Source organism: Capsicum annuum, chromosome 8 (assembly GCF_002878395.1).
Source record: "Capsicum annuum cultivar UCD-10X-F1 chromosome 8, UCD10Xv1.1, whole genome shotgun sequence".
In the NCBI taxonomy this organism is placed as follows: domain Eukaryota; kingdom Viridiplantae; phylum Streptophyta; class Magnoliopsida; order Solanales; family Solanaceae; genus Capsicum; species Capsicum annuum.
Window position 1 is genome coordinate 18,862,667 of NC_061118.1, and position 72,089 is coordinate 18,934,755.

Below are 72,089 nucleotides of genomic sequence, written 5' to 3' on the forward strand. Positions count from 1 at the left end.
TAACCCAGCCATCAAATAACCAGCTAGTTTGGGAATTTAAACATGACCTTATGGATCCTAAAGTCTAAAGACGCATAGCATGAGTATAAACAGTCCATTCCTAAAATAACATCAAAATAAACAATGACAAACTTTATCAAGTCCACTAGAGTTTCTCTACTACCAATATCTACCACACACACTCTGTAGACTATTTGTACAACCACAGAGTCTCCTACTAGGGTGGAAATAGAAAAAAGGGTCTAACAAACACTCAGGACCAAAAGCAAAATACACAACCACAAATAGGGTCGCATAAGAGAAAGAAAGGACTACAGACCAAAGAAATAGTACACATCATGGGAAAAGAGTTTCATATTACTAGTAACAACATACAGAGATGCCTTAAACTTTTGATAAAAAGTAAAAAAATATAAGTAATTCCAGCCAGTGCCGGTACGATAAGCAAAAATAATACTCTTTGTTGTAGGAGCTGATGAAGAGAAAATTTGAACCTTATCATCTCCATAAACAACCCTATAAGGATAATCACATTGCATATGGATATCTGACCAAAACTAAAGCATCAGTTTATCCCTTCTCACACTGACCACAGTACTGCTGACCAAAGAATCTGTAACAAGGTTAGGATGGTATTGATCGATCCCCACTGGCCTGAGATTAGGCACTCTTTATCCTCAAAGCATCACCATCCTAAAATTGTTGGTCTCCTGACGGCCTCAGAAAGGGAGTAATAGCCGTTGAATAGTAGTTAGGACTCCTCTAACTCTTTCACTTAGTCTACTTCCCACTTTGTTCTAAAAACCAAGACCTCTTACTTTTCCTATCACAAATTTTAGACTACTTATCTTTCTTCTTTTTTGACCTACTATATATATATAACAAATCTGGAGATATCCATGTCCTTGATCAATAGTTCATTATTACGGTCAAGGATCAACTCACGAGATAATCTTAATGTGAATATTCTCATCCGTGACCTTGTATAAGATACAAATTATAGAGCAAACCAGGATAACTAATGGAATTTCAAAGAATACTTCTTTATTATCATTTTTCCTGTCTTAAAGTTAACAAATTCTTTTGCCTTAGCTTTCCTAAACTCCTGAGGAAAGAAGCAGTCAAGAAATGCATTAGAGAAATCATCCTAGAAGGTGGAACCAACATCCTCACATCTAGACCATTCTCATTCATCTTACCATTGGTACTCCACATCTTTAAATTGGTAAGCAACAAACTCTACACCTTCAACCTCCAAAGAATGCATAACCCAAATGATCTTCTTTATCTCATCAATGAAACTTTGAGGATCCATCTCAAGCTATGTACTAATAACTATTAAAGGATGCAACCTCATAAACTAGCCCACTCAAGTTGCCTTAGACAAACCTATAGTTGCAGCAAACCTTGACTATTATGACTTAAACATCACCAACTGAGTCAATAGGGTAATGGAGCAACAGAACTAAGCATTTGAAAAATTCTCGAGAGATGTCTAACTATGAGTGTCACCCTTAGAAGAGGCATCATAAGTGGTGAATTTTATAAATTATTTGCACTTAATAATCGTGTGTGCTACTATGAATGTAATGTATAAATGAGACATATTTATGATTAAATGCACTAATTTTCGTATTTTTTGCATGCACACAGGAGATGAGATAGAAAGATGTGGATTTAAGATAAATAAAGATCAAAAGAAGAACAAAAGTGCTTAGCTAAAGACCCTGAATAAATTAGGCTCATTTACCGTAATTATGATCTCAATATTGTGATTATGGCAAGTCAGATTTGTTAGCCACTACAATTATGTGGATCTTATTATGGTCACGGGAGCCAGGATCACAGCTAAACTAATTTAATCATGGTTTAGCGGTATTTTGGCCAAAGATCGTTTTATAATTTCACTCTACTGAAACTAATTCCTTTTAAAGGCTAAACCCTTTCTCTTTTAGGTATTATTGATGATTAAAAAATTTTTGAATTTGGTGTTTAAAACCCTAAATTGGGCTAGAATTTGTAATTTGATTTAGAGACTTTGAAATTAGTCTTTGTGAAGAATGGATGGTCTAAACAATCCCTATGGTATATTTTTCTCTCTCTGCTTCATAAGTATCTAAATTTTAATTGTCTTGTAATTATGCTGAACTAAGGTGCTATTATGTATGGGTTGTAATATATTTGTGTATAGACTTTTTTATTATTGATGGTTTTTGCTATTGCTTGGTTAAATTATTTGGTATATGTGGGGGAAAGCCCTCAAATATGAAAATAGGTTTGTGAGTGAAAACTTAAAACACTTGAAAGCTCAAACCATCCTTCAAAGAGGGGCTTGGTTGAACTTTTGGAAAAAATATCATTCTTGAAAGAGGGATATGGGTGACAAGTAGATAGTAGACAATTAATAGATGTAGTGTGCTAATTTTCACTAACTTAGATATAAGGGTGATTAAGAATATGAATATATCTTCGACATCTTCCTAGAAATAGGGATGCCCAATTGAGTTAATGGTGGTTGAAATTTGACACACTTGTTAGGTATACGAAAGGGTCAATGATTGAAATTCTTGAGGTTTTGTTGCTAAACTATACTTAAGGAACTTAGACCTAGCCTACTATATTATTGATAACTAGCATGTACAGTAAATCTTCAGGCGCTATGCATAACTTGCGCTTAGGTATACATAATCTCAAGATTGTTATCATATCACTTTTAAATCACAATTGCTGTTTACTTTGTTGACTTGAATTGGAGTTGACAAAACATGTGCCAAACTAACCCCCCCCCCCATTTTTATTTATGAATTTTGTTTTATTCACATTGCGGGTAGCTCAATAGTAGCATTTAACGCCCATAGGACTAGAATTCTAATTTCACTCCTCATGGATTAAACCTCAATAGAAGTTGAGCTATTTACAATGACCATCCTATACCAATTTTGATGGTATAGGTGAGAATTATCAAAATGACATTATTGCTCGGGAGTGAAATTTAGTTTTTACTTATGAAATGTTGAGTGTTACTTTGGGTACACCTATAGTGGTTTTTATATATTTGGGTTGTTCTTTTTGTTTTCCTTTTAGGTTATTATCATAGTGTTCACGGAAATATGAGTAATAATGTAAGCATTGGTGGGTCTTTTAATGGCCCTCTTGAATACGAGGAATAACTCAATGATGTTGGTTGATCTAGTTCCATCCGTATCTTACCTACTGAATGGAATAGTGTCTTTTATGTCATAAGGGTTATGTTGTATATGCTACAGAAAAAGGTACTTTTATATATATATATATATATATATATATATATATATAATATCGAACTGTGTGCACCCTTTGATATTGCACATATAACCCAAGAATCCATCCGTATTTGTGTTTTCTCATTTTATCTAAAGGGAGAGGCATTGTTTTGGCTTTGCTCTCTTCTAATTGAATTCATCATCTCTTGGGAGGAACTCACTATGGTCTTCCTTGACCGGTATTTCCCACTGTCCAAAATGCTCCATTGTGGGATGTGATCATGAACTTTAGGTAATTTAATGGGGAACCTCTGTATGAGGTTTGGGAAAGATTCAATAGAAAACTCTTGAATTTTCCCAACTAGTAGGTCACAAAGAAGATTTTTCTCCAAATAATCTACTGGTCTCTAGATCCCCTCAATAAAACTGTGGTAGACAATATGGAGAGGGCCTATCTTGTAAAGTTGACTTATCATGCAGCATCAAATTTACTTGATCAATTTAGAAATTAAAATTGGTGGTGGCATACCCGGGATGCTGAGGTACCAAAAGGATTTCCTACTACCTCCATTGGTAATAAAGAGCAAAAGAAAGATAGGTAAGGATGGAGAAGAGAATATGACAAAAATAATGACTCAATTAGAGATTTTGACATAACATGTGATACGTGCACCTACAAAAATTTTGAATGCTGTGGCATCCAAGGAATATGATGAAGAGTCTAAGAAAATTAATGAGGATATTCGTATTTGGCCAACTATATTGCGGGTTCTTTCCTTGCTTATCAAAGGAAATGATGGAACCAAGGTTTGAACAAAAGAGATCATAAGTGGAGTGATAAGAATAGTAGTGTGATCTTTATGTGCCTCCTCATGATCAGGCAAAGGGTAATGATTCCAAATCTATTGAACCTAACAAGTATAAAATGAAATATAAGCTAGTAAGGATTTTAATAAAAGTGGAGGGAACAAACAAAGTGGTCCATGCATTGAAAGGGAATTTTTTGTAACTCAACTAAATGGTTGTATCCCACTCTGGTTTGATCAAGCAATTAAAAACTCAAATCAGGTAAATGTCTACCCAACTCAATTCATGGCAAAGGGATGCCACCCTATTAACACCATTATGAATATAAAAAATGAGTCTCAAGTGTTGGGTATTATAAATAGGAGTGGTAAAACCCTCAATAATCTATTGGTAGATGTCTAAAAGGAGCCCAGTTTGGAGAAAAATCTTGTGAACAATTCAAAGAAAGAGAACCTAAAGTCTTAACAGTCTGATACATCACTTTTTCTGCAAAAGTAAGCCTCTAAGATTAGGCCATTAACATATAAATTTTTTATCAAAAACAAGGATTTAGAAAATTACTAATTATTTGAGTCCCCAACAAAGGCACCAAAATCTTGTTGTGGTCTATCATACATGCAAGTGGACACGATCGTAAAAGTAATATAGTGATTAAAAAGAATTGAATGTCTTACCTATGAGGACTAATCTAAGGCATTTTACTCCTCTCTCATTGTTATATCCAACTAAGTTCATATTTTAAGAATTATTTTCATGGTTAAATGTTTTATGGTTTTGGATTTTCAACTATATGTCGGGGTTTTAGTTACAATGATTGGTTGTGGTTTTCCCATGTCTTTTACTTAAAGTTTTCATATTATTATGGTGGATTAAACATTTGGTTAAATGGGAATGGTTAATTTGTACTTGGTTTTAACTTTGGAAATACTATGCCCCAAACATATTTGATAAAATGCCTATACTAATGTTTTTGGTTAAATTGTTTGACTTTGATTGAACTGTGCATGGTATAACTTGGTAATGGAACCCTAAATAGTATAAATGGTTTAAATGGTTTGGAATGGTTAAATGGTATGGTCTTGGAGGTTATGGTTGGCTTAATTAAAATCCTTGTGGGGTACAAGGGAATCCCCCAAGAAAGCTTAATAATTATCACTTCTGTAGTACATAGGATTCCCCAAAGTCAGCTTAATAATGTAATCTATGGGAATATTGGAATCCTTTCTTCTTAGAAAATATGGATAAGGACATTTCTTAAAGGCTATAATTGGTATGATAATACCCCTACTTATAGCCTTGGTTAATAATAAATGGAATGCTGGTTTGGTTATATGGTAATAGTTTTAATTTGGAAATAATTGCAGGGTGTTAAAGCTAACCATCAAGGTGTGACCCTAATCAACGGACACTGAAAAATCATATTTGCCAACATGAGGATTGGTTGTGGCGACCATATATGTTACTTATGGGGTACACAAAAATTCCCTATGTAAACTTGTGCATATATATCATCGAGAGGGAAGAGTACTCAGGAATCTCCTACTTCTATGGTGTCTCTGGTTCGTGCGGCTACATGCATCAAGGTTCATTCAGGGGGTTACACTGGACTAATATAGCACATCGGTGGTTCTCGGATGGTTATGCTACATATACCTACGTTAATGGTTTTAAAGTCATGCTCAACCCGATTCTCTTTCCCAACATTGTTATATGTATATGTATGTAACATTATGAGTTGTCGATTGATGGTGATCATGGCATTTGTCTTATCATTGCTTAATGTCTTTGTTCTCTAACTTTGTTAAAGGTAAGTTTGATGTTTATTAATCTATTAAGTCTTGCTTGTTCTTTCCCTTACCAATAATTTGAGTACTATGATCCTAAGTGAGGGAGAATTAAATATCGTAAACTTTCTCACTTGAAAAATTTTCTTAAGTCAAAGACTTTAGGAAAGATACAACTCATGGGTACTTGTTTTACCCTAGGATACAGTTCAGTGACCTTACCCTCGTATGTTAGTAAGCATGTTTGGACTGCCTTCTGTCTAAGATATGACTAAGCATTATACTAGTTGTACAATGGGATACAAGGTGTATAATACCATGTCGTATGATGCTATATATTTAGCCTAGTTGATTATGTCAATGTTATGGTTCAAGGTATGGTTTTAGGGAACTATTCATACCCTAAGGTATAACTTCGACCTAGGTAGTTGTATGATGGTTAGTATAGGAGAACTTGGTGAATTCTAGGGAAAGAGTTCGGGTACTACTAGTTCCCTAGGGTGCGATTTATGTGTGGGAGTCATACCCACCTGGGAGTAAATCTTTAGCTTTTAATCTGAGGGATTTTCTAACATTTCCCACCTCAAAACCCTAAAGTCCCCACACTATATAACATATTGTAGCCTCTCATATCTCATATTTCACTGGATAAAACATTACAAATACTCTCTCAATCTCTTATTTAAAGATTGGCGGCTAGGTTTTGAAGAGGTGTTCCTCTAAGAGTCTAAAAGGGTCAAGTTCATTTCGTGAATCATCCTGTATAAGTAATGTGACTCTTCCCTTATTGATATTTCAAAATATCATAAGTATAAAACATTGATTTTGACATATAAATGGTGGTTTTGAAATCAAATTTTAAGGATTTTTATGCATAGTGTTGGTTATTATTTGCTCTTTCTTAAACTTTTATTTATACATGCTTGTGATGATAAATTGCATATGTGGGTGCTTGTTGATGGTGTTTTAACAAATGGGTCATGAATAACCCTAGATTTGATGATTTCTACTTTAGTTTGTCTTAATAAATATATGCCCTCAAGATGTTTGTGAAAATGTTTAAGATAAATATCTAGTGTCATACTAATGGTGTTTCAAACTATGACATTGGTCTAATGGATATGAATGAACTTTGAAATTTGTCTAATGGATATGAATTCTTGATAAATGGTCTTGTGACGACCTTGTTAGCCTTGTAATTAGTTAATTGGTGACTTCGGTGGTATGATGGCTAAAAGGTTAGAGTCCCTAAGCATGGAATTGAATTGTATTTTGAACTATTGTTTGATATGAGAATGTAAATGTTGAATGAATGGTTTGTAAAGGTGTTGATAACCATAAATGGATATGAATTATGGTATGAAATAAGGCATTCGCCAATTTAAATTATTTGGTTAGAAATGGTTTCATAAAGACCATGTGGTTATATATGGCATTGAGTGGTAGCATTGGTGGCTTGAATTGGATAAATAGGTTAGAATCCTTTTATGTTTAATTGAATGGATGATAATGCATGGACATAGGGCTAGAGTCCCAATGTTGACTAGTAATGGTCAAAATGGCATGTGATTAGAGACCACTTGCCTAATAAAATATCTTGTAGTCAGAGCCCACCTACCAATAGGTTAGTGTCCACTAGCTATATGTGTGATCGATTATGGTTAGAGTCCACTTGCTATAAATACATGTGATGGCTTGTGGTTAGAGTCCACTTTTTATATCAGATTGGATGGCTTGTGGTTAAAGTCTACCTTTCATATAAGATAATATGGCTTATGGTTAGATGCCACTTTCTATGTAAGATGGCTTGTGATTAGGGTCCACATGCTATATAAGATAGGATGGCTTATAGTTAGAGTCCACTTGCCATATAGGATAAGATGACTCAAGGTTAGGGCCCTCTTTCATAATAAAAACGAGAAGTCCAAATGTTCTAATCTATAAGGGTGGAATGTTTGAGTCACTTCCTCCATACCTCTTGATTGGGAGTTGTCAAAAATGTATGCTAAGCCTTGTTTCACTTTTTGGCATGTGATGTATCTATATATATATATATATATATATACACATATATGTATACATATTAAAATATGATTTCCTATGATGGTCTGACTTGGTTTAGAATTATGGCACTATTTTATCTTTACCGTTGAGTTATATTCTAGCACTCCAACTGTGAACTGTCTCTTGATGCTATGTCTCTACACGACACGGGGGTTGAAGCTTCTTCTTCTCATCCTTTGTAGTGACCTAGTGTTTGATCGGTTTGTATGTTGACATTAAAGTGGTTAGCTTCACTATTTTTGAAAGCATAAATGTCATAGTCTCTTAAGTTTATGTCATAGACTTGTTTTAAATTTGGTTTTGGGCTATTGTCGGGGGCATGTCCTAATATATTACAAATATCTATTTTGTAGAGGCTTGGTGGATGACTATGGACATAGTTATATTGGATTAGTATATTGATGTAAGTAGATTAATTAAACATTTATTAATCTATGATAATTGTCTTGTTTCTGTTATCTCATGATATGGTGGGAACTCATTTAATATTTTTAGAATAATGTGATCGTTTGGTTGGATTAACGGGTGATTTACGGTCCTTGTTGGGCTTAAGATGCCTATAAAATAAGGCCCAATTTTAGGACGTCTCAAGTTTGTATTAGAGCCTAGGTTGATGGTATGTTGGGTGTCCATAAAGTAGTGTCAAGTAGAGTTTCTTTTGTGGGTGTGTAGCGCACCACAATTATAAGAGGGACGCTACAAGAAATTTAAGAATGCTACCCTTTCTTGTGTTTCTATCTCGGGCTATAGAGTCTAAGGTCTTGGAATTTACTGATTTCTATTTGCTCATCATTAATATTATGCCTCCAAAAAGATCTGATGTTCAAGAAAATTCTTTTGTAACGACTGAGGACACTATGGATGAAGCTCATCGAACTTCCAAGGTTCAAAACAATTCATGGGTCATGACATCTAACTGTCCTCATGGGATACCACCTGCCCCCACTAATCCTGCTTCTAAGATTGACACCCCTCTTTCATCACCACAAAGGGATGATACTAATGTGGTTTCGTTGCTCTATTAATTTTTTGACTCAATTGGTAGCTTCTGAGTTCGAGCATAGTGTTCCTATGTGTAAATCCTTTGATACAACAAGGGTTGGCCAGTTCATGAGGTTGCACCCTCATATGTTCACGGGTTAAAAGGTTGAGAAGGATCTTCAAAGTTTCATTGATGAAATAGAGAAGATCTTCCAAATTATGCATACTTTAGGGGTTGAAAGTTTTGAGTTTGCTTCATATTAATTGAAAGATATGGAGTACCAATGGTATGAATAGTGGGAGCGATCGAGGGGTGAGGATGCTAGTTTAGTTGTGTGGGAGGATTTCCCTAGTGTGTTCGTTTACCTCTTCTTTCCTCAAGAGCTATGGGAAGTTAAAGGGTAAGATTTTGTGAATCTAAGGCAAGGGGGAATGTATGTTAAGGAGTACGCCTTTAAATTTCATAAGTTGTCTAGGTATGCTCCTGATATAGTTTCTAGCATTTGGGCGAGAATGCATAAGTTTTCTTTAGGACTATCTCATGAATTGGTCAGTGAAAGTATGGCTGCCTTGTTGATCAATAATACGGAAATCTCTAGGTTTATTGTGCATAAGCATCAAGTGGAGAAAGATAAAAAGAAATAGGCTGAGTCTTATGATAGACAGAGTAAGAGGTTTCAATTTTTTAACAAAGTGAAAGCTAGTAGTCTAGTGGTAAGTGGCCCAAGAGGAAGAATTGGGCGAGTGGTAATGCTTCTAGGGAAAAAGGTGCGTAGTCTTAGGAAAATGGGGCCTTATCGACACCGACGTACCCTCCTTATACATATTGTGGTCAGCATCATCATGCCTAGTATAAGAAGGAGAGGAAAAGGTATTTTTAATATGGTCAGATAGGGCACATTTAGCGAGAGTGACCTTCGCTAGAGGCTTCTTGGGCCAACAGAGTACCTATTGCTACTTTATTTTCTCCTACACTGAAGGGTGCTTTTTCTACTCCTGACTCTATTTCTGGTATGGACACTAGCCGAACTCGCTTGTATGCACTGGATACACACTAGGAGTTTGAGGCATCTATAGATGTGGATATAGGTATGTTTAGACTTTCATCCCATGATGTGTGTTGTATAGTTTATCGAGGGTACACTCTTTCTTACATGACGACGTTTGTCGTTGACCATCTTGGTTTTAGTCCCTATTATTTGTCAGTTCCTTTTTTTATTTCTACCTTGGTAGGAGACTCTGTGGTTGTTAAAGGAGTCTATAGGGGATGTGCGGTATCAGTTAGTGATAAAGAAATTTTGGTAGATTTGATAGGAATGGATATGGTTGAGTTTGATGTCATATTGAGGATTGTTTGGTTGCATTCATATTATGCTCCCTTAGATTGTCATACCCATACGATCTTCTTTTAAATTTCCTAATGAGTCATAAGTTGTATGGGAAGGGGTTCCTCAGTACCTGCATGGAAGTCTATCTCCAATCTTAGAGCCTAAAAGTTCATCTCAAAGAGGTGCTTATATCATTTGGTCTGAGTTAAAGATTTTAACTCGGAAGGCCCTTCTCTAGAATTTGTTATTGTAGTTAATAATGTCCTGAGGTTCCCTTTGATAACCTTCCTAGTATCCTAGTATGGAGATTGAATTATGGATTTTCTTGTCCTGAACACTTGTCCAATTTCTATTCTTTCTTTCTAGAATAGTTCCAGTGGAGTGTTTTCGTTCTTGCATGCATAAGAGGATGGTTTCCTTTTGGAAGGAATCAGTTTTAGGTGTGAAAATAAGGATTCTTGGGTGACCTCCTTATGGGGTGAACCATATATGTTTATTCTATATGAGGTCCCTTATTAGGTAGTGCATTGTAGTTTGGAGACACTAAGTGTGAATTCTATTAGTTAATGTTGATAGCATGCATGGACTATGGAGTTAGGTTGATAGGCTTAAAGGTTGTGATTCAAAGATGTACCAATCGATGTGTCGGGTACTTAATAGTCTAGGTGGGGCATCGTGCTTAACGGTAGTGATGAGAAGGAGTAGTATTCATAGATAAATATAAGAAATGGATCCCTGAGGCTCAAGGTAAATCTGTTTTACTTTGAATAGGCTTGAACATGGAAGTACTATCTGGCTAAATTCAGTCTCTTATAGTGATATGTCTACAGGAAACTATAAGTGAAATTTGACTTGAACTCTAGCATGAGTCTCTTTCATCAGGTTCTCCTAGTGTCTATGTTTTATAATTGTATAGGTGATCCTTTTATTGGTTGTCCACATAGAGGATGCTGGAATCTTGAACACTTTTTCCTATGAAGAGGTCCCGATCAGCAACTTGGATTGGCAAGTTTTTCAGTTGCAAATGAAAGTGGTGTATTTGGTAAGGGTTTTGTGGAGGAACCAAAAGTCAGAAGAAGAAACTTAGGAGGAGGAAGAGGATGTGAAGCCTTAGTATCCATGTTTGTTTTCCATTTCAAAAACTCCTATTTTAACTATGCATTGATTTTCTTAACTTAATTTATATCTTTGTTAGGAAAGGTGGTTCAAGACCGTAAACATTGAAGTGAACAAGTGTCTATGATAGACAACAAGTTCGAGTCCTAAAGTCAATTGAATAAATGGTCAATTGATGGTGATCGTGACATGTGTCTTATCCTTGTTGAGTGTCTTTGTTTTCTAAATTGGTTAAAGGTTTCTTTGATATGTATTAATCTGTTTACTCATGCTTGTGCGTTCTTTTACCCATTATTCTAGGAAAAATTATCCTAATTGGGGAAGAATGAAACATCCTAAATTTGGCCTTAGTAAAAATTTCCAAAGTATGAGACTTTAGGTAATGTACGAATCCTGGGTACTAGTCATATGCTGGGATACGATTTGGTGACCCTTCTATATTATGTTAATAAGTATGTTTGGGTTGTCTTCAATCCAAGATACCCCTAAGCATCCTACTGGTCATATGGTAGGATACGAGTTGTATGTTTTTAAGTCGTATAATACCATATGCTCAGCCTAGTTACATCTATCCAAGGTACAGCTCAAGGTATGGTTAAGGGTACCATTCCTACCCTATGGTATTACTTAGACCTTGGTGGTCATATGATTGTCAGTAAAGGCGATCATGGGGAAGTCTCGGGTATGAGTTAGGGTAACACTTATAACCTAGGGTACGGTTTAGGTGTGGGAGTCGTACCCACCTAGGAGTAAATTTTCAGCTTTTAAGCTGAGGGCTTTTCAGACATTTCCCACCACAAAACCATGAATTCGCCAATCTATAGAACCCATTGTAGCCTATTATAACTCAATTTTGGTGGATCAAACATTTCAGATACTATCTCAAAATCTCTCTTGAAAATTTGAGGCTAAGGTTTCAAGAGGTGTTAATCTTAGAGGCTAAAGGGGTCAAGTTCTTTCCGCGAATCATCTTGTTTAAGGCATGTGACTCTTTCCTCATTGTTATTTCAAGATATCAATTGTTTAAAACATTTTGACTTGTAAATGGTGGTTTTGAAATCAAATGTTGAGTGTTTTGATGCATAGTGTTTACTATTGTTTGCCCTTGCTTAAACTTGTGTTTATAAATATTTGTGGTGATGGATTGCACATGTGGGTTTTTTTATGGTGGTTTAACAAATGGTCCATGAATAACCCTAAAATTGATAATTTCTACTTTGGTTTTGTTCTTAATATGTATACCCTTAAGGTATTTGTGAAAATGTGTACGAGAAATAACTAGTCTCATATTAATGGTGTTTTGAACTATGACATTGATCTAATGAATATTAATAAACTATGACTTTGGTCTAATGGATATGAATTCTTGGTAAATGGTTTTGTAAAGTCCTTGTTGTCCATGTAATGGTTTAATTTATAACTTTGGTGGTGTGATGGATAAATGGGTTAGAGTTTCTAATAGTGGAATTGAATTATGTTTTGAACAAAAGTTTTGTATGAGAATGCTAATGATGAATTGATGATTTATAAAGGTGTTAATGAACATAAATAGATTTGCATTGTTCTATGAACTAAGGCATTGGCCTATTTAAATGATTGGTTGATTAATGGTTTGATAAAGACCATGTGGTCTTATATGGAGTTGAATTGTAGCCTTGCTGTCTTGAATTGGCTAAATAGGTTAGCGTAGTTATGTGTTGAATTTAATGGATGATAATGCATGGAAAAATATTTAGAGTCCCAATATCAACCTATTAATGGTCCCAGTGGCTTGCGGTTAGAGTCCACTTGACTAATAAAATAGCTTTTTGTTAGAGTGCACTTGCCTAATAAAATGGCTTGTGGTTGGAGTCCATTTGCCTTAAAAAATAGTTTATGGTTAGAGTGCACTAGCTATATATTTGATGTCTTGTGGTTAGAGTCCACTTGTTATATATATATATATAATGGCTTGTGGTTAGAGTCCACTTGCTATATAGGATGGCTTGTGGTTAGAGTCCACTTGGTATAAGATATGACTTATTATTAGAGTTCACTTGATTTATAAGATAGGAAAGCTTGTGGTTAGAGACCACTTTCTATATAGGATAAGATGCCACTTGCTATTAAAGATGAATTGTGTTTAGAGTCAACTTGATATATACGATTGGATGTCTTGTGGTTAGAATCTGCTTGCCATATAAGATAAGACAAATTGAGGTTAGGGTCCTCTTTCCTAATATAAATGAGAAGTCTAATGTTCTAAGCTCTAAGGGTGGAAGGTGTGAGTCCTTTACTACTACTTATGATTGAATGTTTTCATAAATTAATTCTAAGCCTTGTTTCCCTTTTTGGCATGTGATACATCTATATATTTCCATATATGTTTGTACATATTCAAATGTGATTACATATGATGGTTTGTTTTGGTTTCCCTTGAGTTGAATGCTAGTGCTTCAATCGCTAACCGTCTCTGGGAGTTGTGTCCCTATGTGTCAGAGGGCCGAATCTTCTTCTTCTTTACCTCTGTAGTAACCTGGTATTCAAGTGGTTTGTGTGTTGACATTAATATGGTGTTCATGCTATCTTTTGAAGTCATACATTAAATATTCTCTTTATTTTATGTCATAAAGTTGTTTAGACTCTAGTTTTTACTATTGTCAGGGGTATGTCTCAACATATTGTAGACATCAGTTTTGTAGAGGCTTTGTGGATGATAGTGGACGATGTTAAGTTTGATTAGTATGTTGATGTAATTGAATTTATTAGACATTTATTAAGCTATCATCATTGTCTTGTTTCCACTATCTTATTATATGGTCAGATTTCATCTGATACTTTTGTAATAATATTATGGTTAGGTTGGGTTAATGGGGCAATGTTCAATCCTTATTAGGCTTGAGATTCCCATATGACAAGGCCCAATTTTGGGTTGTGTTAGCTCTATGCAAAATTCTCTAAATGTGAATTCTAGTTGAACAATACCACTTTTTTGGGTCATATTGTTTTTAGTGAGAGGATCATGGTGGATCAATAAATAGTGATGGAGTATAAGAAGTAGACTAGACCCATGAATCCAACTAACATTTTGAGCTTCTTAGGTTTTGGCTGTGTATTATAGTAGGTTTGAGGAATGCTTTTCAACTATAGCTGTCCCATTGACTAAGTTGAGTTAGAAGAAGGTAAAGATCTCTTGGTCGGATATTTGTAGGGGTAGTTTTGACAAGCAGAAGGATAAGCTAACTTTGGCTCTAATTTGAACTTTGTCGAAAGTCAATGAGGGTTTGTTTTTTACTTTGATGTGTCTTTGGGTAGGTCTTGGTTGTGTTTTAATGCAATATAGTAGGGTGATGGCCTATTCTTCTACGATGTTGAAGGTGCACGTAAAGAATTATCCTACTCATGATTTGGAAATATTAGTCGTGGTGTTTGCATTGCACTATTTAATGGAGTGAACGTGGACAACTTCTTGGATCGTAAGAGTCTATAGTATGTGTTAACTCTAAAAATGATTAATCTCAAGAAGAGGAGATGGCTTGAGCTTCTCAAGGATTATGAGATGAATCTTCACTACCATCTAGGTAAGGATAATATTCTAGTTAATTCTCTTACCAGTCCATGGGGAGTTTAGCTCATATGGATAAGGAGACACATGAGTTGGTGAATGATATTCATCACTTGGTTAGTATTGGAGTTTGCCTTTTGGACTCTGAGAATGGAGGTGTGTTTGTATAAGAATGATTTGGTCATCTCTTTGTAAAGAGATAAGGGAGAAACAAATTCTAGATTCTATCTTGATGAAAAAATAGGTGATATAGTTGGGCTAAATGTAATGGTATTTGAAATGAGTTGTGATGATATCTTGTTGTACCAACAGAGATTATGTGTTCCTGACATCAATGGTTTGTGATAAAGGGTATACGCTGAGTTGCATGAATCGCGCTAGGTTGCTCATCCTAATTTGACAAAAATATATCATGATCTCAAGGAGATGTATTGGTAGAATGGCATGACAAATGATATGGCTAATTTAGTGGCCAAATGTTTGATGTTGAATAAGTGAAAGCCGAGCACATAAGGCCTAGGGGTTTATTAGCAAGAGATTAAAATAACGGAATATATATGGAAAGTGATAAATATGGATTTCATTACCGGTCTTCCTCGGTTTGAAAACAGTTATATTCAGGGTGGCTTATCGTAGATAGAATGATAAAGTCAAATCACTGCTTGCTAATAAGGACTAAATTTTTGGCTGAGGATTATGCAAGGTTGTATCTTCATGAGATTATGAAGCTGCAATGGGTACCTATTTAAATTATCTCTAATCATAGAACATAGTTTCATCTCACTTTTGGAGGTTACTTCAGAACGGTTTGGGTACTAAGGTTAGTCTGAGTACTAGTTTTACCTGCAGATGGATAAGCAAGTAGAATGGACTATTCAGATATTGGAAGATATACTTTCTGTGCGTATGTGATTGAGTATGGTGGTAATTGGATTGACCATCTACCTCTTATGGATTTTGCTTACAATAACAGTATCATTATAGCATTAGGATGGACCCCTTTGTAGCATTGTATAGTAGGAGGTGTAGATCATTGATTGGGTGGTTCATGGTTGGTGAGGCAAATATGTTTGGCCCTATTTGGTTTATCAGGCTTTGGAGATGGTGAAGGTGATTTAGGATAGTCTTAAGGCCACCCTAAGTAGCCAAAATTCCTATGCAGATGTAAGGTGAAGGGACATAGAGTTTGAGGTTGGGGATAGGGTGTTCCTAATGCTGTCTCCATGAAGAGAGTAATGTATTTTTGGAACATGGGGAAGCTCAGTCCCCGACATGTTGGTCCTTATGTGGTATTGATGAGGGTTGCTAGTGTTGGATATGAATTAAAGTTGCCTTCTAGTTTGAGCTTCATTCATCTGGTATGTCATGTCTCCATATTGAGAAGGTGTATAGGTGATCCTTCGTCGGTTGTTCCTTTAGAAGGATTGGGTATCTTGGATTCTCTGTCTTATAAAGATATAGAATGTAAGATCTTTGATGGCATGCTTGTCAGCTGCGAACCAAGGACGTAGCTTTGGTTAAGGTTCTACAGCGGAACCACTAGTTGGAAGAAGCTACTTGGGAAGAAGTAGAAGACATAAAGTTTAAGTATATGCATTTGTTTTCTGCACTGGATATTGGTGCGGATGGTATGTGTTCTTGATCACATCTTTGTTCTAACTTGGTTAAATGAAAGGTTGATTTCTTTGCATCTATGTTTTCTTACTCAGTTAAATGTTTGAATGGTTATGATTGGGTGTAATTCATGCTTGTACTACCTTGTCTATTATTCGAGGATAAATTATCCTAGTGGGGTAGATTAAAACACCTTTGGTTTTGACATTATACGTGTTGGGGTACTTCGCATATGATATAGTACAACTAGATTAGGTTTAATCATATGGTGACCAGTGTGGTTAGTGTTGGTTTCTATCCAAGGTACAATTGGAACATACAAATTGTATGTTAGGGTACAAATGGTAAGGTGTTAATCATATGTTTCCCAAAGTTTAGTCTAGCTAATTTTATTCTGCCTTGGGTCCGATTTCATAGTACTAGTCTTACGGTTGGGTACCGTTTGTCTTGGATAGAGGCTTAACGTATGAGTTATGGTGTAACGCCCCAATTTTTTGAATCAAAATGCTATACGGTGCTCATAACCCTGAGGTACCACAAGCTAACCCATGACTGATATCTTTACCTGTACACTACATATATAACGTAATAATGCGGAAAACATGAACATGTAGGCCATAAGGTTCAATTGAATAAAGAATTTGTTAACATATAACATCCATATAGGTGAAAGAGACCCAAAATAGCTGAAGACTGAATCAAATTTGAACATAAGTCTGAATACTGAATCTGAAAGCCTCTAAGTATTGTCTGAATAAGGAGGTGAAGGAACATGTCTCCAACTAACTCCATAAACTGATAACTAGCTAAAATAATAATGAATAAATCAAATCATATTATCCTCGAATGAAGAGGACTCACTGAATCTCTGCGACTGGAAATGCTACTGCTACTTCTGGTCTGGAGCTCGGGTCTCTAAACCTATGTTGTAACATGAAACAAAAGCACCATAGCGCAAATGCATCATTACAACTGGAGTACTGAGTATACGAATTAGGTAGGCTAATGCAAAGGGTTTACATATATGAATAATGCTAATTGACTGACTAATATGAAGATAAGAGTACAAATATACGTATATAGTAATTGAGATCATGAGTACGTGGTAGCTAAATTTGTATGCTAATACATGACTGGAACTGTAGTTCTGACAACATGAGCGACAGTGTCTGATAGTCCTGAATCTGGTAGAACTCTCTAAGTCCTGTGCTATAACTGAATTTGACTGTATCTAATAGTCCTGGTATACTGATATCTGAAGAACTGTCTGAGTTCTTTTACTGAGACTGATACTGAAACTGTGGAAGGTAGTTGTTTAACCGACATGCCCCATATGTGCCATTATGGCTAAGATGGGGTCTAATCTCTACCATAACTGGAAGGGTGTCAATACTGTTCCACTGGTAAGGACAACATATAAGCAACCCTCATATAACAGGTAACTCTAGTGAGAACGGTGGCAACCCTCATATAACAGGTTAAGCCACCTCATCTATCCTCATATAATAGGATGCGATGTCTCAACCTGTGCTGGCTACATAGTTCTGGAACACAAGGATGATTGTTAAGAATCATAGCCTTATATACAGGTGAGTTCCTATCCTTGGGTTCACTCGGTGCTAACTCCTACTCCCATCTGAATAGACTGAACATGATTTAACTGAACGTACGTAAGTAGAACTTACTGGATTCCATTGACTGGCGGAATACTACTGATATCTGATAACAAACTGAGACCATGAGGTTTCCTGAGTCACATGACCGACTGAATTCTACTGAATCATGGCTTGATTTTGTATATCGTGAAACATGACATGGCTCTAGGCACACAGCTATAGTTTTCGAGTATGAATACCCCTAGGACTCAGTAGAAGGAAATTGACACATATGACATAACTTAATCATAAGATTTGAGTCCATAGTTCATAATATCATAAGTAGGGGATATCATATTTCTTATAGTTATTCAAAATCTTAAACATTGTAGGAAATGCATGGATATATTTCGTGTACATATTGTATATCTCCATTATCTTACATGCTTTATACCACGACAATAGCAACACATGAAAAGCATGGGATTCACATTGATGTATACAGCTGACATGGACTTGTCATTTAGCCATCGTAGAACCATACAAATATGAATTTCTAGCATCCTAAGCATTTTATCAAACACCTTGCATGCATTCTTTAAGGCATAGGTGAGTTTCATACTTGCACCATATTAAACCACCGAAAGTTTAGGGTTTTCAATTAACAAACATATATAATCCATGAAAACACCTTTAGACATCACATTAAAACTTAAACAACAATCGTCAACGTGTATATACTCATATCACCACAAAAGATTTACTAAATAATGTTTAAAACATGGTTCTTGAGCTCTATGAACGGATTGGATCCATAGATGAACACTACGCATACCTTAGAAAGGTAACCTTGATGATTTGCTGGAGAGTTCTTGGATAGGGAAACTTAATTCTCAATTATCTTGGAAAAAGGCTTGAATCTTGCTTTTGAGAGATGAGTTTGATGGAAAACCTAATGTTGTGATTGAGAGCGTAAGAGAGGGTTTTTATGATGCTTAACTGAAGAAAATAATGGGAAAAATTACGCCTCTTTAGGGTTATAAGTCGTGGAAGGTGAAGGAAATGATCAAAATACCCTTATGAAATAAATTCCCAGTTGCTGAAAATCATAGCTGACGACATTTGTGACAAGGCATCAAAAATGTGGTAAGCCATCAAAAATATCATCACACAGGAGATGGAATTGATGGTTTCTGCCTAAGTCTAACAACCTTTGTGATAGGGCATCACAAGTATGGTAAGCTACCATGAATGTCATCAGTTAGGAGCTGGTTTCTGCCTAAGGCTGACGACCTTTGTGGTAGGGCATCACAAGTGTGGTAAGCTACCACGAATGTCGTCACTTAGGAGCTGGTTTCTGCCTAACGCTGACGACCTTTATGGTAGGGCATCACAAGTGTGGTAAGCTAGCATGAATGTCGTCACTTAGGAGTTGGTTTCTACCTAAGGCTGACGACCTTCTTGGTAGGGCATCACAAGTATGGTAACCTACCACGAATGTCGTCACACTATTTCTAGCCTGACATGCTGGAGTAAAATAGGAATAAAGCTTTGCTCCGATATCATATTTAGGAAAAATTTGTATGGTTGGAAAGATAATTCAATTAACTATCTGTTGATAGGTGATGACCTAAAAAACTCCAAGTATAATGAGAGATATACTTATTTAAAGTTGACTATACCAATATCCTTCCCAAGAATTCAATCGGTAAGGAATGTTTTGATTCGTCTTATAGCTTGGAGTTATTTGAATCCTTAATATACATCTAACCTACTCATAAAACTATAAAAGAAACATGATGTACTATGCATGAGCTTGGTACAAGGATCTAATATTGGATTTGAGATTTTGGGGTATTACAATATCTTCCCCTTGGAAACATTTGTCCTCGAATGATGACTGCTTGAGAGGGGAGAAAAGATAAAATGACGCATACACTAATCATTCTCAACTGGCACATGATTTTGGGACTGAATTGAATTCTAACCTAAATATTGCCCAATTGAACATACATATCTGATGCATGACTGATAAGCTGAACTCATGAATGCATGATAAGCTATGCACTAGTACTTGATACCAATTTTATACTTGAATTTTGAACATGTAACTGAATAAGCTTAAGGAAAATGGTCACCTCGAGCTAAGTCTGAATTAGCAGAGCAAATATGAGGGTACTTGGTTCGCATATCTGCTTCTGCTTCCCAAGTAGCTCCCTCCATGGACTGATTCCGCCAAAGAACCTTGACTAGAGAGACTTCTTTGTTCCTCAGCCTACGAGTCTGATAGTCGAGGATTTCGATCGGAATCTCTTTTTAAGAAAGGCTATTCTGAATGTCAATGCTCTGAATAGGGACTATAACTACTGGGTCACCTATGGGCTTCTTGGGTAAAGAGACATGGAAAACTAGATGAATTGAGGCTAGATCTAAAGGCAATTCGAGCTCATAGGCTACCTTGCCAAAGAGACTGAGAATCCTGAAGGGACCGACATATAGGGGACTGATCATTCCCTTCTTACCGAATCTCTTCACTCCCTTCATGAGAGAGATCTTGAGATAGACATAGTCTTCGACCTCAAATTCGAGATCCTTTCTACGAACATCTGCATAAGACTTCTGTCGACTCTGAGCAGCCCGGAGCCTTTCCCTGATCAACTGAACTTTCTCTAAGGCATCGAATACTAAGTCAGGCCCTATGACTGTGGTCTCACGAACATTGAACCAACTGATCGGAGACCTATATCTCCTACCATAGAGAGCTTCGAATGGAGCCATCTGAATACTGGAGTGATAGTTGTTGTTGCATAAAAACTCAATCAAAGTCAAGTGGTCATCCTAAATTTCCTTGAAATCAAATGCACACTTCCTTAGAATATTTTCTAAGGTCTAAATGGTCCTTTCTGCTTGACCAACTGTCTGAGGATGAAATACTGTACTAAGATGAACATGGGTACCAAGACCCTTTTTGAACGCTTTCCAGAAGTGAGAGGTAAACTGGGTACCTCTGTCTAATATGATAGATAGTGGAACATCATGTAATCTGACCAACTCCCTGACATAGAGTTTGGAATAATCCTCGACTGAGTAAGAGGTACCAACTTGAAGGAAATGAGCTGACTTGGTCATTCTGTCTACAATGACCCAAACTGAATCATGTTAATGACATGCTCTAGGCAAACCCGTCACGAAGTCCATGTTCACTTCTTCCTACTTCTAAGTAGGAATAGTAAACTCCTGGATGGAACCACTAGGTTTCTGATGCTCTATCTTAACCTGCTGACATGTAGAGCACTTAGCCACAAACTCTGCAACATCACTCTTTATCCCACTCCACCAATAGATCTCCCACAAGTCGCGGTACATCTTAGTGGCCCCTAGATGAATAGAGTATCGCGCACCATGCGCTTCTACAATAATTCACTACCTCAAGTTATCTACACCAGGAACACATAGACGACCGTGACAACGAAGAACACCATCACCCCCTTGGGAGAAAACCTCTACTTCCTGACTCTGAACTGACTCTTTTAGCTTAACAAGACTAGGATCCCTGTCTTGCTTATCTTTCACCTCAGAAACTAGAGATGACTCTAAATTACTCTGAACACATACACCACCTCCTGAAGAGTCGACTAAGCAAACACCTATTCTGTCAAGCTGATGAATCTCCTGAGCTAATTTCTTCTTACTATCCTCAACATAGGAAACACTGCCCATAGATAGTCTACTGAGTGTGCCGGCCACTACATTGGCCTTGCTAGGATGATAAAGCACACTCATGTCATAATCCTTGAACAGATCGAACCACCTTCTCTAATGAAGATTGAGATCTTTCTGGGAAAAGACATACTGAAGGCTCTTATGATCTGTGAATACGTTTACACGAATAGCGTATAGATAATGCCTCCAAATCTGTAAGGCAAAGACAAATGCTTCTAACTCAAGGTCATGAGTAGGATTATTCTTGTCATGGGTCTTTAAGTATCTAGAGGTGTAGGATATGACTCTACTATGCTTCATGAGGACACAACCTAAACCTACTCTGGATGCATCACAATATATTATGAATCCATCGGAATAGTCGGGAAATGCTAAAACTAGAGCTGAGGTGAGTCGAGTCTTCAACCCCTAAAAACTCTTCTCGCAAGGTTATGACCACTGAAACTTGACCTTCTTCTGAGTCAATCTGCACATAGGAGATGAAATAGAATAAAATCCCTTGATAAACCATCGGTAATAGCTAGCCAAATCCAAGAAACTCTTGATATCTAATAGAGAGATAGGGCGAGGCCAGTTTCTTACCATTTTGGTTTTCTGAGGATCTACTTTAATGCCATTACTGGAGATAATGTGGCCAAGGAATGCTACTGATCTTAGCCAAAATTTGCACTTACTGAACTTGGCGAACAACTAGTGATTTCTGAGAGTCTGAAGAACAATTATAAGATGGTATGAATGATCACGCACTGTGCGAAAATAGACCATAATATCATCTATGAAAACTATGATGAATGTGTCAAAGTATTACTTGAACACCCAGTTCATCAAGTCCATGAAAGCTGCAGGGACATTGGTAAGACCATAAGACATGACTAGAAATTCAAAGTAACCATACCGAGTACAAAAAACTGTCTTCGTAACGTCATATTCTCTTACTCTGAGCTAATGATAGCCGGATCTAAGGTCTATCTTAGAGAAACAACTATCACCCTAAAGTTGGTCAAATAAGTCATCTATCCTAGGCAGCGAATACCTGTTCTTGATCGTGACTTTGTTGAGCTAACGATAATCAATACACATTCTGAGAGAACCATCTTTCTTGCACATGAATAAGACTGGCGCACCCCATAGGGATACCCTAGGCCTGATGAATCCCTTATCTAAGACATCCTTCAGCTGATCTTTTAGTTCCTTGATATCTACTAGTTCCATTCTATATGGTGGAATAGAAATAGGCTGAGTATTTGGGAGAATGTCTATGCCGAAGTCTATTTCCCTTTAGGGAGGAATGCCTAGAAGATCTTTAGGAAAGGCTTCTGAATATTCATTAACCACTGGGACTAATTCGAGACTGGGAGATTTGAAACTGGAAACCTTAACATGCACGAGATGATACAAACACGCCTTAGAAATCATTTTCCTTGCCCGAAGGTAGGAAACAAGCTGACCCCTGAAAGACGAAGTGCTATCCTTCCACTCTAGGAAGGGCTCATTCGAGAACAAAAACTAAAATATCCTATTTCTGCAGTCAACTATGGCATAAAAAGAATGAAGTCAATCCATGCTAAGAATGATATCAAAATCAGTCATCTCTAACTCGACTAAATCTGCTGACATGGATTAGACTGAGAGACTGAATTGAAATTATCCTTACTAGCACGACATTAATACTGAAGAAAGGGAATTGTTCCTAAAACATCTCATAGCCTTAGGTACATAAATATGGCTTACAACACACACATGTACAAGACTTTACTAGATGCGTCTTTCAAAATTGGTAGGACTCTATTGAACCTTAGGCTTTGATACCAAGTTTGTAACGCCCCAATTTTCTGAATCGAAATGCTACACAGTGCTCATTACCCTGCGGGACTACAAGCTAAACTATGACTGATATTTGTACTTGTACACTACATATATAATGTAATAATGCAGAAAACATGAACATGTAGGCCATAAGGTTCAACTAAATAAAGAATTTGTCAACATATAACATCCATATGGGTGAAAGATACCCATAACAGCTGAAGACTAAATCAAATCAGAATGTAAGTCTGAATACTAAATCTGAAAGCCTCTAAGTACTTTCTGAATAAGGAGTTAAAGGAACATGTCTCCAACTAACTCCATAAACTAATAACTGGCTAAAATAATAATGAATAAATCAAATCGTATTGTCCTCGAATGAAGAGGACTCACTAAATCTCTGTGATTGGAAATAATACTGCTACTGCTGCTCTTGAGCGCGTGTCTCTAAACCTATGGTGTAACATGAAAAGAAAGCACCATAGTCCAAATATGTCAGTACAATTAGAATACTAAGTATACAAGTGAGGTAGGCTAATGCAAATGGTTTACATGTCTGAATAATGCTAATAGACTGACTGATATAAATGTAAGAGTACAAATATACATACATAGTAACTGAGATCGTAAGTATGTGGTAGCTGAATCTGTATGCTAATACATAACTAGAACTGTAGTTCTAATAATATGAGCGACTGTGTCTAACAGTCCTAAATCTGGTAGAACTTCCTCAGTCCCGTGCTATAACTGAATTTGATTGGGTCTAACAGTCTTAGTATACTGATATCTGAAGAACTGTCTTAGTTCTTTTATGGAGACTGATACTGAAACTGTGAAAGATAGTTGTTTAACTGACATGCCCCATATGTGCCATTATGGCTAAGATGGGGTCCAATCTCTACCCTGATAGGAAGGGTATGAATACTATGCCACTAGTAAGGACAACATGTGAGCAACCCTCATATAATAGGTAACTCTAGTGAGAACGGTAGGAACACTCATATAATAGATTAAGCCACCTTATCTACCCTCATATAACAGTCTGCGATGTCTTATTCTTTGCTAGCTTATAGTTCTGAAATGCAAGGATGACTACTAAGAATCACACCTTCATATACAAGTGAGTTCCCATCCTTGGATCCACTCAGTGCTAACTCCTATTTCTATCTGAAGAGACTGAACATGATTTAACTGACCGTACGTAAGTAGAACTAACTAAATTCCATTGACTGATAGAATACTACTGATAGCTGATAACTAATTGAGACCATGAGGTTTCCTGAGACACATAACTGAATGAATTTTACTGAATCATGGCTTGATTTTGTATATCATAAAACATGACATGGCTCTAGGCACACAGCTATAGTTTTTGGTACGAATACCCCCAGGACTCAAAAGAAGGAAACTGACACACATGACATGACTTGATTATAAGATTTGAGTCCACAATTCATAATATCATAAGTAAGGGATATCATATTTAATATAGTTATTCAACATCTTAAACATTGTAGGGAATGCATGGATATATTGCGTGTATATATTGTATATCTCGATTATGTTACATGCTTCATACCACCACAATAGCAACACATGAAAAGCATCGGATTCATATTGAAGTATATAGCTAACATGGAATTCTCATTTAGACATCGTAGAACTATACAAACATGAATTTCTAGCATCCTAAGCATTTTATCAAACACCTTGCATGCATTCTTTAAGGCATAGGTGAGTTTCATACTTGCACCATATTAAACCACCTAAAGTTCATGGTTTTTAATTAACAAACATATATATTCCTTGAAAACACCTTTAAACATCACATTGAAACTTAAACAACAATTTTCGACATGTACATACTCATATCACCACAAAAGGTTTAGAAAATAATATTTGAAACATGGTTCTTGAGCTCTATAAATGTATTGTATCCACAAATGAACACTATGCATACCTTAGAAAGGAAACCTTAATGATTTGCTGGAGAATTCTTAGATTGGGAAACTTAATTCTCAATTATCTTGGATAAAGGTTTGAATCTTTCTTTTGAGAAATGAGTTTGGTGGAAACCCTAATCTTGTTGTTGAGAGCATAAGAGAGGGTTTTGGAGATGCTTAACTGAAGAAAATAATGGAAAAAATTATGCCTCTTTAGGGTTATAAGTTGTGGAAGGTGAAAAAAATGACCAAAATACCCTTAGAAATAAATTCCCAGTTGCTGAAAATCATAGCTGATGACATTTGTGACAAGGCATCAAAAATATGGTAAGCCATCAAAAATGTCGTCACACAGGAGCAGGAATTGATGGTTTCTGCCTAAGTTTGATGACCTTCATTATAGGGTGTCACAAGTGTGGTAAGCTACCACGATTATCATCAATTTGGAGTTGGTTTTTTCCTAAGACTGATGACCTTCATGGTAGGGCGTCACAAATATGGTAAGCTACCAGGAATGTCGTCACTTAGGAGCTGGTTTCTGCCTAAGGCTGACGACCTCTGTGGTAGGGCATCACAAGTGTGGTAAGCTACCATAAATTTCATCACTTAGGATCAGGTTCTACATAATGTTGACGACCTTCATGGTAGGGCGTCACAAGTGTGGTAAGCTACCACGAATGTCGTCACACTATTTCTAGCCTGACATGCTGGAGTAAAATAGGAATAAAGCTTTGCTCCGATATCGTATTTAGGTGAAATTTGTATCATTGGAAATATAATTCAATTAATTATCTGTTGATAGGTGATGAGCTCAAAAATGCCAAGTATAGTGAGAGATATTTTCATTTGAAGTTGACTATACCAATATCCTTCTCAAGAATTCAATCGGTAAGAAATGTTTTGATTCGTGTTATAGCTGGGAGTTATTTGAAGCTTTAATATACATCTAACCTACTCATAAAACTATAAAAGAACTATGATGTACTATGCATGAGCTTGGTACATGGATCTAATATTGGTTTGGATTTTTTGAGGTATTACATATGGGTACCACTCGTATGGTATGGTATAATTTGTATAGGGTGGTCGTACCATCCTTTAGGAATTTTAAGCAGTTTAATTTTGAGATAATCTATACATTTCCCCCCTTATCGTCTTAATACCCCAAAACTTATATTACTCTTTGGACACCATATAATATCTTTAAAATCACTTAAACTCTCTTAAAACACTCTTAAATTTACTCAAGGCTCTTGGGTTATGGAAGGCTAGGATTTCATTAATAGGATAAATTTGGAACTTACAATGGTGAGTTCTCTTCCTCGTCTTCCTAATCAAAGGTATGTTACTCCTCTCACATTGTTAGATCCAACTACAATCATATTTTATGAATTGGTTTTATGGCCTAAAAGTTGTATCATTTTGTATTTTCAAATATATGTTGGGGTTTCTGTTACAATTGTTGGTTATGGTTTCCTATGTCATTGGCTTATGGTTTTCATATTACTATAGTGGTTTGTAAATTTGGTAGCATGGGAATGGTTAATTGGTACTTGATTTTGGTTCAAAAATAATATTCCCCCAACATGTTTGATAAAATGCCTATTAGAATATTTTTGGTTAAGTTGTTGGACTTTCATTGAACTATACATGGTATAACATGGTAATGGAACCCTAAATGGTATAAATGGTTTAAATTGTTTGGAATGGTTAAATTGTAATGTATTAGTGGTTATGGTTGGTTTAATTGCAAGAGTTGTAGGGTACAAGGGAATCCCCTAATTTAATATAATAATTATCACTTATGGGATACATAGGATTCCCCCTAGCTAACTTAATAATGTAATCGATGGGTAAATAGGAATACCTTCTTCTTAAAAAAGATGTCTAAGGATATTGCTTCATGCTATAGTTGGTCTAACGATACCATTACTTATAGCCTTGGTTAATAATAATTGGAATAGTATTTTGGTTGTGTGGTAATGGTTTTAATTGGCCAATAATGGCGAGGTGTGATCATCTAGAACAACATCTAGCTCAAGCAAGTAAAACTAATTTTCCCATATATACTCTACGTGATCAAATTAAGTATAAGCTTGTCTGAAAAACACCTTAAACATTGTTATCAATTACTTAATCACTTAGATGCTAATTTATACAATCATTGACTCATTAATCACACTAGAAGTCCTCAAAAAAAAGCTAAATAAGCTTGGATAACAACACTAAACTGTATAAATCCACCTCAAATCATCTCCTTACACTTTAACCCTTGTTCGTCCTCGAACAACTCTTTAATATAAGCATTATAATATGAGGTGAATGCACACTTATATTATTTCAAATAATCTCAAGCTCGTACTTGAATGACTACATAGAATTTGAATTTGTACACTAAGCATGTTACATACACAATTTACAGATCAAGAACACCACTCTAAAACATCCTAGCCTCAAGAATTGACTCACCTAGTTTGCAAACTCATACATACTGTTCAATCAAACACATCATACAATTCACTAAACTATAATAAAACACGTGCCTTCAAAATAAGAGAGTTAATTATAAAAATTCTCATAAATGAAATTTATAACAAAATGGCTACAAGAATCAAATTTCACTCACTCATACAAAGAATTCACAAGTTACACATAATGAACCATATTGTTGCCCTTAGTGTAGTACTCAAATAATATTAGAGTGTTAAAGCTTAGGATAAAATAGGTGTTTAATGGTTGTAATGTATGCTAAGGGATGGGTAGAAACTATTTTGGCCAAGAATAGTGACTATCTTCCCTAAGTGCTTCAATACATCACATTTTTCAATTAAGACAAATCTTTAACAACCAACTTACACCACTTTTATCTACCCACATCTTTTTTTGCCCAAGAACTCATTCACATATAATATGGTTGGAGTATGCTATGTACACATCATTCGATTTTAGCCATCTTCACACCCATTAAATTTTACACAATCCTATGATAGCCACCGTCAATATAAACAATTGCCTTAGTTGAGGTGCACAATGTCCAAGGAGGACCGGGGTTAAAGCAGGTTCATTGTAACAGGACTGGGCTAAAAATGGGAATTTCTTTAGGACAAATTTCTCTAACGCCCAGCCACAACACAAAAATTTTTATGCAGCAATAACTATCTCTTTAGGGATTTAATTTCACCTTTCTCGCATAAGAATTTTTAACTCCTTAACACAATTATGTTACAAAAAAGGTCTTAGGATCTTGGAATAAGTTAAAGTTAATCAAAGAAGGGGATACAGAGTATATATAAGGCTATCAAAGAAAATATCTAAAGTCTCAATGGGGTAAACTAGGTTTATGCACATGGGTAGGTCAAAAGAGGGTATTAAACATGGCTATCGAAGAAATGCATATATCATCTCCTAACCCTACACTCTTTATTTTGCTTTATATATATACCAGGCAAGTTCTAGACACCACATGTAACAAGTAATACACAACAACCTTAAACGCACATCGAACATGCTCAACTGAAGTGGGATCATCATAGTCTCTTAACCAAAAAACTACATGAATTCAAATTAATCCAATAAGTAGAAGATTCATAATCATGAGACTAGTAGTCTAAAAAGTAGTCATTCACACAATCAACATACTCTTTACAACTAAAACACTGGCACCATGCAGTTGAATATAACACCATCAAGAACATCCCACATTTATTCTTAAAAAATATTTTAAAATTACCACTAAAAATGGAAATTTCCCCACCTCACACTTAAAATATACTTTGTCCCTAAAGTACACTTTCAAAATAGAGATATAAATACTCCTAGGGGCCTCTAGATGTAGCTAGTAGCATCTTTATACATTAAGAGGGTTCGGGGGACCTCACTCTTAGTCTTTTCCATGCTTCTTAGCGCAGGATTTTGATACTCAGACTTTCCATCAACCTGTGACTCAACAAAAACAAAAACTACATGAAATAAAAACTGAAATACTTAAAATAAAACATACCTTAACTTGCATTGCCTCCCAAACAGTTCCTGATATAGTGTCACAGCACGAGCCACAATAATATTTTCCTCTACCCTGAGGATATAAATTTTACCCCCAACATCGCATCCACCTTTTTGCTTTGCTCATAGGGTGGTGGTATAAATATTTAGGAATTGAGTAATGGATGGTGCATGGTAAACCACTCGGCCTTAAAGTGAGGTGTTTTTTAAAAATTGCTTATCTAGTGGAAAATCAAGAATATAAGATTCTTATTCCTACTCTTCAAACTATCCGACTATTTTAGATTATTCCACAGGTAACACATCGTTTAAATATAATATAGAAAAGTGCTTTGAGTGAGGCCATACCAATCCCAATTAAAAATATACACAATCCACAACAGACTCACTCATATTCACCTTCTCAATTTTAGTCTCAAGAGAAAAATGACAACTGATGGCTGGGATTCTTCTATCTGTTCCACAAATTGGCTAGTATCCTCTTGTTCTTTTTTATTTCTTTGTATTTCTGGACAAGCTGGTTGTGGTATCTCCTTAGAATGTTTAACAATTTTAGTTTTCGACTACTCAGACTTTTTTGAATTACCAATAATATTGTCTACAACTAGTTGTGGAGTCAACAATAGATCTTCCTCCTTAGTTTTCTTTTGAGCATTACCCTGAAATATGACTGAATTAGGATTAGTACCACACATATCTATGGAGTTATACGTAGTGCCACAAACCACACACCAACTTGTGGTCTGCTCCAAGGGTCGAAAACGTGTAGGTCTCCACAAAATGCTTCTATCAAAATCTAGGAAAAAAGCCGCCTCTTGGTAGGATCCTTCACAAAAATAACAAAAATCATTATCCCCCAAAAGTAATCTATCGCAGGCTGCCATGTCAAGAAGTGTGATAAGAGAAAGTTAAAGAAAATAAAAAAATAAAATTTCTAAACTATGTATATCCGAATAAAGCTAAACTAAAAAGAAGATAATTGCATATTTACATGTCCCCAAAAAAGACACTAAAAACTTGTTGCGCCCAAGTACACACACAATTGTAAATGGTCTCAACAAGTAATATAGTGGCTTTACATAAAGAAGAATATAGATCCCATATAGACTTGTGTTAAACAACTATCTGATTCTAGTTTAACAATTGAGATTAACTAGTGCAACATAGCCAAAAGAGTTTTGAAAGATTATAAACTAAGGAAAATTAAAATAATGCAGGAAAGTAATGAATTTGGTCAATTAATGGATGGAAACTCGGGGTTAAAGCACTACAGAAAAAACATACTACGATATTGACATTATATTTGTTAGATTACTTATCATAGTTGTTGATTCATAGGGTTTATCATATTATCATGGTCTCCTGACCTCTAACCTTCTTCATAAATAGATATTACAACTACATCATTGAGCGGGAATATAATAATCAATTTAGATGCATTAAGATATCATACTACATTTGCACCAAGCAAGGATTCAATGAATATCCCTATCTTTGTCTCTAATTCAAATTACTTATTTCATATAAGAATAAAAACCTTACTCTACCTATCCCCATATTCTATTTTCCTATTCCCCCTCCTGAGTTCAAAAGATCAACAATATATGGATTCTAAGAGCTGAGAATCCTTAAAATAGTTAAAAAATAATTAAAAAAATAAATATGATAAGAAATCCAAACAAACACAATTCAAACAGAAAGTAAACATGTTCTTGGCCATGACCCCGAAAAGGAGCTTTTAGCTGCTAATGGCCATAACCGTAATAACGATAATTGAATACAAGATAAAGTCTATTAAAAATCAATAGAAAATGAATCAAAAGCTTAATTGATGTGTTTTTAAGACCCATATGTTCAAGTGTCCTATTTATAGCAGGACGAAACTGCCAATTTTTCCACTAGGCCGCGTTTCGGGGTTAATACATCGTATACATCCTCTACATGCGCTTATCATGGATACACACTATTTTGAGTCCTTATTAATATCCCTATGTGTGTCACATGCCCTATGGACTTTTCTTTGGTCCGCAACACGACATGGACATCCAAGGTGTCCAATTTATATCAAGTCTTGTCTCATGCTTTCGTTGATCCATTCCAAACCTAGTTGTATTGTTTGCACTTGATTTGAATCCTGTATATCCTTTTTATATCATTATTATAAACAAATAAAGTATCTTTTATCATTAAACACAACAAATTAGAGCTCAAAATATCACATCCAATACGACGAACAAGAAACTTATGCTAAGAATACTAGTATTTCCCCTTTTAATGTGTCAATTAGTTTTGACTCTTGTCTTGATTCAATTGAACTTTAAAAACTCTAAACAAGTTTTTCAGCACATAATTATACAATAATAACCTTAGGAACTCGTTCAACACATTAGAATGTGACGCGATTACTCTATTATCAACAATTATTCTAATGTCCACTTTACCCCTTAAAGAGCATCGTTCACAAGCCATTGAAAAAAATGAGTATAAGTTAAAATATTGCCCTTGGATTGATATAATACTCAACATTTTAGCTTACATTTTTTATGATTGTAGCTAGATCATGTTACCGACACAGAGAAAGAGGCAATACTATCCTATCGGATTACGTATAAGGTATGTATAATATATATGAAAGTTATCTATTCTGTAAATTGTACACATCTTGGAATTGTATTTATTCTAAACTTAAGACAAGCAATAAAATATATTTCCTTGAATAATAATGATTGAAATAATAAGTTTGTAATTTGGTAAGTATCCCACATCGAAAAAATAATGGGTAATTGTTCTCCTTATATGGACTTGGGGAATCCTCCCCACATGAGGTAGCTTATGAGGTTGAGTTAGGACCAAGATCCATTCTTTACATGGTATAAAAGCAAGTCCCATCCCAAATCTTTGTTCACCGATTTTGGGCCACTATATTATATTGTCCACACACAATCTCAAACTATTGAAATTGAAGGTACCAACTTGCAAGTCGGTCACTGAGGACTGGTTTTGACATCACAAACTTGATGGGATTTTCCATAGACACAAGACGGACAACATGAGCTTGAAAGTAGTGTTTCATCTTTTGTATAGAGAAAGCCAATGCCAAACATAACTTTTTAATCTGAGAATAATTTAGCTCATTTGGTGTCATCATTCTGCTAAGATAGTAAAGTGAGTTTTCTTTGCCTTCATTATTTTCGTGAGCTAGTAGTGCTCCAATCGACCTCTCTTGTGCCGCGATGTAGAGTATCAAATCATACTTATGAAGCCACCAGCTTCAATGAGTTTTTTTTAACTATTTTTGATCAGTGGAACCAACTCTGGCCTAAAGCGTCTCTGAGCTTGCTAAATAGGACGAGCACCATTCTTGGCCGCCAACTGATGGACCGATACTTTTGGATCTAAGCCAGGCATTTCCTTATAACTCCAAGAGAAGACATCCATATTTTATTTGAGCATGTCTATATATGCGATTTCTTCCTCTATTTCTATAAACAGACTCAGGTAAGTTGGTCTTGGATCTTCATCGGTTCCAAGATTAACTTCCTTTAAGGGATCTGTTGTGCTCTTCACTCCTTCTTCAAGTTGAGATGAAGCATCTCCAACATCTTCCGCATCTCGAAGATTATTATCTTTGATGGATATGTGGTGACAACAGAAAGTATCTTCCATCTCTTCATCAACCTTCATTTGAGATGAGGCCTCATTCTTATTTTGGGTCATGACATGATATGTGGAGCCAATACTTTCTTTATCTTCCTCACATTCCTTGGTATAAACCACAGTGTGAGCCTTTTCTTTTAACACCTTGTTGCATGAAACTATCAGTTTCGTCTGTTGCTTTATTCTAGAAGGAATCAAACTTTGTAAATCCTTTTGTATTTTAAGTGAAGAGTGCATCATTATTCTTTGACAACTCCTCTTGCACTTGTTGCTTTTCTTATTATTTAGAGGTCCCAAACTTTCAAACACAGAAGTTCTTGTAGTTGACCCTCCATGTCGGTGAAATACAGAGGGTCTTTTATTAGCAACAGTGGATTCTTCTTCCACGGTAATGTAATTACTGACTGCCCTTCTTATGGAGATCCAAATTGGAGGTAGCTGCGTGTATCCTAGGCCTTGACGTGACTTCTTAGTTGTACCCTTCAATGGAATTTTTCCCAACCTTGATGGCTTATTAGGATTGTATCCAGCCTTTATAAATAGCTTATATGCATATGTGTCAACGCCTTTTTTCGTACGCTTCGTAGGGAGTGTCATATCTTCTGGAAGATTTTGAGATAGACTTTTCAAGAAGTCTTGAGGATGGATTTATTGCATCAATATTACTAATAGGTAAAGTTAGACTATTTAGTACATTATCTTGGGAATTCGATGAGTGATGTTTCTCTTTCTTTACCTTTGACACGTAGCGAAGAACAGGAGTTACCTTCTTTTTCATAAGAGTGCCACTTTCTTCATTTGAAGTAGAGAGAGGCTTCTTGGTGGTGACTTTTTCAACAGTCATCATGGCCTTATTGGTTGCAAGATCATCATACTTGGTCTTGGTGACATCATCAACCCTTTTCTCATTCACGACATAGTTCTTCAAGTATAATGTTGCATCGGCAAAGATGATTCAGCATCAGTGAATGGATTATCATCAGTTACTATTTTTCTTTCAACTCCATTTTTGAGGTACTTCAATCATTGATAGTAAGAGAACGAGATAATTTTGTTCCCGTGCACCTAAGACCTACCAAGTAATATATTGTATAAATTTTTGGCATCAATCACATACATCAACACATTTGATTGAAAATCATCCATCCGAATCCCCAACTTGATCGATCCCATGGCCATTTGGCCCCCTTGGTTGACTCCTTGGATCATTATATGACTCTCATTCAGTTAGTCAGTAGTGATACAAAGTTCTTTCATCATATAGATAGGTCAGATATTAACTCCATATCTCTCATCTATCAAGACTCTATTGATCATTTTTCCTTGAATCTGGCCAACCACGCATAAAGGACGGTATGTAGGGTCTCACCAAGCAGAAGATCGTTATTTGTGAGTGTGATTTTTGTATCACATACATATGCCATTTGGACAAGTGGTTCATAAGATGAAGGAACTTCTATGGGTATATTTTCACCCTTTGACCCCTCTTTGGTAGTGTTAAAACAAGATGCCACAAGATTGACTTGGCCAGTCTTTCTGCGGAACCAACTCGGTAAGAATTCCTCTAAAGTCACCAATCGTCGAGGTTTTTGGTGGTGAAGCTCCGTCACCCTTGTCTTCTTTGAAAGTTTAACCAATTTCTGTTTTCTTTGTTTTTTCACCATTCTTCTTTCGGTTGGTTGCTCGTACGTCTCCTTTCGCAGACTCATCTTTTTGTGTCTGCGTCAGGTCACCAGAGTCTAATATTTATCATCGTATTCGTTAACTCAAGACCTTTCAGGCTCTAATATTTCCTTATTATACTCTCCGACACATATTTGGACTGGGTCGAGCGAGCTAAAAGTGATGGATATTTGATGAGAAATGGCTGTCTCATCATCGAAGAAGATATTTTTCTCTTTTACAAGTTGCATGACTTTGTCTTTAAAGACAAAGAACTTTTTCCAAAAGGTGACCCATAAGCTTATGATACTTGTAGTAATTTGGGTCATTGGTTTTTCCAGTTTTGTCAGGATGCTTCATCTCTGGCAGATTAATGAGCTTATAATGAAGAAGTTCATTAAAAATCTCGACAACATTGGAATCAAGGAAAGGATACTCTTTTTCTTGCATCTCCTTTAAAGTTAACTTCTGATTTGGAGGTGGTCGAGAAGTAGTCTTCATGCTTTACTTCTTGCTCATCTTTGTGGTGACCATCATAGGAGACATATCAATATTCATGGATTCTTTGTTATCATTTTTGGGGACAAACTTACCCCACCTTTTGGGTTCCTTCTTATCCTTTCCCCTTCTAGGGTCATGGATAGGCGCTCCTCTCTTTCCAGCAGAAGACATGCTTAACTCTATGTCACGAGCGCGAGTAGCTAACTCTTCAAAGGACTTTGGTTTAATGCCTTGCAAGATATAGAGGAGCTCCCAATGCATCCCCTTTCTCTATTGTAAAAGCTTCGCTAAGCCTATCTCTGAATTTAGGCTCGTATTTCTCCATTGATTGATGAAGTCGATGACTGGCTTATCCTTTTTTTGTCAAATATTTGTGCTCTATCATCCTCACTATACGCCTTGTGCTATAAAAGTGATTCAGGAACTCATTTTCCAATTGCTCCCAACTATCAATGAAGTTAGGCTCGAGGTACGTATACCCATCAAAGGCGTTTCCCTTTAGGAAATAAACAAACTATTTGACGATCTAGTCACCGTAAGTTCCAGCATTATTACATATCTCAACAAAGTGTGTGACATGCTGTTTAGGGTTACCTTTGCCCTCAAATTGTTAAAATTTGGGGGATTCATAGCCAGCAAGCATTTTGAGGATATCTATTCTTGCAGTGTAAGGCTTGGCATATGCAAGGGAAGACTTGGTGACAACATCATACTTGTCTTTGAGGGTTCCTCCAATAAATTCCCTCAATTTCCCAATCTAGATCATTCCCTCAGAAGAAACTTGCACCTCTTTAGTCGGTGGTGTTTGTTGTATAAGATTTTCTATCTCATAAGCCACTGGAGCTTTTCCTGGTGCATGCCTAGATTATTCATCAATCAAGCCTTCCACCTTATCCACTATCTTATCAATCCTAACCTCTTGATTTTGAACATAGTTGGTCAGGCCTTCAATTTTCTTTCTCAAATTCGCAAGCTGCTCCTCCATAGACGAGGCATCAGTTACCATTGCTTGCATGATCACCGGAGATGTCAAAGAGTAACATGGATTATCGCATCGGTTGATCTTTGAAGTGATCAAATTATATGGGGTAAGTGGAGATGACGCATTTTTTGAACGACCATCGCGCTTTGCCCAAGAGTATTTAAAACCAGAATGCTCAAGTAGAGTAAGAGCCTTCTTAAGAGATTCCGCGACACTGCTTCCAACTTCCAAAGCACTTGTATTGGACTTTATTCCTTTTGGGGTTAAAGATCCAAAAATGAGAGTTGGCACGGATGACACTAGATGTGTTTGTTGTCCAAGAAAGCCTGCTTTGCTCCTCGTGATAGCTCCTAAACATCCGAAAGTAACACCAAGGATGCTTTTCACTTCGGTAGAGAACCTTGAACCAGTATCGTTGGAAGTAATTGACTAAGATTTGATCTTCTTGGAAGTCATTTCAGTGTTCGTAATCTTCAAATACTGAAAAGTTGAGATGAGAGGTAAAGATCTTCCCACTGGGTGTGCTAAAATTTATTGGACAATAAAATTCTCAAGACTGAAAATAAATAATTGAGACAAGAAAAATACTGCAACAATCGATTTATTGATTTCAATAAGTGAGTGTGACAATCTCTATGATTCCTCTGATTCGCATTTTCAACTATAAATTCAAGGGCTTCGAGCTAGATCTTGAACTTTAACTTGAACTTGACAAATTTGATCTTGACTTATGCTTGAATCCAAGGGCTTAGTAGCTTGTTCTTGAATCTTGTGGTCTTGCTTTTGAACTTGAACTTGATTTGAGGACTTGGTGAACTTGATCTCAACTTGTACTTGAATTCAAGGGCCTTTGAGCTTATTCTTGAATCTTGTAGTCTTGATATTGAAGCATGAACTTCTTCTTGAATCTTGAACTCTTGATCTTGAAATCTTGAGCTTGTTCTTGAACTTTGAACTCTTGATCTTGAAACTTGATGAACTGATCTTGAATTCTTGAATTTGTAGAGAAATCTGCTGCTTTGATCCATCAGCTCTCTCTTACTTCTTGTTAAACTTGTTGCCCCTTTTCTAAATTATGAGGGCCCACTTTATAGTTGTAGGAAGTAAAGAATCATGATAAACATGAACTTCCTTTGACCAATCAGATTTAAGTGACATGACATTTCTTATGGGCTTTTAATTTACTGCATCATTTTGACATGTGGCATGGTCCCATTGACTCATTCACTTGACTTGGCATGCCATGTCATTTGACATGTGCCTCCAAATTGGGCCTCTAAGAGATCCTTCAATTGTTCTTTCAATTCTTTAAGCTCGGCTGGAGCCACTCTATAAGGTGGAATTGAAATAGGTTAGGAATTAGGAAGAAGATTTATTCCAAAGTCAATTCCCCACTCGAGAGGAACTCTAGGTAGATCATCAGGAAGTACTTTTGAAAATTATTTTACGACTGGAATAACTCAAAACTCGGGGTTTCGTACCTTAAGTCCTTGACTCAAATAAGATAATAGATGCACCCTTTGAAGATATTTTCCTTGCCTTAATAAAAGAGACAAATGGACCTATAGGCACTGAGGTACTACTCTTCCACTCTAAGACTATATCATTTGGAAATTTAAATTGGACTACTAGGTTTCCATAATCAATTGAGGCAAGAAAAAGTGGAGCCAATCCATTCCAAGAATAACATCAAAATTGGTCATGTCTAATAGGTCGACTGAGGTAATTTAAGGGACAATGTGATCAGGCAATTTTTGTATACTTGTCAAGCTATGATTGAAATACCGAGTGAAGTAGAAATTAACAAGAGTCCTACAAGTATTTCAGGGCTAATGCCAAAAGTTACTTCTATATAGGGAGTCACAAAAGAAAGTATGGATTTGAGATCTAATAATACATAAACATGAAAGATATAAATTTACAATGTACTTGTGACCACATCAGTAGAAACCTCCTAATCCTATCAAGTCTGAAGGGCATAGAACCTATCCTTACAATATCTACCAAATGCACTAGAATTGGCACCCTACTGAGTTAGGAGACCTGCTGAAGCAGTTTAAGAGTTAGACTGACTTTGCTGACGACCGTCCTTACATTTTTCCACAGTTATTGGGCAATCTCTCAATTTGTAGCCTGACCAACCACACTTTATCGCATGACATGAATCATGAAAGAAGTGAGTCTTTTCTAAAATGTTTCATAGTCTCTCACTCAAAAGTGTGGTGCGCTTCACACCCATGAAAAAGACTCTACATAATGTGACTTTTAGACACCTTAGGACACTTTAAACCTTTTTCTCAAATACCCAGTTTGTGACGATGTGATACTGCCTTTCTAGTCATAACACGGTGCTCAGAGTCACAAGTGACCTTTAGCTAACCCATGGACTTGCATAACACTAAGAACAGTGAAGAGATACTATATTTAGCGGGATCTAAACTGAGATGAATAGATAATAAATTATAATGAAATTAAATACTAAATATCAGAAAACAGATAGTCTGAGAAGACTTAACAAGTTAAAAATCTAAACATCTATCTAAAATCCTCTAACTCATATGAGTTATTGGGACAAGTGCTCAACTAACTCCAACTACGTAAATCTGAAATAATAATTAAAAATAATACTGATAACTAGTCCTTAAATGATGAGGACTCTACCAATGTCTCCTTATTAAAGATGGACACCACACAACCCCTATAGATTTTTCTAGCAACAATGGTTTCACCCATTGGAGTAAATACAGAAAAGGGGTCGAAAATAATTTTAGGACTAAAACAAAAGTGTACAAACACATAAGGGTTACACAAGATAGGGTAGATCTCAAATTAAGAAAATAAGAAACATCAACTGAAAAGACCTATAACATACCATTTATAATAGCTAGGGATACCTCGAATTCCTAATGAGTCACAAGAGAATAAAGATGATTCTAGCCAGTGCTGATACCTGAAGTGGCACCCTTAGGTATAGGAGATGAAGAAGTGGTGACCGAAACCTTATTTGATCTAGTGGAAACCCTAGTCGAAGGACAATCTCCCTCTATATGACCAAGCTGACCACAATTATAGCATTGATTTCTCCCCTATTCACAATATCTACGGTGAATTTGCCCACAAAAATGGCAAAAATGATAAGTTGGGGCTTACTGAGCTTTAGAGACCTAAGATTGGGCATCCTATTCCTTAGGACCATATTAGCCTAAAAATGACGGTCACCAAAAAGTGTAGGATAGGTAGAACTGGCTTTCGAATATAAATTTCCCTAATTATTCCTCTTGTTCCTCTATCTACCATCTCTCCCACTATTTTATTGATTTATACCCTGCTCTTAATAGATAAACTTCTTCCTTTGCCTCTCTCCCATCTCTAACTGCTTCTTTTTTCATCCTCTACCTACTGCACATAAACTACTAGCCTAGAGATATCCATATCATTATTTAACATAGTAACCTTACATTCCAACACCAAATCACGAGACAAACTAGATGAAAACTTCCTCATTCTAGATATCATATTGGACACCAACTTCGAAGAATAATGGGACAACTGCTAAATTTTAGGGAATACTCTATCATACTCATATTTCCCTGCTTTAAGTTCACAAACTCTTTGGCCTTAGCTTTTCTTAACTATTAAAGAAAGAAGTGATCAAGAAAAATACCTAAAAATACATCCCACATTATAGGTTCAGCATCATCACCCCTTATTCTTTCGTACTCCTCACACCACTGGTAAGACACCTCCTTCAACTGATAAGCAACAAACTCTATACCCTCTAAATAAGTAGCATGTATAACTTGAAAATATTCTTCATCTTATCAAAAAACCCATAAGTATCCTCCTCAACCTTAGAGCCTATAAAGTTTGGGGGATTCAACCATATAAACTGGACAACCCAAGTGACCTCAAATAAACTAAAATCAGGACCAACATGATCAAACTGATGAAACCACAATGTCATAAGTTAGAGAAACATATGAATAGACTGAAGGAACTCTACATTAGATATATCTCCATGAGTAACTAAGAATGAGTATCACAAGCTCAAAAAGCCTGAGGAGGACTAGCAGGGACTGGTGGTGCACCATGTGGAGAAATACAGTTAGCAGCAGGGACCCTAGACTTGATCTGCACTCCATAAGTAGGGAGAGTTCTCTCCATATTTTCCTTAGGTAGGATAGAGGTTCCAGTAGTGTTTATACAACTATAAAATAATTGGGGAGGCATTATCTGAAACAAGAGTAAGCTAGGAGTTGTAGAATTTTCATAGCACAAGACTCTATAGCCCAAAATAGAACACAAGAAAGGGAAACATTTCTAAATGTCTTGTAGTCTTACCTTATAGGTGTGGCACGCTACATACCCATAAAAGGGACTTTACTTGACATAGCTTTGGGGACACCCAATGACCCTGAACTGCATTTTTATACCAAGCTTGTGATGACCCACACCTGGGCTAGGCTGTGATAGGTATCTTAAGCCTACCTTGAGTCGAAGACTACCCCCTTAGCGTAAATTCTAGATCATAATAAATGAATACAATAGAAGTCAACCAAAAATAGTGAATAAAGTAAACGAATCAAATAAAATCCAAGAATTAAAAAAATGGCCAATCATCCCAACACTTGTCCACAAAAGCCTCTAAAGACAGAATACCAACTAAGTTAGGACATGCCCTCGACTATGACCAAAAAAATCTATAATGAAATACTAAAAAATACTAAAAAAAATAAAATGACAGGGACTTTGGAAAGATAAATGCTCACCAATTCATAACAGATCAATAGGAATACCAAATCACCTAATGCTACACAGGAGCAACAACAAAGCCCTAAAACCGTACATCATGAAATGATGCAGCATCCAGGGATGGTCAGTGGGGCGAGCACTGGCATATAACTAAGGGGATAGACATAAAATTATGCAATTATTAAAATCTAGTCATAAACCATATGCACCACATTCATATGCATATATATAGGATGCCAGGATAGGGACAAGGGACATGAACATTATAGTTTAAAGTATTAACGTAAACTATGTAGCTGGCTCCACCCTAAAGGCCTCCATGGGCTATATGGGTCTAAATCCCCCTACAAGAAAGGCCCCAGTATGTGTTAGCCACACAAACCAAGGAAAAAATATGAAAGTCTAAAAGCACCAAGGCTATAGCCCTCCCAAAATATATATAATGTATGCACAAGGCACATGGTCACATGGGCCCCCAATACTGGCAAACGTGGTTTCCAGTTTTGATCCCCCTGGACCTACACCTTCACGGTGAGCTACACAATTTCTTTAATCCTAAATTAAAATAGTAGCACATATACCTACCAGTAATCCAAGAGTTATTTATTAAGGAATTATCAATGTGGTATCATCATACCAATATGCGTGCAAGCTAATTCAATTATGCCAAACCAATTCATATAACCAAAATAACTCCTAAGTTCTATTTAAAATGTAAGCCATGGCTATCAAGACCATCAAACTCTATTTATATTCTTTAATCCTTTAATGCAGTGCAATGGCTTCAAAAATAAGTTAAATAATGCAATTATACATATTTAAAATCAAATTTACAAAGTAGTTTGAGGTCTATGCAGTTATCATGCCAAAGTTCTATCAATGTAGGGAAACCCATGTCCCCTATTCCAACCATTAAAAAATGTAGCAATTCAGTCCCAAAAGCCATAAATTAAAGCATGAATAATTCATTTATACCAGGGGAAAAACAATTCAAGTAATCACAGTGAAAACCCCATAACCCAATTTCAAACCCATCAATTAAAACACATGAATATTGATTAAATAGGTGCCACATTGTAAAAATACAAGGTAGGGATGAGCAATATGCCTAAAATATAAGTAATTGAAGAACATTAAAAGTTCGATGCTCGAATGGTGAATTCTATGAAAAAACCATGTAGTTTCTTGGTCAGATAGTAAAAGATAAAGTAGTTTGGTCATTGAAAACTAAAGGAAAGGGTTGATTTTGTATTTAAAAGTTGTGCAAGGGGAAAAAAGACCAAAATCCCATCACCCCTAGTGAATCAAACAAATGATGGACATTTTTAACACAGCAGTATGGCATGCCAATCTCATGGAGGTACACTACCTGGGAGTTCTAAAATAGCCCAACACCCTTTCCAAAAATTCCAAAACTTTCCCAAAGCACTCTTTTAACATCCCTAAACATAATTCATGTCAAAAATTGACGTTATATATGTGGGAGGGATAAAAATAAAATCATTGAAATTTTTTGGGGTCTTATATCCGTAATATCATCATAACACCATAGTTTCTCTGTAGAGTAGTGATCTCTTATGGTATTCAACATTCAAATCGATAGGTCATGTATCATCTAGCCAACTAGATTATTCCTCTTGTAGATGAATATCACCAAGTAAAAAGGTTTATGTGTCATAGATTTTGCATTACTAACCCCTATTTATGATCCCAATATAGTCTTTCCCGTTTACCTACTCAAGGCTAATTAAATGAAGATAACTTTATAGTATTGTTGGTGATTCATTATTCCAATTTAATTACCATTGAAAATGTAAGGTAGAAAAAGTTTGAACATGTCCACTTATTATAAATCAACCAAATATATAGAAACAACAATACACGCCTAACTACCCTTTGAGAATCACTTTGTACTTCGAACACTATGTCGTTACTCCATCATGATTCTCATAACCCTAGTTGTGATGTTTATCTACTCATAATTTCAATCACAAAAGAAGAATTCATAGATGAAGACATAATTATGAACTTACAAGAATAATAAAAACTACTAAATCTCAACTTGAGTTTAAACCATAAAATCAATGTCCATAAAAATTCCCAAGAATATGCCATTAGAATTCCACAATATAATGTTGTAAGATCTAAAGTAGTGTGTAACCCAATAAAAATAACCCTATAAGAGTATTATAGACACAATAAATATTATCCTAAACAAAATAGAAAATCTGGTTGGTGGCATCAAATGATAGAAAGGTATGGTCCTGGTTAGAAACCACGATCATCCCGTGGTGCTAATAGTTTGGCTCATAGATTGGCATCTTTAGATATTCACTGATACAATTCTCTGTATAGCCTTGTGATATCATCCTACAGCCATTGTTGTCATCTGATCATACTTGCAAATTTAAACTTCCTACCCATGACCTTATGCTAATATCATTATTTAAATATATGATCGTGGGATATTTCCAAGTGATATTCTTCCTTTAATATATACAAGCCTATTTCTAGTCATCTTTCCCATAATTGGATGGTATGATCATATGATTGATGTAGAATCATGGGAACTTCTTGTATGAGCAATACCTGAGACTCATCCTATAGGTTATGGTACGATCACCTTGGTACGACTGTGGTTAAATCCTATAGTCATGTATTTGATCGTCTGATGCCTTTGTTATCCAATAATTAACACCTTCGTTGTCCGAGCATTTTTATCCGGCAAACACCATAAAACCCATCATACCCTAAAAAAATACCGCCATACTTGTAATTATTCATAGTTTTAATCATCTTAAGTTCCGTAAATTCACCACAAATCAACACCATCAACTTAGAATGTTTACATATATTAAGACAAATAAAACACATTAAACTTAGAACGATGCTTAACTTAGAGCAAAATTAAGATCACTATAGTAGTCACTTTTACAAAACCAATTTTCACACACGCAACCCAAAAATAACTTCCACTTCCTCCTATTTCATAATGATAAATAAATCAGTATGTAAGGAAACCAAGTACTTTAACATAGTTGAATCAGGATATGACATTACATTGTGAATTGACAACCTAATACGTATACCAATACACCACATAAATAAGCAATATCTAGACTACATCTCCTTTACCCTCACATAAAAGAGGTCTCCTAATCACTCAGTAGATGAGATTAATTTATTAACTAAGACTGAATCAAATTTCTCACTCTCACAAAAAAGTCAGGTATTATGCCTTTGATACCATAGGCTTGTCCTTATTTTCTATGCCTTCATGTTTTGGACAATCAAGTTAGGGTCACTGTAGGTATATACTATTCTTGTAATGTAGGTTTGGCAACATGAATAGTACATTTGGGTATAGTCACTTAATGCTCATTGGCACTACATTACTTTTGGCTCTGCTTTCCTACTTTCTTGTATGATTCTCCCTTTTCCACATTTGCATTTCTTTTTTGACCTCAAATGCAGTTTTATTATCACGACCCAAATTAAGGCTTTCGCTATGACGGGCATCCCGAACCATCAAGGCCCGAGAGACTCCTTAGCATGTAATCACAAGCATAAGTCATGAGAGATAAAATGCGAAAGATAACCGAAACATAGCAATCCCATTATTCAAACTAAACAATTCAGTATATAACCCCTAAGAAAACGCAAATCCATATTGAAGCAAGTCTACGAAGATTCTGCTAAAATGAAAACAATAGTCTTACTAGGCGGGGACAAAGATATAGGCTAGACCATAAAATCCATAAAAAATTGCACATGAGATAGATTCCTTCTGGTGTAAGGGAGGCTTACCGATCTCTAAGAGTCTGGAAATAATCTAATGGTTTGCAGGACTATGAAATTGGGCCTCAGAACCTAAAATAATGGGGGTCAATACTTAAATGTACTGGTATGTAGAACAATTCCAAAATATCATATATTTCAAGAAAAATAAACGAGAGCATTTTGGAAGCCATTTACCATTAAGATATGTAAAAACAAAATACATGGGCATAATATGAATAGTTCAAAGTTACACATGCAAACTTGTAAACATCATTCTTTGTTATAGTTCCGAGCTAGATGGTACACCATATATTTCTATAATCCCATCGGCTATATGAGATTCACTCTTATCACGACGGTCCAGCCCCTAATCCAAGTTTTTCGCAATGATTGGAGTGTGTAATAAGATAAAGCATGCCTCCTTACTGACATACCAGGTCATGGAAGAGTGTGCCTCCTTATTGACACACTATGTTATGAAAAACATGCCTCCTTACTGACGTGTGATTTCATAAATCCTACATCGACAAAATGCGATTTTCGTCCATGAGTTATTTGAACTCATGCTTTCTTTGGGTAACCATCTAACTCTATTAATACCATTTTTAGTTCTTTATAATCATAATCATACTGCATGCTTAAAACATACCTTTCTTTCATAAAGAGGTTAATTCGTAACTTTGTACCATCATACCTAGACTTGCAAGCCCTATTATATCATAACTTATCACAGCCCTCCTCATTCAAGAACACATTAATGACCATTGAAAGTTATAGTCAACGCATGAAAGCTCTTTTTTAAGGAAAATAGAAAAACTTATGCAGAAACACCATATTTTCAAGATTTTAATATAACAAGGCCAACTCTTTCATACCCATATGAAATTCTTTTATTTGACATGAAAGGTACATATGTAAAAAGAAAACATTCTCTCTTCTAAATCATACCCATGATGAGTACATAGCTGATAGTAAAATATTTAACTTGTACTTTAGATCATGAAATTGAACAACCCATAACACACTAAATTAAATTTGTATCATGATGAGAGAGGGAGTTTCATAATTTATACACTCAGTTTGATTCTCCAAATCCAAAACACATACACACATGAATATAGTTTATGTTGATGGAAAACATCATGAAACTAAACAATACCTTTCTCAAAATAGGTTAGTGATTCATGCTATTCTAACACTTTCCAAAACTTTATGCATATACTAAATTTTGTGTCTTTAAAACTTATTAAAAATAATAAACTATGCCCATGAGTTTTAGGATAGTCCCACATACCTTTGAATTGATGAAAATGTTGAGAAAATTTGACCCTTGAGGCTTAATCTCTCAAACCCTAGTTAGTTTCCCTTCATTTGCTTAAGGAAGAAGAATTGGGGATTTAGAGATTATTAAAACATGTTTAAGGTCTTATTTTTGTCCATATTGATTTAGAAATGACTATGGGAGGATGAAAATACCTTAATGCCCTTAAATTAATACAAAACAGAGCACTTATATTGCTTTTCTTTTGCCATGTGGTGCACAGCAATGCCCAGGCCAAGGTAGGCGACACACGGATATTGCATAGCCAAAAGTGGGTGATGCACACCCATTGCATAGATGCAAATGGGTGAGACATGCCCATTGAACACCCTTTTAAGTGGCCTTTTTCGATTTCCATGTGATGCATGACCTTAACACAAAGTCTACTGTGTGACGCACACTCATTGTTGAGTACTCTAAGCACCCCAACTCAACCCACAACTTCTAGACATGGTCTACCATTGAAACGGGGGTCCTATAGGTCATTTTGAATGCATCATTAGAGCATTACAACTATAGGGTGTTACATTATCTTTGTCATAACCCAAACTGAGGGCCTGGCGACGATGGGCATCTAGAACCATCAAGGCCCAAGAGACCCCTTAGCATGTAATCATAAACATAATTCAAGAGAGATAAAATGAAGAAGATAAATAAAACATAATAATCCCATTATTCAAACTTAACAATTCAGGACGTAACCATTAGGAAAACTCAAATCCATTCTGAAGTAAGTCTATGAAGTCTCTACTGAAATGAAAATCATAGTCTAACTAGGCTGGGACAAGGCCCTTGCACGGACCATAAAAACTATAAAAAGGAATAGCACATGTGATAGATGCTTTTTGGTGTAGGGGAGGATGGCCAGCTAGATGGTACACCTTACATTCCTGTAATCCCATGCGCTATATGAGATCTGCCTTTAACTCTGTGTCCAAGCCCCCAATCTAAGTTTGCCACAAGGTTTGGAATGCATAATAAGATGAAGCATGCCTCCTTACTGACATACCAGGTCATGGAAGAGTGTGCCTCCTTACTGATACACTATATTATGAAGAAACATGCCTTCTTACTAATATGTCATTTCATAAAACTCACATCAGCAAAGTACAGTTTTTGTCCATGAATTACTTGAACTCATGATTTTTTGGGTAACCATCTAACTCTATTAAGAGCATATTTAGTTCTTCAAAATCATAATCATACGACATGCTAAAAACATATATTTCTTTTATATTAAGGGCAATTTGTAATTAGGTATCATCATACCTAGATTTGCAAGCCATATTATATCATAACTTATCATATCTCTCCCCATTAAAGAACATAGTAGTAATAACCACCAAAAGTTATAGTCAACACATGGAAGTTCTTATTCCAGGAACATAGAAAAAGTTATGAAAAAATATTGTATTTTCAAGATTTAAATATAAGATGGACAACTCTTTCATAATCGTATGCAATTTTTTTATTTGACATGAAAGGTACATATGTAAAAAGAAAACATTCTCTCTTGTAAATCATACCCATGATGAGTACATAGTTAATAGTAAAATATTTAACCCTTACTTTAGATCATGAAATTGAACAACCCATAACACACTAAATTAAACTTGTATCATGATAAGAGAGGAAGTTTCATAATTCATGCACTCAATTTGATTCTCCAAACCCAAAATACATATACGTATGAATGTAGTTTATGTTGATGGAAAACATCATGAAAATAAACAATACCTTTCTCAAAATGGGTAAGTGATTCATGCTATTCTAACACTTCCCAAAACTTTATGCATATACTAAATTTCGTGTCTTTAAAACTTATTAAAATAATAAACTATGCCCATGAGATTTAGGATAGTCCCACATACCTTTGAAATGATAAAAATGTTGAGAAAATTTGACCCTTGAGGGTTAATCTCTCAAACCCTAGTTAGTTTTCCTTCCTTTGCATAAGGATGATGAATTAGGGATTTAGAGAGTGTTAATACGTGCTTAAGGAGTTTAATTTCGTCCATATTGATTTAGTAACAGATATGGGAGGATGAAAAGACCTTAATGCCTTCAAATTAATACAAAATAGAGCATTTATACCGCTTTAATTTTCCATACAGTGCACAGCAATATCCCAAGCTGAGGTGGGCGACGCATGACCATTGCATAGCCCCAAGTGGGCAAAGCATACCCATTGCACGCCCTTTCAAGTGGACTTTTGCGATTTCCATGCAACGGACAACCTTAGCACAAAGTCTGCCATGCGATGCACACTTATTTTTGAGGTCCCTAAGCATACCCAATTCAACCCACAACGTCTACACATAGTCTACCATCAAACTGGGGGTCGTATAGGTCATTTTGAATGCATCATTAGAGCGTTAAAACTACAGGTTCATTCATTTATTTTCACAATAATTCACTATACATATATTTTCCTTATTTTTTTTCCTTTTTATTTTTTTCCATTACTCTTTCTTTTACGCCTACCACATTCGGCTCCCTTATTCTTTTTAATACTAATCGATCATACCCACTTTCTATGCACTCCTACATAATAGCAACCTTTAATTTATTTGATTTGTCTAATTTGAGGTACATAATTTACAATGAGGGACTAGGGCCAAAAAAGGTTCATTACAAAAATTTAGAAGGTGAATTAGGTAGCTCAATGAAAAGCACTATTGAGGCTCAAAGTTTGGGTTCTCATGGCTTAGATCTTTTCTCTAAGTTACTACCTACTCAGTTCCTACAAGGTTGGATAGGTTAACCTATTTATAATACCAATGCCATATCTAGATCCTAACACTGGTTACAATAAACAAAAAGCAACATGTACATCACAAAAAATGTTTTGGAGGGGTATTATTTTAAAAATATTAAAAAGCAGATCCACATGCTTTATTGAATATGATTGGACCAAGTTTTCTCCACTTACTCTAAGTTACCCAGAAAACAAAAACACAATATACAAATAATTAAAACTTATAAACATGATGATTGTAACTATGATAGTGCAACCAATGAAAAAGGAAAACGATAATAAAGACCTTGGTTGTAATAAAACTCATCCCCAACTTATAAATCATGCAATGTCTCCATTAAAAAAATCATAGAAATTAAATAACTAGGGTAAGGCACATACCTATCGGATCTAGGCATTGGTCGAACTCTAATCATGTAGGGATGTAGGTGGTTCCCTAATGGTTTTCTCCACTCTAGTAGATCCCGGCTGTGGCCGTGGAACTAAAAGATAAGTTGGCCTTGGTGGTGGTCACTGCACTCAAAGTACTAAAATCGAGTGTAACCTCAATACGCCCTCCAATAGTCAAAAGTACTTCCATGGGAAATGGTATCTATACTTTCTCCAAAATTACTACCTCGAAGGTCTGTCTTACTTTCTTACCCTTTCTTCTCTTATTATTCTTCTTGTAAGATTTATTCTTTCTCTTGTTCTAATTCTTTTTACCTATCTACCTTTTTTGAGGCTCCAAGTCACCTTCCACCTCCCCAATATCAGTATCATTAAATCAAAGGAATGAGTGTAGAAATCAAGTATCAAAGAGTCTATATCCAAAATAAGTGCTACCAATAAAAGAGTAGGTAGTGTTGGAAGAGGTGCAATATCAACATTCTTAGTCAAGACCTTGACTACTTTCTTAAGCTCAGTAAGGTATGTCCTAATATCCATAGATGGGGCCTGGACTACATCCACCCTTGATGTCATTCCGCTATAAATCTTGTACATTCTAGTCTACATAGATCTAACAATACCCCATATCTCATTAGCGATAATGATTTTAACCTCAACCTTAAGATTCTTAATCCGAGCATTATGTACAAGTTGGATCCATATATTTTCTTCAAACTATGAAGTTGAAATCAGTGTATATCTAGTCAAAACAAATGGTCAATTGTGGATAGATGCTAGTGGTGTTAAGGATGAAGAAGCACCAACACCAGATATTGGTACTACCTGGTTTACCCCCAACTACATCCAGAGTCTCTAATCCTCTAGCCAGAGCAATCGTATTCCTCATATCCTTTATTAGTGCTAATCTTGCTATTTTTATTGATTGACTAACCCTATCTACAATATCAATGGTAAGGACATGAGCATTTCACATTAACTATATAACGAGAAAAGGGAAAGAAAGTGTTTTAGTGAATAGGATCACTCTATCTCGAATCTCTTCCGTAGTAATTTATGAGATATTCAAATAAACTCTAGAAACTAGTGCAACAACTGAGCAGTCATTGGTCATACCCAATTTACTCCCAACTGAACTGACACTAGGACTACACCGAACTGAATTAAATACAATTGAACATACAACTGATATTCCTCATCACGATCTAATCATAACAACTGACTGAATGATAATACTAATAGTTTAATTGAAATTATTTTAGAGATACTGAAATCACACAAAACAACTAGGTATCATGTGTTTATAACCTGCTAGCACTCAAAGATCACTGAACGTAATAGCAGGTCAAAAATTGTAGTAAAGGATCATAGTTCAAAACCCACAAGCATAGACATTCCATCAAACATGTGGGAATCATGAATTTAAGGATGGGAATTCTTTAAATAAGGGAAACAACATGACTATATGATTGAAATCATAATTTAGGGGTCTAACATGGAATTTACTTGAAATAGGACATGAGAAACTAAAATTCCAAGCATGAGGAAATCAAATAATGCATGGGATCATACATGGGCCAAATTAAATTTAAAATCACCATCAAAACATGAATTAAACCCATCTTAAGCAATATAAAATGCCATAATAATAGAAAAGTTCATTCTTTAATTAAAAAGAGGGTTTTTGGGCTCCATGAGTTTAAGGGACCCATGAATGAAATAGGATGGGTATCTAGTAGAAGATAAATCCCCAAATCTATTTCCCTATCTAGAGAAATTTTAGGAAGATCATCGATAAAAACTTCAGGAAATTTGTTAACCACCAGGACAAATTGTAAAGAAAAACTGCCAGAATCAGTATCCTTAACCCGACCTAGATGATGCAGACACCCTTTGGAAATAAATTTCTAATCTTAAAGATAAGAAAAAAAGCTCTCTTTAGGGAGTAAAGAACTCTCCTCCCACTCAATTACTACTCATATACCAGAGAAGCATAGGATGAAGAGAATCAATTCATCCCCAAGATTACATCAAAGAATACCATATCATTTATATCAAATCCACCAAAGTATTTCTATGAAAGATGGACACCACACAACCCCTCTATATTTTACTAGCAATAATAGAATCACCCATCAGAGTAGATATAGAAATGAAGTCAGAAATACTTTCAGGATCAAAACAAAAATGTAAAGCCATATAAGGGATCACATAAGATAGGATAGAATCGAGATCATGTAAATAGTAAACATCCCAAGAGAAAAGTTGTAATGTACTAGTAATAACATCTGGTGATGCCTCAGATTCCTTATTATTGGCAAGAGCGTAGAAATAATTTTGGTCTGTACTGGTACCTAAAGTTGCGCCTTAGTCCAGGATCCAAAAAGGACTAATAGGGACTGGTGGAACACCATGTGGCATAGTATAGTTAGGAGCAAGGACCCTAGATAGAGTATGCACTCTATAAAAAGAACGAGTTCCCTCTACATCTTTCCTAGGTGGGAAAGAGGTTCTATAGAGTTTCTATAATTGTTAGATCTTTGGGGAGAGATGATTTGAATTGTAAGTAAGCCAGGAGTTATAGAAGTTTTATATCAACTAAACTCTATAGCTCAATATAGAACCCATCCTGGCCATGATGGGTATCTCAATCCACCATAGGATGGACACCGTCCCCCTAGCCTTACCTTCACAGCATAATAAATAAAATAACATAAGCCAACCAAATAATAATAAGAAGAATAGATAAGTCAAATGGACATTCTAAGAATAAAAATTAACAATCCACCCAATACTTGTCCACAAAAGTCTTTAAAACAAGAATACTATGAAAGGCGGGACATTCCCCCGACAATGACAAAAAGAATCTAAAATTACTAAGATAATAAAGAAAGTAATGAAATTATCAGACCGTCTGAAGGATGGAGGCTTACCACTCCACAGCCGATCAATAAAAGTATTTAACCACCTAACACCATATAGGAGACAAGTACAATATAATGGGTTATAAAGATAAGTTAAGCCATGTAATTATCCATATTCAAAACCAAGATTTCAAAGTTGGTTGAGGTTAAAGCAATTATCAAGCCAAAATTACATAAATTTAGGGAACCCACGTCTATCATTCCAACCATTAAATACAAAGCACCAATTCAGTCTCAAAACCATCAAATCTGACATGAATAATCCATTTAAAACATAGGACAAGTAATTGAAGTAATAATAACCAAAAATCCTCAACCCCAATTTTAAACCCACAATTTAATCACATGAATATCCCATCATTTTATGCCATAATGTAAAATTCAAGTTATGGAAAGAGAAACATGCCTGAAATATAAAAGAATTCAAAGAGAAATCAAAGCTTGAATGGTGAATCCTCAGTAAAACCTTTGAACTTTCTTAGGTTTAGAGATAAATATAAAAAGGACGGTGCTTTATATTTTATAATTAAAGTAAAAAATCTAATTGGGTGATTAAAAGTCGTACAAGGGGTAAGAAGACCAAAAACCTTACCCCAAGAGAAAAAATAAAATACTAGATGAATATAACATAACAGTGTGGCACGCCCCTATTACGGAGGTTAGTCTCCGTGCCCTGCCCTTATGTAGGGGTTATCCTATGTGGCAAGCCACTATCGTGGAAGCTTACTACCTTGGGATCCGAAAATGATCTCGAACCTCTTTTAAAAACCCCAAAACTTTCCTAAAACACCTTTTCAACATACCTAATCATGATCCAAGTAAGAAATCAACATTACGCACGTGGGAGGGCCTAAACTAATAAATAGTTAAAATTTTATAGGGTCTCATAACTTTTATTGATGTTTCTTAAACTATAGAACCCACGATCATGGGATCTTTCAACAGTCCTAAGATCCTCTAGTAGGTTCAATCAATAGTCCAATTCAATATCTCCTCTTTCTTGCATAAAACCTGCACCAGTGACAAACCTCATCCTATAAAATATAAAGTACAAAACATTAGCAGACTCCCAAGAAGCACTTAATTTAACATTGCAGCAAAACATGACTAAGGGCTCATTTGTTTGTACTTAATGAAGGTTTGAATCTGAATGGTTCAGACTTCAGACCATTAAGTGCATTTGTTTTTATTAAGATTTTAGCTCTTAATTGGTCTGAATAGCTCTTAATTATTCAGATCTAGAATCAAGTCTTAATAGGTCTAAAGAGGTATTCTGGTGTTGGATAATATTCACTGTCTCTCTATTCATAATCATCAGTCACCACCTCTGCCACTGCCATCATTGTCAACCACCACCAACTACCCCCACCATCACAATCACCATCGACAACAAATATCGCTACTAACAATATTGCCAACCACTACCACACCTACTACATCTATTATTCTAATTATATTTAATGTCACCACCGCCGTTAACAACACCACCATCATCAACCACTACCGGCCAATATCTACTATCAACCAACACATCTATCACAACTAGCACCACTGCTAACTACCACTAATACATCTCAACCTCTACACATTCTTTGTTGGCCACCACCATTGTCACTAGTAACGCCACCTCTACCATCACTTTCATTACTATCATCACTACAATTTATCTCTACTAACAACCATCTCCACTATCACAGCTAACAATATCTCCAACTAGTACTAACACATCATCAACCATTATTCATTCATTTTTCAGCCATCATAATCAACACCTCCAACTACGAAAATCAAGCAACATCACATCACAACCACCACCACCACTATCAACCACCACCATCATAATAGTCACTACAGTACCAACCATCACAAATATCACCACTAACATTACTAATCACTAATATCAATCATTGTCACTGCAACTACCATTATAAACCATCTCTACTATCACTAAAAAAATATAAATATGTTTTTCAATCAAATAATAATTTTGTTGTATTAAATTACATACTTTTCTGAAATATAATTAGTTTTTTATTTGAATTGTATTTTTTATTTTATTATATATACAAATAAATTTTTTTGTACATTCAGATGTTGAAAAACAAACAGTCTTAATAATTTAGTTTTCAGATTTAGAGACAATATCTTAATCATTCAAACATGCATTCAGATTCAGACGTCTGAATCTTAAAAAAAAAATGCACCCTAAGTTGGTTACTCAGACTTTGCTAACTAACCCATGGTTTGCCTCCTATGAAGTGCCTGATTTATCATCGCGACATGACTTTAATTTGATTAATTACTGAATACTCCTTCAAATTTACTATACAAACCAATCTTGATTCCTTTTTTCACTCAAGTAGTGTTCACCCTTTGGCGTTGACCTTAAATTTTAGCTCGTCTTTGTTTTATGTTCGATTGTGCCATAGGAAAATACTGTAACCACTTTACATGTGACTTTCCATTTTGACTTCAACTTCCCATGGATAAATTCAGCCTTGATTCAAATAATAGTGTCGTATCACCCATTGTAAATTCTCTCTTTTAATCTTGCAATCATGATATAAAATCTTCTTTTCCTTATATAAGGCTTATCTATCATAAGCGTAGAGGCAGAATTGATCCACTATTCATCTATTTAAACCGCCTATCATGTTTGAAAGGTTAGGGACTACGGTATGTGGTATCGATGATATCTTTGATTTCATATGGCATGCTGCCTACATGGTTTTGAAACCGCCTATCATGTTGGAAAGTTCGATGCTCTGCTGTTAATCTCTTAATAAATATTAATCGTATAGTTTGTTCCTTGCTATCCCTAGCCTATTTAGTATTAGAGCCAACCCCACTCCCATAGGGAGGGAGGAAATAAGTGTTTGCATAATATCTGCTACCGCTGTTTGTAAGAGAGACAACTTTACTTTTTTAGTCTTTAATTTACTTTTACCAAGTTGTTAGCCATAAAAGTGCCCATAGTGTTCCTTTTTTAGTTATTACTAACAAAGTCCTCTAAATATATGAGTCATAATTCTTTCATTGCTACAGTCTATAGTTTTCAGCCCATATAACCAACGTCTTATACCTAATTGAGTGATAGTTAATTTTCTTAGATTTTAGAACAAATATTTTAGTCTTTTCCTTACATCTTTAACTTAAATATATATAGTCTTTATAGTGTAGAAAAACAAAAAAAAACATGTCTATCTCAGAGTATTTACCTTCTTCTTCATGTGTGTCTAGTTTATATAAATCCTTAGAAATACTACATATGCTTCCTAACCCCAGAAAGACTGTCATGTAAAGAAGACTACTTTTATGAAGTAGAGGTGTTTCCACCTAAACAAGATATATATACCTACCTCTACTAAATCCATACTTTGCCTTTACGAAGAAAAAGTGTAATCCAGAGATACAAATTGATTCTTTGTCCCAAGAAAGATTAGAAGGAGTTAAGGAATACTTTGCTGCATCAAAACTTAACCAATATGTCCTTACAACTCCAACTAAAAAATTCATCACTCTGTAGATGCTAAAATGTTTTCCATAATAGTGGAAAAGACATGGCTTTACCCATATCCAGTTTGGTGCAATTCGAGTGGCATTGACTCATCAAGAGAGAAAAGGACAGCCAATAAAGGCGTGTATTTAGTTTCTTGATACTAGATTCTGAGAGTACCAATATGTGAACTTGGTACGCTAGAAATCACTCTGGTATCTAGAACAGTCATTGTCACCATATTTCCCAACTTTAACATGTCTCTCATTGATCCATATCTAACATAGGCATTAAATCTCCAAGTACAAATCCTGGAAGCTCCACTAGATTATAATCTCATACAAATAACCCTACACTATCAGATAGTTTGAAAAGTCCAAAACCATAAAAAAACTTATCTCTTCTAGGTGGACACCACTCCTTGTCTCTAATAATAAATGCCACCAATGAAATGCTACAGTGCATGGAGATCCTGAAATAAGTCTCCCAAAAAGAATTCCTCATTGTTTTTCAATATTTATGCATCAAACGTTCTGAGATAATGAGAGTCTATCCTCAACATCTCTAAACCTTTAAACCTATATTTGCTAAAAACCCTTATAGAGTATCTCTCTCCATCCATATGTACATTCTTACGAAAACTTACCCGAAAGAAGAGAATCCAAATCCAATGAATATCTCATGCTATCTCAATAGTGCTATGGAGGAACAATATTGGATTCGAGAATTTGATCACAAAGGGCATAGTATGCACTGGTTTAAATATCTGTATACAGTGCACTATTTATGGTATATTTATTGCAACTATAAGGGATGCCAAGAGGACTAGAAAAATGATTACGATACGGAGGAAGATAGATTACCATGGGATGACTATTAGGGCTTTTAAAAACCCCATCTATAGGAATCGTGGGATGAGGATGAAGTATAACATGCATTCCAAGTCTCCTACTGACCCTAAGATTGGCCACCACTACCAAATCCATCCAAAAGTACAACCCCCAAATCAAATCCTGAACCTCCATTCTTCATGATATTCGAAACTAGCTCCAGTTCTAAATACACCTTGCTTCCAAACTACCCATTTGAAAGGAATAACAAAAATCACACTCCAAAATTACCATATGAAATTTCATCTATCAAACAAAAGGTTCTAATAAGCTGTCAAGCATTCACCCAACATGCCATGCTTGTCAGAGCACTAGAAAATATGCAGTGGACCATCCAGTTTGAAAAATGTCTGATAGAAAACCCCTTTCTATATTATCTTAATCAACACCAAAAAGAAATAGCTACTGCTAACCTTATTTCTGTATTTTCTTGACCAACAACAAATTGAAATGGCCTAACTCGAAGAATAAATCAAGAGTCTGAAATACGTCCGCACCATTGATAACACTCAACTATGCCATTTGAATTGGTAAAAGATGGTCGTTGTTAATTTTTTCAACCTTCATGGTGGTCGAATCCATGAGGAGAGAAATTATATTTCTAGTCCTATGTGTGTTAATGTTATGAAAAAGATACCCGCAATGTACACAAAATAAAATACATGATTTAAAATGGGGGTTGGTTTGAAACAAGGGTTAATTAAAGTTTAATTGAATCAACAAACAAATGAAATACTTGTGATTGAAAGTTTAATATGAGAAGGATCTTGGAATTATGTCACTTAAAGGCAGGCTACCCATAGGAACATGATGATTTGGTGCAAATTGTAGTTATTAATGGTATGGTAGGCTAGGTTGAAGGTCCTTCAGGTTATCTTGTTAATAACATCTCAAGGATATCACTCATTAACGCTTTCAAGTAACTAACGAGTGTGAAAAATAAAACGACCTAAAACCTTAATTGGGCATCCCTATTTCTAGGAAGATGCCCATGACATAGGTAACTCTCTATTCACACTTTTTTCTATGATAGAGAAAAGATAGAAAACTACATCCATTATTGTCCACTATTGCTTTGTCACCCATATCCTTTTTTCAAGGATGATATGGGTTCCAAAAGTTCACCCACATCCCTCTTTCAAGGATGATGCGTGCTTGCAAAATTTGGGATTTTCATCTACAAACCCATTTTTGGTTTATGTGGTTTTGACCCACAAAAACCCACTAATTCATACAAGCAATAGTGAAACCCATCATCAAGAAACTATAATTTAAACAGATACATCACAACCCACACATAATTATACCTTAGTTCAACATCATCTCTAGTAAAGGAAGATTAACTACTCATGAAGTAAAGAGAATGAAATATACCATAAGGTTCTTTCAAAACATCCATCCTTTAATTTCACCAAATTCAAAGTATGAAATTCAAACACAAAAGTTTCCACAATTAGTAGGGTTACAAATTCTCCAAAATTCAATTGTTCAAAATTGAAGTTCTCAAATGGGAAACGGTTTTAGCATTAGAAGGAAATTAGGGTTGGCTAGGTAAAAAGAAAGAATTGCCTCTGGACATAAACCCACCAAGCCGTGATTGCTGTAGCTTGTCGGCAGTCATGACTACTGTGACTGTGGTCATATCTTTGTGGTCACAGACCTTTGACCATTCTTAACTGACCACGATTGCAGTCTGAGGACTATGATCATGATTACTAAGATCGAATTATACTCCAGTTCTTTCTATTACACTTCTCTTTTCTTTTTTATTCTTTTCTATTCAAATCCACATCTTTCTTTCTCATTATCTGTAAGCCTGGAAAATATGGCAATCTGTGCATTTAATCACAAAATTGGCTCATTCACACATTCAAATAATAGTAGGGTGCATAAATTTTGGATGTAAATGAGTGGTAAATTTGCCTCTCATCAACACCGCCAACTTAAACCTTTCCTCGAGAAACACTACCTCTTACTTAATGAGATAATGCATACTTAAGACCATTTAGAAAAACCAGTGATCACAATGACCTCAAACTTGATTGCTACCAAACTTAGCTCTTCAAACATAGGCAAACCTATTATCACGACACTCCCATCATGAAATAAAAACTCAAAGATGGATAGGACTTTAAAGAGAAACAATCCAACAATCACTAACAATCTAAAAATGACTATATATTGACCTCAAATCCACAATACTCCTTTTACCTCAATATTTAAAAGATGACAAAATCACCTACCTCAAGTTATTCACATGACTCCTAGGAAGAAGGACATCCTACAAACACTGAATCATCTAATATGCAACATATTGTATTAAGTACAAAACTCTCTCTCAAAAAGATTCTCAATGCTAACAAGTATCAAACCATAGGCTTGCTTTTATTTTCATTCGATACTGCAGTGAATCCATTTGGTTGGAGATCTCTAAGGGCTTTTTGAGCTTGTAATGTAGGTTCGGGGAAGGGTAGGATAGCATTTAAGAACAACATGGCTTCACCCTCCTTGAACATCTACATCACACTATTCCATCAAACTTTTGATCACCGACCACTTCTTTTGTTTTCACACTGTATACATGCCTAATTTAGGATCCTTAATTTTCCCAACATTTTGAGGGCATCATTCTTTTGCTTATTTCTTTTGAAATCCAAGCCTCAATATTATTTTTATCATTCCTTTTTTCACATTTTTCATTTCTTAGCTCATAGGCATCCACTTATACTAACTTGGCCCAACGTTATCCCTTCCAAACTTACCACCCCAACTTAGGATTTTAGCCTCAGTTTTTATTTTATTTTTTTAATACTCAAGAAGGGTATGGTTCAATAAAGGGAAACAAACTTTTAATGGATCAAGGATTGTAACATGGTTGCCAAAGAAAGGCTTGAAGGCTTGAATTGGATACTATCCTAAGCATGAGTAGGCTATTTAGGCTAAAGTAGGTTCTTGTGTTCACAAAAATGGTCTAGGATCATTTTACCAACCAAGCATAATCAAAATTATCCTTGAGAGATGAACGGGGAAAGTTCTAGATGGTACAAGCATGCATGAGATTTAGACACAAATGCTCAACATTTATGGCATGGAAACTCCTCAAAAGGGCTAAATTACCTTTCCTACTAAACATAAAAATTTAGTATCTACCAATTTCTACAAGAAAAAATTTTAGAGTCACAAAAGAGGTAAAGTATTGTTACAAGGTTGCTCACATCCATGTCCTTAATTTTTGAATTTTTTTTTGGACGGAGGGGGGTATTTGCTTCACATTAGCACCACAAATAATTTTCTATTTATGGCACAAAAAAAAGCCGACGTCTCACATTTTGATTTTCATACGGGCAAACCATATGGCTACTCAGACTTCACCATAGGTATATGTGAGATCCCAAATAAAAAATGCTATGGCTACTCAAACATTGCTTGTATTTATAGCTTTGATGATATGGGTACTCAAACTTCCCCTACATCTATGGCTCAAACCCAATCACGACCATTTTTCCTTAAGAATATTGTCACTCAATCTACCATAAGGAAAGGCTCGTCCAATATCACCTTTAGCAAACTGAAGATAAACTACACCAACAACAATAATAAACCCAGTATATTCCCATATAGTAGGGCCTAGGAAGGGTAGAGTGTATGTAGTCTATACCACTACCTCTAAAAAAGTAGAAAGGCTATTTCTGATAGACCCCTGGCATAAAATAAAAGGCAATATACAAAAGCATAGAACACGATAAAATAACATAGGTACGACATCCATAAAAAAATTGTACATTACCAAACAAAGGACACCAAAGTCCAACTAAATACTACCTACGGCTCATCTATATCCTTATCCCTCTATCCTAATGCTTTTCCTCTATATCTTTCTATCCAGGATCATGTCCTCAGTTAGCTGCAACTGCTCCATGTCACATTTAATCACTTCTCACTAGTATTTCTTCGGTCTACCCCTACTCCATTTGAAACCAAAGCCAACCTCTCACACCTACGAACTGGGGCATCCGGCCTCTCCTCATCACATGACCAAACCATGTCAACCTAACTTCTTGTATTTTATACGCCACTAATACCACTCCAATCTTATCCTGAATAATTTCATTCCTAACCCTGTCAGCCCTTATGAATCCACACATCCAACACAAAATCCTTATTTCTGCCACCTTCAACTTTTGGATATGAGAATTCTTAACCGACCAACACTCTGCTCCATACAACATAGTAGGCCAGATTGCTACTCTATAGAATTTTCCTTTTAGCTTAGGAGGCACCTTCCTATCGCATAAAATTCCTGAAGCGAGCCTCCATTTCATCCAACCTGCCCTAATACAGTGAGGGACATCCTTATTTATCTCTTCATTTCCCTGAATTATAGACCCAAGATACTTAAAACTATCCCTCTTACAAATCATCTAAGAATCCAACTTTACTACCACCTCCTTCTCTTACCTTGAGTCACTAAACTTGCACTCTAACTACTCCATATTGGTCCTACTCAACCTGAAACCCTTAAACTCCAGGGCTTGTCTACAAACCTCCAGCTTATCGTTAACCCCTTGTCGCGACTCATCAATCAGAATTATATCATTCGAGAAAAGCATACACCAAGGCACCTTTCCTTGTATATTTTGCGTCAACAAATCCATCACCAAAGCAAATAAAAATGAACTAAGAGTTGATCCCTGGTGCATCCCTGTCAAGATCGGGAAATGCTCAGAATCTTCTTTTACTGTGCTTACCCGAGTCTTTGCTCCTTCATACATGTCCTTAATCGCTCTGATGTATGCCACTGGGACACCCTCGCCTCCAAGAATCTCTTAAGAACCTCCCTAGGGACCTTATTATATGCCTTTTCTAATTCAATAAACACCATGTGAAGATCCCTCTTCTTCTCTCTATACTACTCTACCAGTCTCCCACAAGGTGAATTGCCTCGGTCGTGGAGCGAGCAGGTATAAAACCAAATTGTTTCTCAGAAATAGACACAATCTTCCTCAACCTCCGCTCCATCACCCTCTCTAAAATCTTCATTGGGTGACTTAACAACTTTATACCCCGGTAGTTGTTGCAACTCTGAATGTCTCCCTTGTCCTTATATAAAGGAATCATCGTGCTCCATCTCCATGCCTCAGGCATTTTTCCTAACTTGAAAATATTGTTAAATAAGTTGGTCAACTACCTCAACCCTGACCCGGTAGAGAACATCCAAATATCCACCAGAATTTCATCAGGCCCCATCGCCCTGCCCCTTCGTATCTTGCAAATAGCCTCACTAACCTTATCTACCTTAAAACACCGACAAAATCCAAAGTGGCGACACTCTTCGGAATGCTCCAACTCCCCTAACATAATACCTCTATCCCTCTCATCATTCAAGAGCCTATGGAAATAGGACTGCCATCTTTTCTTAATGAGGTTGTCTTCTACCAAAACTATGCCATCCTCTTCCTTAATGCACTTCACCTGGTCTAGATCATGACCCTTCTATTCGCTAACCTTGGTAAGACTAAACATCCTCTTCTCTCTATTTTTCTCCTCTAACCCCTTATACAAACTCTCAAAAGCTGCTGTTTTAGCAACCATGATTGCTAACTTAGTCTTTTTTTTCTAACTTGTACTCCTTCCTGCTTACCTACTTCTCTTCTTTATCCTTACTCTCAACAAAATCTAAAAATGTAATAAAATGACTAATCCATGAAAATGTGGGTACCATTAGAGTGCCCAAATATTTGAATCCAACAAAAATAAAAATCATCCAAAATGTCATCAAAATATCATCAAAATATCAAAAAATATCTAACTTCTAAAAGCCCAAATGAGAAATAATGTGGAAGAGACATGCGCCCAGATAACGCTCAACTTACACGTCAATTAAGTACAAGGCGATCGTCGTCAATATATTTACCTAACTTTGAAGTCACGGTTGAATCCATGAGGAACAATCTGAGTGGCGATTAAATCAATTCAAAATGATAGGTACAAGTTAAATTTAAACAAATGGTACAAAAAGATAAAATGGGGGATATGAGTTCCTACACTAATGTTTGTTTTTGTGATTTTCTAGTATAAATTCAGGGCTATGAATAATTAAAGTTGTAAGAATTATGCACGGATCATGGGATTATGCGTTACTAAATGAGTGACATATGGCAGCTAATTATTAACATCACTTCAATAATTTAAATATGGGTAGGCTTGGTTATAGGATTTGATGTTAGCCTTTCAACAAAATACCAAACGTTTACCCACTGATTCTTTTGAATACCTAATGCTTGTGTTCAACAATTAGCAACCATAACCTAAATCAATGCATCCCTATTTCTAGGATGACATCCATGGCGTAGTTAACCCCATATTTACCCTTATGTCTAAGATAGTGAAAATTTAGCAAACTACACACATATTGTCAATTATTCCCTCTTTCGAGGATGATATGGATTCCTAAAGTTCACCCAAAACCCTTGTTTTGAAGAAGACATTGATATTTCTAGAGCTTGGAGCTTTCACTCATCAAACCCATATGGGTATTTTAAGCTTTCACCCATTAAATCCCATCTAAAATAGTAATGAAATAATAGAACCCATAAACATTAACTACCAAATAAATGCTAATAATAATAACCCACACACATTTTAAACCTTATTGATACATAACCCCAAGAGAGAGATTTATCTATACATAAGATAAGCAAGCATAGATATAACCTTAATATCCATTGAATCAAAGTTGTAGAAGATCTAACCAAACGTTACTTCAAACTTGGATCTCTCTAAAATATCAACAATAGAAGTGAGTAAATCTTTCACTTAGAAAGTATCCAATATATTCTTCACCCAAAATATACACAATATTTTCTTCTCAAATAATAGAGGCTACAAAGTCTTAAGATAAAACCTAGAAAATTAAGGAGGAAGGGATGTGATGCAATGAATGATACATAAAATTACGGTTTGAGATCAGCACGTGCAATTATATTTTTTCTCTTTTGCTGAATATTTTTTCTAAGCTACGATCTCGTAAGTCTAGTTGCGACCGTGGCTATGCGGCCTTGATTAACTTATGCGGTCATAGTTGATTGACCATCTAGACTGACTGTGACCACTACCAATGGACCACGAATGTGGTAACTGAGACTATTTCACTGCAAGATTTAATCTACAATTTTTTTTCTCTATTTTGATCATTTTAATCTCCAGTCCGCAAATCTTTGTCTTTTCAACTTCTATACCTACAAATAGTGAATATTGGTGCATTAAATAACAATTATGTCTTATCTACTCATTTGAAACAAGGTAATGTTCAATAAAATTGAGAGTGAATAAGTGGTAAAATCACCACTCATCAACACCCCCAACTTAAAGCATATGATTGTCTCCAAGCAACACAACCTTACTGTAAGAGAAACAATTATTTTTTCCTAACCTTTATTACTTAAAGGTCATAGCAACTTCGATTTGAATCCAAACCACAAGTAGATCATTGAATAAGTGCAATACCAATTCCCAACACCCTTCATTATAAAATACAATTCTCAAGGAATGCATAAGACTTTAAAGAGCAATCAACCAACAAAGACCAATACTCTATAAATGGCTCCCTCTTGACCAAAATCAAGTTATACTCTATTTGTATCACTGTTTGAGAGGTAATGAAATCACCCACCTCAACTTGTTCACATGTTAATCTCGCAAGAAAGGGAATTTCCACACACCAAATGAGTAATCACGCAACAAGGAAATTTAAGTGCAAAACTTCTCTCTCTCACAAAAAAAATCTTGATGCAACAAGTGTTATACCATAGGATTGCCCATATTTTCAATCACCACTACACAAGAAGGTAAATGGTTGTAGATCTCTAAGGACTTTCTAATCTTGTAACATAGGTTCGGGTTAGGTTAGGATATCATTTAGGTAACTTGGTTAAACCTTACCTTGAACATCTACATCATACTTTATAACACTTTTTCTTTCAGCTAAGGGTCACTCTTCTTTATTTTATTTCTTTCTTAATGCCTATATTTTGCTTCCTTTGTTCCCCACTTTCCTTTTACTTTCATTTTCTTATATATTTGTGCAAGTTATTCTTTTATGGGGTCCTTTTTTTTAAAACTTTAATTTTCAACACTTTGGCACATTTGGCATTTCACTAATACTTCATGACCCTAAACTTACTTTCATCGATTCTTGCCACCCCCAACTTAGGATTTTAGCCTCAAGTTGCATTTCTAAGTTCAAGGAGGGTAAGATTCAAAAAAGAGATAAACAAAAGGGTTCACTGCTGGTAATGAGCTTTCCAAAGAAACGTTTAAAGGCTCAAAGTGGATACTAGGGACTATAATAATACATAGGTAGGTTTTTAAGGCTAGAGTGGGATTCAAACTCACAAGGATGGCCTAAGATCATTTCACCAACCAAATAAAAAAAATTAGTTCGAAAATACTAATGGGGCATGTTCTAGATAACAATAGTATACAAGAGATGAATGCAATATTCTCACTGCACATGGCATGCAAAATTCGTTATGGGAGCTCAAATGTCCCTCCCTATGGAAACAATCATGGAATGTCTATTTCCTATCTACAAGTCAAAATCTATGAAGCAACAAACATAAAGAATATTTTATTGCACATTGCTCACATCCATGCTCTTGATTTTTCAAATATTTGGATGGAGGGGCTTTCTTAATTTGCAGTTGCACCACACACAAATTGCTAAACTATGGCTATAATCTAAGCCTTAGTCTCACATCTTTGCCCAAAAGTGGGAGATCTAACCATATGGCTATTCAGACTTTCCCAATGGCGTATAGCGTGACCCCAACTTTTACAAAATACAATACCACAGGTATTCAGACTTTCTTTCCATTCTATGCATTTATGCTATCGGTACTCAGAATTTCCCTGCATCTATGTCTCCGAACTAAAATCCAAGCTAAATATTTTCTCATCACCATTTTCTCATGTGACACCTTGAGGTCCTTATAAGAAGCAGCTAGATCAGAGTAGGCTTTCTCCATGATGGCTATTGTGGCACTCTGCTTCTTCTATTCTGCTATATACTCATCATAATCTAGCTGTGCTATGTATGAATGGATGGTAGTGGATGACTCTCCTAAACCCTGGGGAAATCTAGAAATAACTCTCTAATCCCTTTTATCTCAACATATATATTATTGAAACATGTAGCTGATGATAGCCTGTAAGAGTCTGTGTCCTCCTGGGATGATTTGCCTGAGTCTAACTTTGACTTAGAGAGCCCTCGCCTCTTAATTTGAGTTGACATATGAAGGAGCAAGGGCATCCCACGTGTTTGCAGAGTACTCTTATACTCCTTCCTTTTTACAAAGATCAGTTATAAGAGAAGAAAAAAGAAGATGAGTACCTCCCTGGCTTTGGAAGAACCCCTATTCTGTAACCATAAGCTCTCCTAAGTTCAAAGCGATGCCAGACATAAGGCATGCCACCATCCGAGTATGAGGCTTGGTATGGCAATTTTAAACTGAGTTGACCGCGATCGCGGTCCTAGCTCTGCATTCATGGTCATACAGCCTCTGCAATCATGGTGGAATAGACTACGGTCATGGTAACTGATACCTATCAACTGGGTTTTTTGCATATTTACGCTCCTTCCAGACTTTCCACTTTCACTCATTTTTTCTCAAATTTGATCTAAATATCTCCAAGCATACTTTTTATGGATTTTGCAGGCACTAAAAACAATAGCATGTATAAATAAAAAAGATACATGCCAATTTTTGTCATAATGGGTTGCCTTCTATCGAGCGCTTAGTTTAACATCATGGTACGACACCTTTTCCACTTCCTTTTATGTCTCCACTTAGAAGATTTGAATCTCTGCCCCAACTTTTATTCAAAATAAAATGAGCGGTAGAGGGGAAGAAGGTTCAGATCTTCCAAGATGAAACTTGTAAGACGTGAGGGAACAACGAGTGAGCGTCAATCCTCCCACTTTGAAGAGTTAAATATTTTAGCCGCACCATATGCTCATTTCGAGTGACAAATTATAAAAAAGAAGGGTTGGATTTTGTCTCCCCATAATCTACCTTTTGTTTGGAGGAATGGATCCATATCACCTCCCCTAAACATAAAGTTGAGAAGTGGGCTAATAGAGGTCCAACACTTAATTTTGGGATAGCTTCTTCCAAAACACCTTCACCCCAAAATAAACTAGAGTCATCATAAGTATTTAGCATTGGATCTTCTCTTAACTCTAGTACCATTTCTTTTATTCGGGCCTCTTCTCCCTCGTATGAATCGGATGGTTGATAAGCGATTGAAGAATCTTTTCTACGAAGCTCATCATCATAGCTTGGTTTATCCTCTTGACAAAATTCCTCTTGGGCCATGGGCAAGGTGATGATAGTTTTAAGCTCTTCTTTTTTGCCCAATAACTCTTCCTTGATACTTTTCCATTCCTTGTACATGTATTCCATATTCTCACAAGTTTCATCTACCCGATCCAAGATGTCTAGTAACCTCGGGCCACAGCTATTGGACTCGGTGTATTGTTCTTCCATCTTCTCATCATATGATCTATTAAAATCATAAGAAGAACTAGTAATTCGGTTAGCATAATAGGGGGAGAGGGTTTTTGGAAATTCATCCCATTGACCTTGTAGACATCCATACATGGGGCAACCATACTCACAATCGTATTATGATGGTAAAATTTCTCCTCTGGGAGCATACTTACAATCTCTCTAGAATTGTGGCCCATAAAAACACAAATATGGGAGGTCACGATATGACTTTCAACTATTTAACTCACATTTGTAGAAGATGCCATCAAGAAAAGTAAAAATATAATAAAATCTACCTACAAAGAAAAATCATAAACACATATATACAAGCTTGAATTCAAGCAAGTAGTTAAAATTCCAAACTAATTTAATCCGCCAAATTGTTCCCCGGCAACAACACCATTTTTGATAATGCTCAACTTACACGTAAATTAAGTGCATGGTGGTCATCATTAATATATTTAACCAACTTTGGAGTCGGGGTAAAATCCACAAGGAACAATGTGAGTGGAGATTAAATCAATACAAAATGATAGGTACAACTTAAATTCAGCTAATGGTACTAATAGATAAAATGGGGGAGGTGAGTTCCTACACTAATGTTTCATTTTAGTATTTTCTAGTATAAATTTGAGCCAACCTATAATTAGAGTTTTAACAATTATGAATGGATCTTGGGATTATGCGTTACTAAAAGGGTGACATGTGGGAGATAATTATCAACATCACTTCAATAGGTTTTGATGTTAGCCTTTCAACAAAATGTCAAATGTTCACCCACTGATTCTTTCGAATACCTTATATGTGTGTTCAAGAATTAGCAACCATAACCTCAATCAAGGCATCCCTATTTCTCGGATGACACCCATGGCATAGTTAACCTCACATTCACCCATGGCATAGTTAACCTCACATTCACCCACTACTTATTGGAATAGTATGGTTTGGGAGCAAAACACATCCATCAGGTAGCGGTAAGCCTGACGTAGAATTCTGGGAACATTTCCGTTATCTTGTCTAAGTTTATACACCTTTCAGGAAGTATTTTTTTCTATGGAAATCATTATTGTAGAAGTACTGACATTAGGCGACCATGAATCGAGTATCGTCAAAATATCCCATAGTTGAGACTGAGAACCTATAAGTAATGCATAGTATTCTAACATTGGTATCATTTCAATAAAATATGCTAAAACTAGCATTTAAGCTCGTGTGAAATTGTTATAGAAGGTTTCAAGGGTAGCTAATGTGTGACAAAAATTTTGATACCTGCTAGAACCTGCCTTTAGGTATGGAAATCGCAGAGAATTGAACACGACCATGGTGATACAATCGCGGTCATCGGGACTGCTATCGCAATACCCAAGGCTTGGTGTGGTAGTTTCTGCCTAGTATTTGAAATTTCATTACGATCTCACAAGTTTGGTTGTGACCGCGGCTACGTGACCAAAATTGACTTCCACATTCATGGTTGATTGACTATCTGGACTGAATGAGACCTCAGCCAATGCACCGCGACCACGGTAATTGAGGTTATTTCACTGCAGGTCTTTAGCAGCACTTTTTTGCTCCTTTTTGATTATTTCAAGCTCTAGTCTTCATCTCTTTGTGTTCTTAACTCCTATTCCTACAAAGAGTGGATATTAGTGCATTAAATCACTATTATGTTGCATATACACATTTGAAATACGGTAATGTGCACTAAAACTTAGTGCTAATAAGAGGTAAAATCACCACTCTTTGACTCCCAACTAATAAACTTCCAGTGTCCTCACTGCATAAATAATAAAGAACAAAAAAACATAAGGGTGCTCCTTGTAACCACATCAAGTGCTACTCTCACTCACTTACTCTGCATTATCTCCATTAGCATTAAAATTAGACCACTCTGTAGGGGCCTCATCATCGTTCTCCTCTATAGAAGATAGTAGTCTATCTCGGGGCTTTAGGAACTTCCATAAGCCCTTTACCTGTTCCAGATCTTGAAAAAGAATTTATCCCTCTTCTTATCTCTTTTCATCATCTTTCATGTGACATCTGGAGCATTCTATGAGACTCTGCAAAGGATGAGAAGGTGTGAAGCATTGAATTTTTAGCTCCTTGCATCCGCTAGTCCTTCAGATACTTCTCATAGTCATATTGGGATAAATATCAATGAAGGGTGGTCTAGAGCTCTCCTGGCCCCTGGGGCAATCCTGGCATAAACTCCCTAATGGCTTTCAAATGAACACTAATATCCTTAAGTGGCCAAGTTTTGAAAGTCCTACAAGACTCAGTTTCCTCATATGTCAACTTTCCCAAGTCAATCTTTCATCTTTTGCTCTTACCCTATGCTCCCTCACCCTAAAATTTAAGAGGATAAATGGGGATGCCTGGGTTCACCCAAGTGTCTCTAGGGTACTCTACCACTCTGGATTTCCTGCATAACTCAATAATCAAAGAGGGAAATAGGATATTCTTACCACCATGGTTCATGAAGAGCTTCATGTCTGAGATGACAAGTCGACCAAAATTTAATAGAATGCCATCTAATATGCAAGCAACCATCTTGGCCCATAAATCTAGAACCACTTTCATATGGGTGCAAATGAAGACCTTGCTACAAATGATATTAACCAAACCTAGGCCTCAGTGATGAAGTCATTCATAGAGATAGTCTTCTTTGTAGCCGCCCAAGGGACTTCCTTGCCCAAAAATAGCTTTTCCACTATCCAGTTTCTCGGCTCACATTCTTTTGCTTAAAATTCATCCATATTTGCATTTGGGAGCCCGTATATGTAATTAATTTTCTCTACCCCAAAGTTTACCTCCTTTTTGTCGAATACTGATGACTAGGTTCTAGAAAGATACTATGCTATGATTAGTGTAGAACTCCCATACCCACTGCTCATTAGCCTGATAAAGATCCAGGGAAAAATATCTCCACCCGGTGGCTATGAGCCAATCATGAAATTTCGGAATCTTTTTTGGCACCTTCTCCAAATATTTGACCTTCTCTAGAAGTCGCTTTGTCTTTGGAAGATCATCATAGTATTGGTTTAGACATGTAGGCATCATGAACTGAACATAGTCATAATTTTCCATGATTTAAACTTGAAAAACAAGAGGGAAACACACCAACATTTATCATCACATTTTCATTCACAAACTAGACTATGTTATCCAATAAAGCTAATGGGATGGTTACTTGGTGGTGTTTGGACAAGAATTAGAAGTGCAAGATTTTTTGCCTAGGCTGAAATTCATCCTCAGATATGGTGATCACGGGTCACTAGCCACGATCACACTACTGCAATCGAGATCCAGTGGTTGCGATCGCAGTATTTGAGACCATGCCAGGCTAATTTTTTCAATAGTTCAAAATCTATATTTCAGTGCCAAGCCATGTTCCAAAATAGTTAATCACATTGAACAAGGTTTATAAGCACTCGATCATTCCCTTAGAATGTGAAAACAACTAGTTATGCTTCATTTGGGCTTTTGATCTAGCACTTGGTGTTCACACTGTATTTCTCTTAATTTTGAATATAATGTGGGTACTCAAGACTTCCCTACATGTGTGCACACTATTGGTAGCATCTCAACCACACCAAATTAAACAAACCAAAATTTAGCATAGAAAAGAACAATTTTAGGCCCTACCTAGTTCATGCATTCTAAGGCCTACTCAGAATAATTAGAACATGAATTCAAATCACATATCGGAGGAATGAAGCATGATGGATGCAAAGATTCTATTAAATACCAAAAATATGACCAATAGTGCACCCAATTTAAGAGAGAATTTGGAGAGAGAGTGTGAGAAAATGGAAGACCGATGGTCTTTTTAAATTTTTTTAATTACAATTGTGGCCAAGGATCTACAATTGAGAACATGCGGGTAACTGTTATCGCAGAGGCACGGAGCATGCGATCGCAGTAACTGAGGGCATTTATGCATTTTTGTTTTCCCCTGTTCAGCTTATTACTCCATTTTGACATACTTTCCCCTTTTTAGTTCAACATGCAAAAATTTCACACTTTCTCCTTATCAACTCAATAAAAAACACTCCAAAATGCAAAAAATACATAGATTAATCAGTGACAAAAATTAAAATCTACACTACCAAATTATAAACAAAGGATACGATCCACTTTTGTGGGTTGCCTCCCACATAGTGCCTTAGTTATTGTTGTGGCATAATGTCTTTCATTCTTTTCAAGTTGGATGCTCAAGGAACCTATCATTCACTTCCTCATCTTCAATATATATGACCGACACCACTTAAAGATCCATAGGTTGTTTCTTTATTTTGCATGCTTGAAATGAAACCTCACCTTTATTGACCCTAAACCTCATTTCCCCCAAGCTCAAAGTTAATAATGGCTCATCTGGTATCAAGGAAAGGTCTACAAAGAATAATAGGAACCTCTTGGTCTATGTCACAATCTAGTACTATAAAATGCACCAAAAGAATAAATCTATCCACTTACACCAACACGTTGAACAAAAGACCAAATAGTTTCTTGATAGACCGGTCCACCATTAAAACCTTCATCAATGATGAAGTGGAGGGTACTAAAACACCTTTGGTTTTGACCCTTAGAAAATTTCTCAATTTTTGGCTTCTTGACATCATATAACTTGGGGTACTAGTCGTCTGATGTGGAACGATTTTGTGGTTCATGGTCGAAAGGTGACAAGTGTGGGTTAGATGGTTTCTGTCCATGGTATGGTTAGAATAAAAAATTCATATGTTATTGTACGAATGGTTAAGTGAAAATCATATGTTGCGCTATGTAAAGTATAGGTGATTCTATTCTACCTAGGGTACGATTTCATGGTACTAGTCATATGGTTGGGTACTTTTTGGCTTATTAAGTCATACATTGGATAGCTT